Raw genomic sequence first — 72,089 nt, 5'->3', positions numbered from 1 at the left:
GATCCAGGAATGTTGAGTTTTTGTTATAAGTTATCACAAACACACATACAAGTCCATTAAATTTTGATCAGCTTCATTTTAAATGTTCCTCTTAAAAAAGAAGGATTAGACGGGAGGTTTTTTTAAATCAAATTTAGCCAGGTGACAGTGCTATATGAATGCTGCTAGCTTTCCAATGAGAGTAAGACTGAGATAGATGAATGAAAATTCAATGGCTGCTGTTCATTTGAAAGAAGTCATTCATTCATGTGTTTTTCTCATACATATATGAATGACTTCTTTCAAATGAATAATAGTCACTGAACCTTTGTTCATTCATCTCATATATACCATAAATATTCCAATGCAGTGCACAGAGAGTCAAATTCAGCCTTTGCATATAGGACATCACTTCCACTGACTGCCAGGGGAATTGAATCAGTTTATGACAAGGCTAAATTAGATCCAGAAAAGAAGAAAAGGCAAGTACCCATCCATCAAAGGCTGAGTAGTATAATCAGTAATTTGTTCTCTGATTGCTTCTTCCAGGCCAGGACATAAGGAGATCCTGTTTGGCAACTCTACGTATTATAGGCTGTTTTAGTTAGCTTGGGAATAAGAAAGCCAATAAAAAAAAAAATACAGGGTCTGTCTGTCAACAAGGACCATACTAGATAAAGTGTCAATCTCTTCCAAGGCTTTATTGAAGAGGCGTGAACAGTCTTTTTCTCCCCTTGAAGTGGAGTAGAAGATCAGAGACAATTCACCATTTTTCTATCAAATAAAGAATGTGCGTCTGAGTTGTAAGGATACAAAAAACCCTTATAGCAAACTTTGCTTGCTCTCCACATATGAAAAGCTTCCCTAGGCTTGGTTTCATCACACCTATGGACCAGTTTTCTGTTTGTAATACAACTCCAGCTAATTTTCAGAAACGATATTGCAGATCTGCACCAGCACTTACAGTTTGCGCTCTTTCACCACACACATTCCAGCCTTCACTCACCTCCTCCTAGCTTTCATAACGTTCTTTACTATACTTTCCTTTTAAGCATCAGGCTTCCTTTCATTAAGCCACTCATCACCATCTCTGGCATATGCCTTGACCATCTCTCTGCTGTGCTTTGATATCTGACTTACCCCAAATAAATCCTTTAATTTATATGCAACAAAGGCATCAGGATCACAGAGTCCTGTTCTTGTGAAGTTAAAAGGAAACTAACTTACCCTGAAAAAGATGTGATTGCTAAGTGTTGTAAACTACAAAAGGCATGAGGTACTCTGGGCTTCGGACAAGTGTTTGTTAGCAGAACAAATAGTCTCTCTTAGCAAGTTCTGGAACAATGGTATATTTCTGGAATGTTGTTCTTAGTACGGTTATGGCTTAATGGGCTTGCTCAGTTAAGAAGTTAGCCAACCCAAACTTAATAAAATAATAATGGGCCAGATCATGGCATCAATTTTGGAGCCAACATCCCCATTCCTCTATTCCTCTAACAATTAATGCACTTTGACATTGCATTGTGATGTATGCAAACATTCATTTGTTCTCACATTGTATCCAGCAAAGTCCATGGTCCAAGTGCATTGCCAACATGCATTAGCTTGCAGATATCATTTTTGTTTGTGTACTCTGCTAGCACAGTTAGTGTTAGGTGCTGTTCACACCCATTGCAGTAAGATGCAGTCCCTGTCCCAAAGAGTTGACAGTATAAGAAGTACAATAAGAGCATTTTCTCCTTATATTGTGCCTCCCATGCGAGGATCCCAGCACACTTTACCAGCGTTAATACATTCAGCATACTGAGCCCTTGGGCAGTGGACAGCTTTCTACCCTGATTTTACAGATGGGGAAATTGAGACAAAGAGGTTAAGGCCTTAGTTGTGAGACTGTGAAGGGAAGCCTAGCGGCACAAGGACACCCCCCCCTTACACAGGCTCTCTGCAATGCCAGGCCCTGCATGGGGGCAGCAGCCACTGCAGGACTGCCATTCTTCCTCCTGTGTTGAGGAGCTTTGGGTTTGCTCCCACAATACACTGGCCAGCAAAATGGAGCAGGCACAAAGGGGGAACTAGTCTGCACCAGGAAAAGGGCTGGAGCAGTTTACTTCCCCCGGGGAAGCGAGTACGTACCTGTGCTGCCACAGAAAAGTGCTCCGAGAATCATAGTTTTGTCCCAGCCCTGCTCCTGGGACCATGCAGCTATGCACTGTTTACCTGGGCTAGATTGCAAGGTTTCAATCCAACGCTAAATGACTTGCCCAAAGACACCTTAGGATCAACTCGTAAAGGTAGGATTAGGATTTAGAAATCCCTTTTTCTCAGACCTGCCATTAACTCATTAGACTGCATCGCCTGTCAAGCCTTCTCTGAAGTCTAGAAGCAAATCTCAACTGAATATTTGTGATGTTTGGAAATGTTTCCATTATTCTTTCAGTTTGGATGCCTCTGCAGGCCATAGTCTCAGCAGGGATCAGAAAAATAAGTGCTGATATAGAGAGCAAGAGATTGTACTCATAGGATAGAGCATTTTGTTAGAAGTTCTACCTAGAAAGTTAGTTCTATCTAGACTTCCATCTCAGCTCTGCAGACTCAAGAGAGACAGTGAGTACTTTGGATAAACTTCAGAGTGCTTATATAAGTCAATCCTGTGGAAGGCCCTTCGTCCAAAAAAATAAATACATCAGGGTATTGTCAATAAACAGAACCTAATCTAGTGTTATAATCTTTGAGTCTGATTTTGAGAATATCTCAGCCTAGATTCCCTTTGTGCTCCCACAATTTTAATGGCACAAATATACATGGCCACAAGGGATATTTATGAGACATGTAACAGTCAGAGTTTCAGGTGGAATGAGGTCACTAGACATCTGCATTTATCACTTGTACCCACACAAATAAAGACTACTTCTAAAATTAGACCCTTAAAAATAAAAAAATCTGTCTTCTCTGCACTTCCACACAGCGATGTTGGTATGAGACCACCTTGGGTTGGAGCCTGTTTTCCTGTATAAAATTTCTGAAGGGAATGAATTTACCGATTCACTTGAGGAGCATCAGCCACCCTTCAGTTCACAGGGGCTCTGTTTTATTTATTAGTGACAATGAATTCTTTTCATAACTCTCAGCACTACATTAAATTATTCATGTATCCCCCAAATACAAAAGGCTCCTGCTCTTGAATATTTGATGTGGCTGAGAGTTGTACCTCTAACATGTTTAATGTAAGACTTCTTGTTCCTTGGGAATCCCAGCAGGGACACTGATTCCTCTGTTACTTGCCAGTACCAAAAGGTGTTATCACATGCCTTCCCTGTACCATCAATAGATTAAACAGGGATGCCAGATTCACTCCAGCTCTGTGCTTGCCACATGATGGGGGGCAGGGTGTCACACAGCCCTTCTAAATTAAACACTGAGAGATGGACAAATAACTTTTCGGTTCACTGGCAGTTCAGGGGCAAAGACGTTTGACCTCCTGGTGTGCCTTGCTATACTGCTCATGGTATTTCTCCTTCAGCGTGTGGGATTTTGAGTCAAACTGTTTTCTTCAGGTCTCGTGTGGTTTCTATGGTGTTCCATGTGCTGGGTGTAATTCACTTCTTCCTTCTCTTCTGCCTGTAGCCTAGACAGGCTTCACTGCTCTCTTTATGAATTGCTGTTACTTTGTCCCACTTGTTCTTCTCATCTGCATTCCCCTCCTCTTCATCCAGGTCTGCAGGTGCTTGAAACCTGTTCTTTACCTGCAGAATGAAGGCTTTCTGTATTTCAGGGGACTTTAGCTTGTCAGTATCATAACAGCTCTGTCCCTTGTTTGGTGGACCCACACTTCTCAATTTTAGCTTGATGGAAGCTGTCACAAGGTGGTGGTCGCTGCCAACATCTCCATCCCTTCTCACTTTCACATCTATCAGTGAGCATCGCCATTTGCCATTGATTGTATCCTCAATCTAGTTCTTATCTGCACTATTTGGAGAACACTATGACAGCTAGTGAATTTCACGATGTTCAAATGGGTTCCGCCGATAACTGGGTCATTCATGTAACAGAAATCAACAAGCCTCCCCCTGTTTTCATTCATAGTCCCACACCCATGTCTTCCCATTGTTTTGTCATTGTTTGTATTGTTCTTACTGACCTTGGCATTCAAGTCTCCCATGATGATAGTTAGGTCATGGCATGATACTCTCTCTAACTCTGCCTGTAATGTAAGGTAGAATTTGTCCTTTACTTCTTCATCACTGTCATTTGTCAGAGCATAACACTCAATCAGGGTGATATTAGTATATTTCCCTTTCAGTCTGGCCCCCATAAGTTTGCTGCTTATGGATTTCTGTTCAAACAGGGAATGTTCCACTTCTTTCTTCAAAAGGATGGCAACACCCTCACGGTGGTGTCCATCATCCCATCCAGAAAACAGCAGTTTCTGCTGAGGCTGTTAATCTTCCTGATCCCGTCCCTCTGCTCTTGCTGACACCCAGGATGTGTAAGCTGTAGTGTCTCATTTCTGCTGTGACCTGAGCTAGCTTCCCTGCTTTGTATATTGTCCTACATTCCAAAAACAAGTTTGGTTTTTGTCTTGGTGATGAGCAGGTCAGTCTTCATGCCAGTGGCTTCATTTTAGCTTTCACCTCTGGCAGTCATATGGGTCATTGACTCCTGAAGGCCATCACACACAGGAATGGTCAATTTCTCCATCCCTGTTTGAGTAACATATTTCATTTTTTACAGGACAGGGTTGTTAGCCCTGTGCCTAACCCCAACCTGGAGAACCAGGGTGTCTATTTTGTCTGGCCCTGCCCTAACAGGCCAATCTGGCATGGTTGAACCTACCAGGAACAAAAAGCCTCTGCCAGCACAGACTCTGGGGATCGTTAGAGCATGCAAACTGTCCTGTCACGACAAGGCACGGACGCCAGAGAACAGTGCTCCCCTCATATCTGAAAGCTTGATGGTTAGAGCCCTCACCTGAGATGTGGGAGAGGCAGGTTCAAGCCCCTGCTTTGGGCAAGGATTTGAAGCCAGGTCTCTCCCTTCCCCAGTGAGGGCCCTAACCACCAGGTTTTGGGGTATTCTGGAGCACAACTCTCCCCAGCTCTCCTGTTGAAACTGTTCCACTTTGCATACAATAATTCAACAGTCATGGGAGGAGGTACTCAAACTGGGGTCTTCCACAGCCCAGGAGAGTGACCTAGCCACCAGGCTATAGAGTCAATTTTGCACACAGGTGCATGCACGCACACACAGAGACTATTCAAGCAGCCCAAAACTGCAATTGGAGAGAAAATCAGCTCAGGTCCAGGCTAGAATAGGCCCAATGCTGACAGACTTTTTGGGGAATGTAGCTGCTAAAATCTAAGTCTCTACTGAGCATGTGAGAATTAGTATTTCAGAGTCTTATAATTTGGCCAAAATTTGGATGGATTATCACAAGGATGGCAAAAGGCATATCCCTGACACAAAAGCCACACTCTGTCAAATTTCAAGTCTTTCCTCCAAAACACGGAGGGCACCAAAAAATTAAAAACAAAAAAACAAACAAAAAAAACCCATGGAGCATAATAATAGATTTTACCGTAGCCTTGTTCTCAGAAATGGTTGAACCATCTTAACTGAAATTTTTCAGAACAAATTCAGCCTCAGACACACACATGGCATGGAAAATTTCAGACCAAAAATAGTTACAATTAGGCAAAGTTATAAGCAACTGAAAATAGGGAAATTTCAGGCAGCCTTAATAGTAGGCAGCACTACCAGCCTCACCTATAGTAATGAAAACGTCCTCAGTTTCCTCACTTTAGCTCGAAGAGCTAGTACCCTTTGCTGGGAGGCTGACCACTCCCACTTTTGGCTGCATGGAGTCTTTGGTGGCTTCAAACCCTGTCCATCTCCTGGCTTCTGCTCAGGGAAGGCCTACTAGGCTCAGCTAGCTTTCAGTTCTCATGAGTGCAGCATAATATTAGGGTTTGGTCTCTCCATGGGGGAGTAGGATGACAAGATGTCCAATTTTATAGGGACAATCCTGATATTTGGGGCTTTTTCTTATATAGGGGTCTCTCTCTCTCTCACACACACACTCTTGCTGTCTGGTCAGCCTGTGGTGGTGCTTGGTCATTTTCAGGCCTTCTGACAGGAAAAAGACAAATTTGCTGTGTCTCCTGCTGCTGCAGAGAACAACCTTGCAGGTTGCTTTTCCTCTGGCTTCTCTAACCTGACTGCCTGCAGCCAGCTTTCTCTGTGTCCCCACAAAGTCCCTGCCAGGCTCAGCACATGTGGCCCAGCCACGTACCAGCTCTTGAGGGTGGGGCGTGTGTCACCCAGGTACACCAGTCAAGTTTCTCATCCAGACCCCACAGGCTGTCTCTCTTGTTCAAGCACAGATTTGCAGGCAGTCTCAGTTGCAGTTCTAGTTTGTGTTGCTCTCCATGGGAGTGGCTTCTTTGAAGTCCACAAACTGGCAAGAGAGCTACACTACTATCATTTTTCAGCAAGATGGCCACTTCTGGCACTAGGCTCAGAAATGCCAATGACCATTAAACACTAGTTGCACAAGGCCTTTATAGTATCTTACCTTTATATAGCACCTTTCTTTCCAAAGTACTTTATGAAAAGTATATATAGTAGGGCTGTCAGTTAATTGCAGTTAACTCATTAACTGATTACCTCACTTTCAGGAGACATTGTAAACAAGGACGGGGCAGCATTATCTCTTGCAAATGTAAAAAAAACTTGTTTGTCTGAGCAAGAAGTAGGACTGCGTGGAGCTGTAAGCTCTAAAAAAAATTAGATTGTTTTATTTTTGAATGCAGTATTTTTGTACACAATTCCATATTTGTAAGTTCAACTTTCATGATAAAGAGATTATATTATGGTACTTGTATTAGGTGAATTTAAAAATACTATTTATTTTGTCTTTTTACAGTGCAAACACTTGTAATCAAAAATAAATATAAACTGTACACTCTGTATTTGTGTTGTAATTGAAATCAATACATTTGAAAATGTAGAAAACACCCCAAAAATATTTAAATAAATGGTATTCTATTATTGTTTAACAGTGCAATTATTTTAATCGCTTGACAGCCCCAATAAATAGGAAGCAATTCAACCACCTCTGGAGTAGAACATAGCAGCTGTTTAACAACGCATACCAAACACAATCACTGTAGATAGGAGGTGAAGGAGAATACCATATCCAATTGAAACAGCAAAAGGAATTTTAAGAAGGCAGAATGCAATCAATCTGTATCTGTGTGCTGTATGCCTAGAGTTCTGCTGAAAATGTTCAGTAGCCTTGAAGTGGCATATGAGTGACTAAGAGGAAAACGCTTACAAATATTCACTTCTCAATTTGATGAGGTTCCAGAGGTCCCTTAACCTGATTTTCCCATACTAGACCTTTTCAGTGCTACATTGCAGTAATGATTCCTGGATTTCCTTGTGATTTTCATCTTAGTAACATTAAGACAAAGGCGGGAAGAAAAGGAAGCTGATATTTTGTTCCAGTGATTTATGTAATTGAGGATCTGGTAGATATGGTAGCCATAGCCAGCCCTGTGAAAAGGCATTCAGCTCAGGATGGGGTACTTCTGTATGTTTGCATTTATGTATATTTAACATAAATCTTTTTATGTTAAACAAAGTGGCTCTTTTCAAATGGGAGTGGTGGTAAGCCAGGAAGGGAAGGAACCCCAGCTAGGGCAAAGGACTGATAAATTGGGCCCAGAGCACACAAAACTGCTGGGGCTGGGTGAGGGTGCACAGCTGTTTAGCCATGCTGTGGCTTTTGCTGTCTGACCCTTCTGTATTTGAGGTGAACAGGAGATGTGTACATAATATGAAGAAAATAGATAAGGAAAAAATATTCCAAGTCCTCAAGAAGAATTAACTCATTCCAGGCCAGTCAATGGATGTTATTTGTATCCAAACTCTTATTTAGCTATTCAGAAGCCAGAATAGTGCTATCATTTATCTATTCCTTTTCCTTCCAGAGTTATCCTTATATTTGATTAGCTATCCTATTTCAACTAGCTCAGAATATACAGTAATGTTATATATCAGCTGGGAATTGATAATAGCACTATATGGACTTAGGCACATCATTTGGGCTCTGTGCCTCAGTTTCCCCATCTTTACTAAAGGGCTAATATTTCCTACTTTTTTTTTTTAATTCTTCAAGACCTTTGTGCAAAAAGCCCTAACCACTAAAGGATTCTTAAAACATTAGGTAATGTTTTCAAAAAGGGCCTGACTTAGACAATGAAGTCCTATTGATTAAGGTTAGGTGATATGACGCAATGCTCAGCATCACAAGGCCCAACTTTTAGATGCCTAGAAAAAAAAAATCACTGATTCACAAAGCCCAAGTTAGGAGACCGAGCCCTTATACAATGAATGGGGAGAAGAGCTTTAGCGTGATTCACAAAAACCAGCACGCTAAAGGAGAAAGCTGCCTAGGCTAGCCAATGGGAGTTACTGACCAGAGGTTGTGCATGGTGAACCTTGCTCCTGTCTCAGACACAGGAGACTAAGTCTGGGATTCACAGAAAGGCTTGGGGATTCTCAGCTGCAAAACCTTCTTTTGGCATTAGGCACCTGCACCGTTCTAACAAAAGCTCAGGAGGAGGGCTGCCACTAGTGGCAGCAGACTTCTCTCATTAACTTTTCTCCCTGCAATTAAGACACTCTCCTAGGATGCGGGAGACCCCCAATTTGAGTTCCCCATCTTCCTGAGGGGTAGAAGGGATTTGAACAGGTATCTACCATCTCTGAGGTGAGTTCCCTACCCACCCCAGAATAGAGTCATTCCCATTCTTGTGGCATGGGCTTGCCGTCTTTCACCCCGTCCCCCTGCTTCGATGACTAATTGTTTATTCAGCGTACAACAGGAGAGACTATGGGATATTCTCAGGCAGGACTCTCTCACTCTAATGGTTAGAGTGGTCACCTAAAAGGTGGCAGATCCCTGTTCAAATCCCTTCTTCCCCTCAGGTGTGTGTCTGTGTGGGGGGGTTCCTCTTAGGTAAGTATCCTAACCTTGGGGCTAAAAGTTATGTGGGGATCTTGCCCCCGCTGGTTTGTGTGAACTTGCATGGAGGATCCTGAAGTGGTAGGTACCCTCTGAGCATCCCTACCAGATCAGGTCCCACATGTGACTTAGGCAGCCCAACACTTATCTTCCTCTGAATCACACTCCTTAGGCAGGAGACAGGTGTTCAGGGGCCTAGAGTGAGGCTGCAGTGCACATGCTTAGAAGCAGGAACTTGGGCACATAAAGAACTTTTATTGCAAAAGAAAACATTAAGTGCCAAATGAGTTTAGGTACCCACAGTGTTCAGCAGGAGTTTTGTGGATCACAGTGGTCCCCAAACAGGAACGTAGGCATCTCATCCCTTTTGTGCATCCAGGCCTTAGTCTCTGATAAATAGGCCTTAGGTTCCTAAGTCACTGTGGGGGGACGGGTTGAGACTGTCACCTGTTAACTGTACTAATTCCCTTCATAGAAGCTGTTACGTCACAAAAATATTGTACAGCGTTCCCCTTCTTTCCACCCCCTCATCCCAGGGGCACCTCAAGCCAACAAAATAATCATTTCTCAGAATTTGCCCCCTCTAACATTTTGCATAGTTTCACAAAAAAGCACTGAGGGACTCAGTCTAGTTCCTAGTGGACAGGTGTCCACATCGTCACAACCTGACTAGCCAAGGCTGAATGATTAGAAAGTCTGAGGGCTGGTCCACACTACAGGGGGGAAATCGATCTTAGATACGCAACTTCAGCTACGTGAATAACATAGCTGAAGTCGAATATCTAAGGTCGGATTACTCACCCATCCACACAGCGCGGGATCGATGTTCGCGGCTCTCCCTGTCGATTCCGGAACTCCGTTGGGGTTGATGGAGTTCCGGAATCGATATAAGCGTGCTCGGGGATCGATATATTGCATCTAGATTAGACGCGATATATCGATCCACGAGCAATCGATTTTAACCCGCCGATACGGCGGGTAGTCTGGACGTGGCATGAATTACTCACTCACCCCTAGAGGTGAGGCAGTGTGACAGGCAGCTAGCCTTCCCACAGCCACTACTATGCCCGTTCTGTGACACCATGCCAAAGAGCACACACTGCTGTTGCTCGCTGATGCAGTGTAAAAATAACCAGAATTATGCACTCTGCTGCACTGATGTATTTTTTATGAAGGGACACAAACCTCTCTGGGTTCTGTGTTGGCTCAGCCATATAAAGCCAGGTCAATGGAGCGGAAATCCCTTTGGGCCTATGATAGGAGCTTGCCTTTTCCAAATACGTCGAAAACACAACCCCAAGGCTGAATGCAGGATTGCTGAGATCAGGGCTATTCTGGTGCAGACAAGTTATGTACTGCTGATAGGAGAGGATTAATGAGCCAGGCTGCTCGTCCATTGCAATTAGAAACAACAAACTATTTTGGTGCTATTTCTATGCAGAGAACTTGAACTGCTTATCAGACCCTACTCACTTGTAGATCTCTGTGTAATCAAGGCTATGTTAAATATAGGATGACAAACCAGTGGCAACATCATATGTGCTGCGCCTGTTTTAGGGCTAAAGATGAAAAGGAGTACTGGGTAACATTCATACAGCAGTAAAAGAGGGATTAGCAAGAGGTACTAACAGGATTTTGTTGTCGCTTAATTGAAGCTAAAATTGCTCTGGCATTTTAGCTGCATAGAGGGCAGCAGGATGCAATTCAGGCCTTAATTCACCATGGCCATCAAGCTGAAGGGTCTCATTTTATGGGTCTTTATTAGCCCATCAATATATTAGTCCGTAACCAGCTGCAGGAAAAAGCTGGAGGTATAATGTAATGATTAAAGAACTGGGAGTGAGGACTGCTGGGTTCTTTTCCTCATTCTGCCACTGATTTACGGCGTGACATTGACTAAGTCACTCAGTTTACTGCTCTGTAAAATGAGGAGAATACAACCTGCTTACCTCATGTCCTCTTGGTAAGGGTTTATTTATAAAGTGCTTAAAGATACCCAGATGAAAGTTGTCATATACTCTTAAAGAAACCTAGCTCTATCTTCAAGCAAATCTAGTCAGTTTTATAAAAGGTGCCTACGTAAGACAGCGTGGTCTACTAAAGTACTACTTAGTCTGGATTCCTGGGCCTGTAAATTCATAAAATGAAACCTAAGTTAACCCGCAACATGCGACTAAAGCAGAAACAAAACTACAGGGCCCTGCCATTTCAACCTTTCAGGTGATGTGTTTGGTATTCCACTTGAGTCTTTGGCCTTAATCGACTGCTGTAGGATACCTAGCATGTGTCATTTCCCATGTCAAAATGGGAAGTGGTGAGGAAAGAGACTAGATCACAAAAAAAAAAAAATAGTGAAGCCCAAAAGGGGTTTACGGGTCACACTCTCACAGGCTTATGAATTAAACTTGCGTCAGAGCAGCACAATTCCATGGGCTGCTCTGGCCATTGTGACTGGAGCTCCAGGTAGCAAAAGAATTCTACTGCTTAAAAGACAGAAGAGCTGGGATGACTGGGAGCAAAAACTGGGAAATCCAGTCATACTATTCAACCCCACCTCATCATCCATCACCAGAAATTAAAAGGCTAGAAAAAGAAGAGGGTGAACGATTTGATCCCCAAGAGTGGGAGATTTCCCAATTGGGAGAGATGAGTTGGGACAGACAGACACAGGATACAATAACCTATTCCTATTCTTGAACAGAGATATTAGATGACTAAGTGCAACTTCAATCTTTCAGAGCTACATTGGAGAACACCAAACAGCTGTCTGGTTGAGGACTTAGCACAATCTCTTTTCATTCAAGCATTTTTTCCAACCACTGTATACTTACTGTATTTTAGACTTCTCCCCAAATAAATTTGCAACCCAAAAAGATCCCTATTCAGAAGTTCCTGTATTTTAAGGAAACGGCTGCCTATCCTAGAAACAGTTGTTACTGTAAACCCCTACAAAAGGGATGTTTATTTAAATTCACTAATTGTGTTTTGCATTAGTTTAAGTCCACATTGAATTCTTGAGTGGCAGATACTCCTAGCCAAAAAGACTATTTCATCCATTGCAAATAGGACTTAAGAAATTAGTGATCTCTTAATCTCTTTCCCACATCAGAATCTTACATTCTATATATAAACTTTTGTCCCTAAAACATGAAACATATTTAAACAGAATTAATTTCTCTCAGCAATGAAATGCATCCAATGCTGGGGCATAATAAAGCAACTATTTAATCATACATGCATCATACAAACACTAAATAATTTAGGACAACCGAAAATATCACCTAAAGTTAAGTCTGCTGGGGGGAGGAGTTGGCAGAGCAGAATGCAATTAACCAAATTAGAATTTAGCCATAACTTGGAGAGAACACTTCAGCTCTTGCTGAAAAATTCATGGCATCTTTAAAAGACCAAAAGTAGTCAGAAGCCCAGTTTATTACTCATGCAAACTACTGTATCTCAAGCAGCTCAGCGCAATCTCACAGGCAGAGGAATTGGTTCCACAAAGACTGAGAGGACAACGTCCACTGGTGAATCACCAATGTGACTTCTGACAGCACCTTGCATTTTCCTTGGAGGTCTCTCATTCAAGCCCTGACTACTTTTCTGACATCTCATAAGCATCTCCATCCTAGATAGCATGATACTAGAAAGACATTTGAGCTAGCCCATCAATTGCTTTGAATACACTGGGAGGGTAAGAGTAATGTTCCCTGCTTGTTATAACTAAAAGACAGCATCAAGCCTGTCAGTCAGGGAATCTGGCTCTGCCCTCTCTGGACATTCGCCAGTGACTGTGCTTCCAATGCTGAACAACGCTCTCCTACCTGTACTTGAATAATGTGCATGACTTGCTAAGAATTTCCCTGTAGAACACAAAAGGAAAAAACAAACAAACAAACAAACAAACAAAAAAAACCAAACAATTTTTTTTAAAATCAAGTTCAATACATTTGGTTTCTTCCAGTTTAGGGAGGGATGGGACAAAAAAAAAAAAAGTGGCTGATGTAGCTAAACAAAACAAAAACCAAATTGCACCCAGTGGGGACAAACATTATGCGTCAACGTGAGCATCAGACCACCATTAAAGCAGCCCACACAGCTCAGTGAAAAGCCATTTCCCATCAGTGCCAGCACTGTACTGCAAAGCATGTTCAGCAGTAAAGGAAAAGGGCTCTGATTATTACCTGCTGGGATCATGCTGTGCACACATCACTTGAAACTTGTTTATTAGTGACTTCCCCTTGGATGCCTAAAGTAGCAGAAACCACTCCATCAGCAGCAACTCCACCACAGACACATCACAGGAAGGAAGCTACCTGTTAAACAGCTAATGGCTACCTCGTGCTCTTTCCTGGATTCCTGCCTTAGCTCAATAATCAAGAAAAGGGAGGTTTTTACTTCTAATGAGTCTGGAGTCCTTTTCTTGGTTTACCAGGAATATTTCCTTATATTTGTAGCAGATCACACAAAAGGTGACAGGACTTACTCCAAAGCATTTACAAGGTGTTTCTTTGATACCCACCCTCCCTCTCCTCACAAAATGTCTTAGCTTAACCTGATTACCCAAGAGTATTTTAAACAGTCGCCTCCTATGTCTATCTGGTTGTCGGCACAGCCACCTTTGAGTGATGCACTATGGATCTTCTCCATCACACTTCCCGCAGTTGTTCCATGCTAAAATATTTCTAGTCCATATCTGTCACATTAATATAAAGGAAACCTTTAACCATAATTTCTCTTTTTTTATTTTATTTTATTTTTTTTTAAAAAAACACACAAGTCATGTCAGCACTCACCGCCTTGTCAGAGACCAACTGAAAACCATCTACTATATTTACGGAAGATTCGGCTTTATTTCTGGTGTGACCAAAAAAAGTGACGTGTGGGCTAATTAGTGCTATAGGATAACATCTGTCTTTCACCTTGGAAAGTCCAAGTTCAAATATGAGATAGATCACTACTGAAATGAGTTACATCATCTTGACATGAGCAGATATTTATGTCTAGTTCTTTAAATTATTCTACAGTTATTCAGCATATTTGTCATTCACTAATTAAAATTAATAGTCTGCATTTACATAGATCTCATGGGACTTCATTTTTTAAAAGAAAAGTTCGCAATTTGATGTGACATTTAGTGCTAAAAACTTGATATGTCAAAAGAAGAGAAAGTTTGAAGGTCCCATTTCCAATATACAGGTCTTGAGATGAGTGCTCTCGGGAACACGAAACACTAAAGGTCTAACTGACGCCTCAAACGTAAAGAGAAAATAGAAACAAGTTAGACATTTGCTTAGGAGTTCAAGTACCAGAGCGGATGAGTACCATTTTGCCAGCTGCTAATTAGTTTAGCACACCTTGAATACAAATATGAAACTAATAGGACAGGGGAGGGGATTTTTTGGTTCCACTTGAGTCATTCAAAACACACAAAAATGCTAACTGAATGGCTGTTACACAGCTGAAAAGTAAGTTTTCTGGGGATGTGCACCACAGACTATTACATGTGCTGCTTTCTTTTAACTATAGCTAGGGGCAGGACAGAAGGATGGTCAGCCTTATGGTTCAGACATTGGACAAGAACTCAGGAGATCAGCATTTAATTCCCAGCTCTGCCGTGATCTTCCTGTATGACCTGAAACAAGCCAGATTTTCAGATATTTAGACACTTAAATTCAGATAGGAGCCCAGTGGGATTTTCAGAAGCATGCTGAAGTAGCTTTGAAAATCTGGGCCCTAATCTCCCATGATCTCACTTCCTTCTTCCCAATTAAGATTGCAAACTCATCAGGTCAGGAACTCTTACTAGCTGTAGGTACAGCATGTAGTATGTGTGTTGTGGGGAGGGAAGGTTAGCTGGGGACCCCAGACACTACAGCAATACAAAGATAAAGAATCCAAGACCGACTTTCTTGTTCTCCCATCCAGACAGTTGCACGGTGGATGCTCTCTAGTGTCAAAAGATTCCAGCCAAGTGAACTAGTGTTGGTCCTTTAAGATTCCACCCACTGCAGGGCTCGAGTTGTCATTTCCCCACTGTATTTACTCCTAATACTTTCCTCTCCCAATCCCGCCCCCCCAAGCCTCATCTTGGCATGTAGTAACAAACGCTTATCACTGTAGACAAGCTGCTACACAAAGAACATACTGGGAAAGAGAATAGTTTAACTTGGATGACATCACCTACCCAGGTCCAAGCTGAGACCACCAAACTCAATTCACTTGTGACCAAGTGCAGTTCCTATCTTATGTCTCCAAGTGGAGATGTTAGTGAAAGCCAGGCAAGTTTTAAACTTCTAGTCATTACTGGGCTTTCTACCACCATAAACTGCAATGCTGAAAGCATTTAAAAGTTCCTTTCTTCAATAGTCACTATGAGCATACAGAGAAACACAGGCCAGTCCCGAACTAAACGTATCTGGGTGCAACAATGGCAGGGGAAATCAATCAGCTATCCCCAGAAAAATCTGAAATACACATTGTAAAATGATGCATTTACTCTATCAACAATATTCTGGACTGCAGAGAGACTTTTTTTTTTTTAAAAACCAATTGGCTTTTTGAAAAGCACAGACACATGATATAAACTTGAATCTTGTCTAAAACAGCAGAGATTGGTTAGCATTAAACTTGATAGAAGATTGGGGAAGGTTATACCAAACTAGCAGACCCTTGTCTTACCTGTAGAGATTTGAATTAAGTTATTCAGAATTCGGAGCCAGAAATCCACAGTGGAAGTAAATAGCAATTTTGAATCTTACCCATATAAGTAGGGAAGGATGAGTAACTATAATAGCCATAACACATACAGACCACCATGTATGGTATGTTCACATGCTGGATGTGTTAATTTATTTGGGTTTTCACTCACCTGTTATATGGGCTGATTTTGAGCTGGCTTTCAACTCTGCTGTTATCTTGCAAGATGTCTCAAATTTCTGGCTCATGGTGAACTGCAGGCACAAGCAGATTTTTACACCAACTGATTTGTGCCTGCAAATACGTAATATGACAGCAGCTGTTTGCACCTGGGCTCAAAAATGCATCCACCACAAAAAAAAAACAAAAACCACAAAACATCACTGAAAGTCAGGCCCAAGTACAATAAACCTGTGCAAGAGATGTTCCTTATTAAGGAAACTCCTTTCCTCAATAGCACCCAAATGCAAATATATTGTTTCACTTTCAGTAGAGTGCTCTTTGTTAAACAACTACATTTTGTTGGTCCCAAGAATGGTCACTGCTGATGGGTTTCACTGCACATGCAACATTCATTAAGAAGGATGAAGTGGAAGGAGACTAACGATGTTTATCGAAAGGAAAAAAAAATCATTTATAGTAGAAAAATTTAATAAAGGGATAATTTCAAGAAAATGTGTATAGTAACAACATTTTTTAAGCAAAAAGTCCACAAAAAATATACATGTGTAATGTGTTTATACATAAGTTTTGCTGACATTCCCTGTTTTAATTTAGTTCAGTCCGTGTAGATTTTGATTTGCGAGCCACCATCAGTGCTATCAGACTTCCTGGGATATTTCAATTTTCACCAAAAAAAAAAAAAAAAAAAAAGTCAGATAGTTTTTCTAATCATTTCAGGTTAATACAAATACAATTTGGGTTGGCAACACTCCACAAAGAGACCAGGTTACACTGGGGGCGTGGGGAGGGACACAACAAACCATGACTTTTTTAAAAAGGGGTAACCATCTACTGAAAGAAATCAGTGCTAAACACTGAACCAGCAATACACACCACACTTTTACACTGTGACATGGCCAGGAAGTGAGAGAGAGTCAGTGGGGGTGGGGTGGAGTGGGGTAATAAATGCAGCAAAGTGGGAAGTAAACCCAACAGATTTTTAAATTGTGAAATTAGATCCCACTCCCTCTTAACAGAGGACAGTACACTGTTCAGAAGGGCGTAACATAGAAGATAATAAAACTAAGCATGGGGGGAGGAGGGGGAAAGAAATGAGAGGGAAGAGTTGACCCTGCAGTTTCCCAAATGAGTGCTTTGCTCCAAAACTGCAGAGACAACAGCTCCTCCACAAAAAGTCCTCACCGATTGTTCTAGTTCATCTCGGCCACCCAGCAACTGGATGAATTCTAAAAAGGGAGGAGGGGGAGGGGAATAAAAGGGGAAGCCTAGGGATACCTTTTCATCAAATGCAGTTCTATACTGAAAAAACCCAGCCCCTATAAAGCAAATGAAAAACGTAATTACTAAAGAAATAAGACACACTTTCCAAAAGAATTTCTCATTTTTATAAATCAAATTTTTTTTACATAGACAGAAACACACCAATATTTTGTGCGAAAAATATCTTAAATAAACTTTGCTTGTTCTTGATTTTTTACAATTCTGATATACATATGTAACAAGGTTTATGGCACTGTAACCAGAATCAAAGGAAACGAATAAAAAGGAAAAATATAAATTGCTTTTGTTTATTCCTTCTAAACGAAGCCAGCTGCTGTCACACATTAAAAATTATTTTTTTTTATTATTATTGGGCAGTCAGCTGTAATCAGTTTGCACACTCAAAATAAACCCCAAATTATTATTATTGCACAAGAAGCCAGTGAAGGCATATGGCATAGAATGGTCAAAGTCCCTTGCTGTTAAAACCTCTTTACACCTAAAAATAGAAAAATAGAACCAGAACATGAAACACACCAAACAAATGTTTTTTTTTCCTTTAGTTTCTATCAGGAGTGTGAAAAGTGCCTTACAGACGTTCTAAGCTGCTCTGATTTCTTTTGCACCGGTGAGCATTTTGCTTTATCTTTAGCAAAGTCTTTGCAGAATCAAGGCCTATACGCTTCCGAAAGAGTCTTTTCTGCTTTGTTTTGGCTGTTTGCATGTTGTTTTAAACATCGTTTTCTTCGGTCTATGAACCTGCACAGACTACTTAGCCATAAACTCTACAAGTGGCTAAAAAAATAATAAAATAAACAAAGAAGCACAGGGTTTTCTTTCCCTTCTGTTGTGTTGCTTTTAAAAATTACTCATTTTGTTTGGAAGCCTTCCTGCTTTGTCAGTTTCTAGGAAGGGAATCTCAGTGGCATTCCATCAAACGTAGTGAAGTTCTTGGATTTGTTTTAAAAACCATTTCCTTACCAAAAAACAGGGGACGGGGGGGTTGTCACCGAGTTTGCGAGGGGGGGAAAAAAAAAAAAAAAAAAAAAAAAGCACAACCCTTTCCCTCCCCCCCATATCAAGTGAAGAATATGATAAACCCTTCATTATATGTCACCTCTTAGCTTCACTATCACACTACAGTCTCCACCCCTATCAGCTTTGGTGTGAGAATTCGTGGTGTAACGCCATTATTTAAATCTTCTTCAAACTCCAGTAGCTGCCCCATAAAGTTAAGATTAGGCGAAATGATTGGTCGTTTGCCTTTGACAAATTTATAGGCATCCGTCATGGTCATCCGTGTGTGCTTCATTAAGTAAGCGATGACAATGGTGGCAGAGCGTGACACACCGGCCTGGCAGTGAATAAGGAGGCCTTTTCCACACTGGTGAGCTTCCTCTGGAAACAGAAACAAAAGACAGAGGTAATACTTGTTGGTGGAAAGAAGGGTGGGGGTGGATTTTGTTTTTAAAGTAAAATCAGATAATCTCAATGCAATTTACAATTAATTGGAAGGAAAGTGTCAGTGAAAACTCCCTCACTTAGGTTACACACACCGCAAGATAATTTAAAAAAAAATAATGAAAAATTAATTGGGCTGTTAAAAAAAAAAGTTTATATATCCTTTACCTGAGCCAAAATGCAGCAGAAAGAGTTTCAGATTTAGTTAAGTCCATTTCTTAACTCAATTGCTCTTACATGAGCACAATATTGCAATGGATGTGTTGCAGGCACTGAAGGGGAATACTTATTTAGGAAGTAGCATGATCTTTAGCAAAGGCACAGAACTAGCAAGCAGCAGAGTTGAGTTCTACTCCCTTTCAAGCATAAATGTTCTAACACAACTTTGGGCATGTGACTTATCCCCATTTAAATGAGGAGGAAATGCAGCCCAGAGGTTAATACCACCTCCCACAAGGGTGTTACAATGAGTTGTGACTGTGAGCTTTATAAGATATTTGGAAACATTCTATTCTTGGAAAGATTTCTACTGATCCATACTTTGGATGAACTTCAGCCTGACATTCTTTCACAATGTCTTTGCAAAAGCAGCAAGTATAATATCCATATTGCAAGAGAGTAAGCCGGAAAAAAAAGTTAAATAATTTGCCCAGGGCACTCAGCAAGTCTGGCAGAGTTGGGAAAAGAACCCAGAAAGTCTGACTCCCAGTTCTTTCCTGTGTATGAAAAGAGGAAAGTGTGGTATGCTCCAACTTCCCCTCTGCTCCCAGCCCAGTTTTAATCACCTTTAGCAGTGTGAAGAAAGGTGGTTATGACAAATCCTATACCCAATCTGAGCACAATTAATCATTAACTTGTGTCCTTTGATGTAAGCACAGCAACATTGTGGGCAGAGTTGGGGGAAAGGGTATCTCCAGGAATTGTACCTCAGCAGTATTTGTTTTGGGGGGAGGGGAGGGTGGAAATAACACTCCCCCCCCCTCCAAAAAAACCCTGAAAACACCACCACCACCACGTTTTTGGAATGACAAATCCCTAAAGCAAAAGCAAGGGAACCTTAAATGATGCTCCTAACTCTAGGCAAGTTGTATTTTGCACAAACATTCACAAACTACAGTCCATGCTCTTCACATGAGTTAGAGCAAAAGGAAACAGCTAACAAGTGTGGATAAAGGAACACATTACATCAAAAACAGGACGATTCTGACAGTATAAATTAGGCTAAATTCCCCAGGATATTTTTGCCAGTTAGCATTTGGAGAAGTAAAAACTGGAGTTTTATAACTACATGAACTTTTGGTGCCTCTTTCCAGCAAGATTCTGCCTTCAGTCTTCAAAACCCCAGATTGCATTTGAAAAGATCTGGAAACATCTTAAACTGTGTGTTTTAAAATAAATCAATTTAAATTTCCTTCAGGGCTAAGAGGCAGGAAAAATAAAAATTAAAAACAAAACAAAAAACAACAACTTTGTCTGGTTACTTAACAGCAAATGTAGCCAACTGATAAGATATAGTTGTTTATTAAATACACAGGCAGGCCCTCAAGCTGCAGTTATTAAAAAGGAAAGGAAAATGGATTTAGGAAACACATGCTTTCTAGCGTGGTGACAGGTTTCAGAGTGGTAGCTGTGTTAGTCTGTATCAGCAAAAAGAACGAAGAGTCCTTGTGGCACCTTAGAGACCAACAAATTTATTTGGGTACAAGCTTTTTTGGCCTAAAACCCACTTCATCAGATGCATGGAGTGGAAAATACAGTAGGATTTATATATATATATATATATATATATATATATATATATATATACACACACACACACACACACACACACACACACACACACACACCATGAAAAGATGGGGGTTCCCATACTGACTCTAATGAGACTAATTGCCACTTGTAGGTCTGTACTTGAGTGGCCAGGGAGATTGAAGTGTTCTCCGACTGGTTTTTGAATGTTATAATTCTTGATGTCTGATGTGTCCATTTATTCTTTTGTGTACAGACTGTTCGGTTTGGCCAATGTATAAGGCAGAGGAGCACTGCTGGCACATGATGGCATATATCACATTGGTAGATGTGTAGCTGAATGAGCCCGATGGTGTGGCTGATGTGATTAGGTCCTACGATGGTGTCCCTTGAATAGATGTGGACAGAGTTGGCAATGGGGTTTGTTGTAGGGTTTGGTTCCTGGGTTAGTGTTTTTGTTGTGTGGTGTGTAGTTGCTGGTGAGTATTTGCTTCAGGTTGGGGGGCTGTCTGTAAGCAACACTTCAATCTCCCTGGACACTCAACAACAGACCTAAAAGTGGCAATTCTTCAACAAAAAAATCTTCAAAAACAGACTCCAACGAGAAACTGCAGAACTGAAATTAATTTGCAAACTGGACACCATCAAGTTAGGCCTGAGCAAAGACTGGAAGCGGATGGGTTATTACACAAACTAAAAACTATTTCCCCATGCTACTTTTTCCCCTACTGTTACTCACACCCTCTTGTCAACTGTTTAAAATGGGCCATCCTGATTACCACTACAAAAGTTTTTTTTTCCCCTCCTGCTGATAATAGCCCACTTTAATGGATTTGTCTCATTAGAGTTGGTATGGCAACCCCCATCTTTTCATGTTCTCTGTAATATATCTTGCTACTGTATTTTCCACTCCATGCATCTGATAAAGTGAGTTTTAGCCCATGAAAGCTTATGCCCAAATAAATGTGTTAGTCTCCAAGGTGCCACAAGTACTCCTCGTTCTTTTTACACTTTCTAGCTTGGCCTGCGAGAGGACTTCTTGTAGTTTTCTCTGCACTTGGATCAGGTAATAGACCATGCATTGTTTATGAATGGTTTCAATGGGATCTAATCCTGCACTTGTTATGAATGCTGAATATAGAACCTTTTCTTCTCAAGAATGATTGTGAAATTTAGTAATGTCTTAACATAAGCCAGGCTTGACTGCATCTTCCTGTTCTCATGAATTAGAAATTTAGGGTCTGCCTGATTTCATGACCCAGCTTCTTTTTTTTTTTTACACTCAACAATATCAAACAAGACTTCCTCCCTTCCTTGTGTTCACCTCCTCACCTTCTCCAGAGAGGCCATTTTAGCTTTTCCACTCCTGCTGTAATCCAGGTTTAGTTAAGATAATTTAGTACAAACTAGAGCATCTAAGAGCGTAATTGCTTACATATGACCAATTACAGATTACTGCTGTGCAGGCAAGTACACAAGGAGACAGCTACACTTCAATATCCTCAATCTCTACAGTACTGCTACCCCTGGTGGAGCTGAGTGTAAGAGAGCAACTGTAGGAAGCATTTGGCAAATAAACCAGCGAAATGTGGTAGAACAGCATCATGAGCACTTCTAGTGAGAGATCTCATGAAACTTTTAATAAGAGCCAAGATGTTAACCTTAGCGTCTCCCAGCTGAATTCCAGCAGAGTTATAATTACCTTCTGTCTACTTATTTATATTAATAGTCACAATGATGCAACCATTACTTTAACCTCTGAGGATAGGACAAGAAGCAATGGGCTTCAATTGCAGCAAGGGTGGTTTAGATTGGATATTAGGAAAAACTTCCTAGCTGTCAGGGTGGTTAAGCACTGGAATAAGTTGCCTAGAGAGGTTGTGGAATCTCCATCATTGGAAATTTTTAAGAGCAGGTTAGACAACACCTGTCAGGGATGGTCTAGATAATACTTAGTCCGGCCCTGATTGCAGGCGACTGGACTAGATGACCTTACAAGGTCCCTTCCAGTTCTATGAGACTCTGGTGCATTGACACAATCAAATTAAAAAAAAAAATACAGCTGGACTAGGCAGAGTCTAAGACACTCTCCAAGCTGAGACTACCCTTAGCACTGCCACGAAGGAAAGCAACATTAGGTAGTTTCAGTAGAATGAGCTATTCGAAGGGCTTGTCTACATGGCCCTGCAGCAGACACTTCAGAGTATGAGTTGCAGCATGCACTACAGTGTTGCGTTGTAATGGTCCCGTGTAGGCCCTGCTAGTGAGAACTAAAAGGTACCTAGTTTGTGTTAACAGTCTTGTTTCAAACAATACATTGACTCAAACTAGGCACTTTTTAGTTCGCATAAGCAGGGCCTATGCAGGCTGTTAAACGCAACACACATGCCCATAGTCCACACTGCAGGACCGTGTAGACAAACCCTTAGTTTCCTGCATTAGATCCCACTCCTGCAATCGGATCCAATAGTTCCAACCCTGGCACAGTCCTAATGGAGCCAACAGGGACCTGGATGTCAGAGGTGCTGAGCACCCAACTACAATTCAAGTCAATAGAAGCTATGAATATTCAGCCCTTCTGAAACTCTCAAGCACAGGAGGATGGAGCTAGCAGATCCAACTGTGGGACTGGGAACATCAACTAGAACACAATGCTGCTGCATGCTTCTAAAAGATAGGTCTTCATTCACTGCATATTGAGCCCAGGTGACGGAACCATGGATTAGCCTAGCCTGGGTGCAAGCATCCACACTGAAAAGCCCTACCGCAGTCACTGTATGCTCACTGGTGCTACACTCCCTCCCGTGTCACACCTCAGCTTCTGGAGGCATATCCCATGGTTCTTTGTGCTGCAGTGAGCAGAGTCATTCTAGGATTCTTTCTTTACTAGTGAATTGCAGGTGAACATGTCTGTCCTGGGCACATGTGAAGGAATTGTGAGAAGGGACTGGAAGAGTATCAGTCTGGAAGGGACTGAGCCTGTATCCTGACTGCAAAATGGGTGGGCCTTTGGGTACATTCACTTGCCTTAGGGTGCATGCTTCTCAGCTCCATTAGATGGACATGACCTAGCTCTACTTGAGCTAGCACAGTATAAATAGTAGTGTAGCCCGAGGTAACCTGGGCTATCTGCCGGGAGTAAAAACCTGCCCTGACGTACTCAAGCAGATAGCTATACTGTTACTTTTAGCATGCTGACTCAAGCAGAGCAAACAAGTCTCTGCCTACCTGAGCTAAGCAGCACACTCACAGCAGCGTGTGCAGACGTACTGTTTCTGAAAGGGGCACCTGAGCTCTAATCCCTACCCACAGCCTACAAGAATGCTGTGAAGCTGAATGAACATTGGTAAAGCACTCTGAGCAAGTCTACCAAGATATGAAGGTTGAGGACAGTGACTTTAAGGGAAAATGGGAAAGGAAAAAGACATTTTATCCCAGACGCAAGAGACCATGAGCAAGATTTTTAAAGGGACAGACCAGAGAAGTGGTAAATATTTGCCTATAGCACAAAAAATATGGGCTGTTCATCTTAAATGAGTGCACCTAGCAAGCATGCTTTGAATAAGACTGCATAAGAATATTAATTTTTCAAGGTTTAGGCAGCAATAATAGAAGAAGAACCTTAATTACTTTGAACATACGACTTCAAGATTGTACATATGGTTAGGTTAAAGTAATTAACTGCTAAGAAGTATCATTCATTCCTACTGCGTATGGGCCTCACACTAACAAACTTACCATGGTAGGGCTCCAAAACAAAATGTAGTATTTTCAGTAATTAAGTGGAGGGGGCAGGGCACTAAGTAGAGAGAAAATGGAACTGCTCTGTCTACCCTCCAGGTCAGCACTGAGTCAGGTTGGCATGACAGTGTACTTGGAAAGCTTACACCAGCACTGCAATGTTGCCACCTCTTAAGACTGTATCATCACAACTCTTGATATGCTTAATGCCTCTGCTCCTGGAGTTACATGATTTGAAAAGACTCTCAGATTTTTAAAAGGAGGTAAGTTTTTAGCCCTCTTGGTTATTGAGAAAAGCTGGAAAATGCGATCATGCTAAAGACCCAGAAACCAGAAGGCAAATACTTTATTGTTAAAAAGTCTCATGAGTTTTGGAGGCACAGCTCATTAATTTTGAACACTTGGGGTTTGGCAATTTTGCCACTGTGTATGGAGAAATAGGACTTGAAGTCTGACTTTAATAAGGGGTGCCACAATTCTGAAGTCAATGGGTTCTGCATTTCTCACAACAGATCCAGTCTTAAGCTTTCTGAGCTGTCAGCGTAGCACAAAGTTCATTCAAGCTTTTTCAAACAGGTATCAAGGATTATAAACAACAAGAGTAATTGCCAGGCAAAGATAGTTACCAATGAATTCAAAAGCCTCTTCAAAGTACTGCCTGAGATTCTGCTTGTTGCTGTCAGTGGCAGGGAGCCGCTTGTAGTTGAACAAGCCTTTCTCGTAATGGTAGAGGGGGAGGTGGGTGGTCACGTTGATTACATATCCGATGTTCATCCTCTGCATCTTCTCCAAGTCCTGAGCATCATGCTCATTTCCAAGGAAGAGGAATGGCAAGATGGGGGTCAGCTCAGCATTCTCTATGTCTGGAGTGGTGGGAATGGACTGAGGTAGTGTGGCTGGCACTGCAGATGCACCTCCTCCGCCTTCTGGGCACTCCTGAAGTTGGAGGGAGTTATCACAGAGGTTTTCATGGTTCTGTTTAAAACTGCTGAGTCCACCTGAGAGAGAGCAAAAGAGAGAGAGAGAGAGAGAGAGAGAGAGAGAGAGAGAGAGAGTGTGAGGGTAGAGATTTCTGAGGAAAATACAGCTCACGTGAAGAAATGTATATATGTGAGTAGTTCTCTCAACTCTGCATTATGCCTGAGGGTTTGCCTCCTCAGAGCAGATTTTCAGAACACAGTGGTAAAAGTGCCTGATCTCCCCATCAATATTAGCACTTACATTTTTGCTACCACAAGGGTAGCTGTACCTTTGGCAACAGCTGCTGCAATACATCCCAAATATGATTTTTTTTTTTTTTTTTTTAGTATAGGCAAGATATACCAGGGAATAAGTTAATAGTCAAACATGTATCCATGCAACACATCAGTATACAATTGCACCCCATACGGCTGGAACTTCTCATTTTGTGGGGTGAGAAAAAGTAGTTATCTGAACAAAGCTGTACAACTTTTTAATCACTGCTTTAAAATACAGGGTGGGAGGGTTAAACATTTGAACTGTAATATACAAAAACGGTCTTAACTTCATCCGTTCAAAACCTTCACTGATCTGTTCAGCAGAGATAGCCCAGCACCACATTCATTTTCAAAATGCCAACAAATAGAGGGGGACAAAATCCATTAATATTTCATACCAGGTAAGAGAGTAGTGACATTTTGTTTAAGAGTAACAAAGATACCCACTTCGTCAGACGTATTCACCCACAAAATCTTATGCTCCAATACATCTGTTAGTCTTTAAGGTGCCACAGAACTCTGTTGCTTTTTACAGATCAAGACTAACACGGCTACCCCTCTAATTTTTTAAGAGTGTATTCCTTATAAAACTATCGCAGTCGAGGAGCTCACTTAACATGTGGCAAACAGCAGCCCCGCTTTTTCTGCCTAGACTAGCTGCAAATATGCAACATCTATTATTTTTAGGACATTAATAAGGGCGAGGAAGTGGATTGGGGGGAAAACCAGTTTCGATTGCACTTCTGTGTATCCTATTATAATGTGGGATTTTAAAGCACCGTTTTGTTTTCAAGTGGGTGGCACCACAAAACATTAGACGAAAAGCAGAATAGTTTTAAAATTCTTTCTACACCTCATTCCACAATGACATCAGCTCCAGGCTCCCCACCTGCCTGGTTTCCATAGCAATTACACAAAGGCATACAATGACATCAGCTGGCATAACATCAGCTCTTTGAGTGGAAATAATACTAAAAGAACTACTTTGTTTAAGACCTTTGTTACAATGGTGTTCTTGGGAATCAGTGATGTAATGGTAACAGGTGGCTTGGGACCGCCTTTGCCTAACTGGAGGTGGGGGGGTGGGGTGGGGAGAGACAAAGAAAAGATATGTTTACAGAAGGGATATCTTTGTAAGATTATGTATTTAATGGTTTACTGAGGCCATATGGAGTACCATGCAGCCAATATTTTGAAACCATCAAAATGTTTGGATTCAAATGCACTTAATTAAATCTAAGCAAAAAAAGAAAAAAAATTGAGAGAAAGATAAAAAAGGTTACCAGAAAGAGCTGCACTGACCAAAAGAAATGCTTAAGTCATCATATTGCTAATTTTATTATGCTTAAAAACAGAAAGTATTTGTCTGCTTAATACATCTAAAACACTTTGGTAATTCACTGCTAGGGGAAGATTTTTTAAAAAATGGAAACTTAAACATGCTGTCACATTGACAGGCTTTGTTCTTCATTTGCTGATAAGTTACTTATTTCATTTAGGACCCCCAACAGTGTTAGCAAACTGTAAGACACGTCTCCTACCCTTAAACCCCGCCCCAAATCACACATTATCTTCAGTGGTATTAAACACTTCACACAAAGCAAAATAAGATCTCTGCTCAGGAGATTGAGAGGGGAAGTGGATGAAGGAAAGGGTGGGAAGGAGGGGAGAGAGAGATGCAAACCTCATTTAAATTGTGAAAGAAAGAAAGAAAAAAGAAAGCGCTGTAAGGAGCTGTGGCTCAAAAACACATTTTTTGCTGTTCTCATAGAGGAACATGGATTTTTAAAAGTAAAAGGTAAAGATGGACCAGATACCAGAAATATTCTCTAAATGACATTTAATTTCAGAAGAGATTGGGAGTGAGGGTTAAGCAAGAAGGTTAAGTGTTTGAATCCAAATACCTGGATCCGAACTCACTTAAGGTTTTGTTTAAGACCTTTGTTACAACGGATAAAATCCAAAATCCTCAGTCCACACAAGAGACCAGCTTTTTTTGGCTCAAGATGGTAGTGTCTTATGAATAGGACCCTATTAAATTCATTCCATTTTGGTCAATTTCAGCCATAGGATTTTTTTAAGTAGTCAGTTTCATGTTTTCAGATGTTTACCTCTGAAATTTCACAATACTGAAATTGTGGGGCTCCTGACCCAAAGAGAGGGTTGTGGGGGTGTCACAGGATTATCACCCTCACGTCTGTGATGCAGAGCTTCCTGCAGCCAAGGGAGGTTCCCAGAGATGGGTCCGAGCTCCCCGCACAAGAACAGCTGTGCAGGGGAAGAGGAAGTCCCATTCCTCCCCAGCCCAGCTGGAACTAGCAACTTGAGAGAAGTGCATGATAGAAGCCCCCTACTGGTGCACCCTCAGCCTTGCCCCTGTCCCTGCCCCTTCCCTCTCTCACAAATAAGCTAGATTTTACAGAGAAGATCCAATTTCACAGTCCATGATGTGTTTTTCATAGCCATGAATTTGATAGGGCCATACTCCTAGGATAGCTCTCAAGATGTCACCTCCATCAAACTGTAACTCCACCCTGACACAGTCTTTAACGTAGCCTAAAACCAATTGTGAATTCTGTCTCCTCAGGTCCTCTGCATAGTACGGACAAGTGAGTGATTACATTCTAAATATTGTTTTACATTGCAGTAGCAACCAAAATGCACTAGGCACTGTCCAAACACTGCCCCTGCCCCAAAGGACATGCATTCTCAACAATGCTGCCAGACGCTCCACACCTTTGCATGTGACATTCCCTATCCCCAAACACCACTTAATTGCAATGGAAGTGGGGTGGGAATAAGAAGCTGTAGGCTGAGCCTAGCCTCTTCATCTCTTAGAAGCAGGGGTGTTTGTGGGGGTGGAGGAGGTTAGGGTAATGGCAGAGCAGGCAGGTGAGACCTGGGTGAGGTCTGAGAAAAAGAGGACTGGAGAGTCGAGAGCAGCTTCCCCTATTCTGCCTTTTTCCCTCCTGCCACCCCACTCATCCTGTCGCCCAGTCTCTGTTCCCTCCTTCTTGGCTCCTTGCCTCCCTTGGTGGAGGGAGACACCAGACCACCCAACTGCAGCAGCCACCCCCTCCTCCTCAGCACTTCTTGCCAGTTTGAAACTAGCAGGTGGAAGTAGAGAGTGAGAGACAACCTGAGTGAAATTCCTCTGCAACAGCAGCACCTGATGGCTAGGAGCAGAAACTGCAGGGCAACCCCCAAATAAATATTCCAACAAGGCTGCCAGGCAGTGGGGCTGCTGGATAGACCAATAGCATCCAAGAACCGTGAAGATTCCAGGAAAGAGAAACATAAAAACAAAATGATAGTAGCCACCCGCTGATTAGGTGCACATTTCCTTCTTGGCTGGCTTGGTTTTGGTTGCATTTAAAAAAAAAATTATCCAAGCACAATAGCTATCCAAAGCAATTTTCAGAGTGCACGTTCCCCAAGCATACACAGCACGGAATGCAGTGTGCAAAATAACAGAAGTTTTTAAAATATGCACACTTGGAAACAGGAACAAAGAGGCAGTAGACAATAATGCAAATACTTAGGAACCATGCAATGAGGTGAATTGGGGGTGCAAAGAGGAGGAGGAAATATTATGAGATTAGTTAGGCTCTCTTTACTAGAGACATTAGCTTTGCAGTTCTCACATCAGACAAAGTAAAAGCACCCTAACAAGCATTTCAGGGAGAAGCCGTTAAAAGAGAAGGCTCCCCTTCAGAAAAATAAAGGTAACTCCATAGATTTTTCTATAAAATGAACTTACAATCTCTTAGTATGTTTTTTTACAATACTTAACACAATGGGGCCTTTATCCCAGTGGGTTGTTCGGCACTACATGTAATTTAAACATGTACAATTTATTCTACTTGTTTGGTGGAATAATAAAATATATATCAAAAATGAATTTCCTGATGTCCAAAGTCAAGATGAGGTCCCCATCTGTGTGTGTGTGTGTAAGTATAACCACTAGAGCTTTCAGTGGATTAGTATTCTTTCAGAGAATGGCTCTTATCCCAGAATTTAAAGTCTATGCTCTGCGTGAAAAAACATCACAACACCAAGAAAAGAAAAGGTCAATACTGACCTACAGCAGGTCTGTCTAGAGTGGATGTTCCAAACTTTGCGGTGACAAGGACTTCATCATGTCACTCCTATCAGGGAAAGAACCTCAGGAAAACCAGATGGTGGGAGGGAGGGACATTCCAAAGGCTCAGTTTTTTTTAGCTGTAGGAGGATCTATGGGTGACACTAATGTGTTCTGTTACACTGTACTTCCAAAGCCTTCCAGGTCATAACGCAAGAATTAGAAGTGCCCTGAAGAGGGACGTGAAGGTTGACAAGAATCACAAAAAGAAATGCATTGTTATACAAAAAGTAAGCAGGACATTAAAAGAAGTTAAAAACAGCTAATAGCAGCATTATACAACATACACAAGTCCAGATGAGCAATCCTCAAGTCTAAGAAGGAAAAGGGGGGTGGGGGGAGTTTGTTGGCATGGGAGTCCATTTCTGAGGCATCATTGAAGAGGTAACTATGAAACTCTAGAGACGGTAGCCTTACTCGCACTGAGTAGTACCTTGTTCCATGAGACGTCCAATGAAATATTCTGGTAGAAAACACATATACAGCTATAATAGCAACTATGGCCCATTTTGATAAGAATGTAGACCTCCTAGGCTGAGTATTATGGAGCTGCAAACACCATGTTGCAGATTGTATCCACTTACCTGCCTGTGATGAAAAGTATAACCTCACCCTGTTACAATCAGATGCAGCTGCTTCATCACAAGCGTTTATGCAGAGATTGTACAAGCTGTTTTGTACACTTTTCACCCTAAAGTAGTCAATGAGCAGATCTTCAAGGGACTGAGCACATCCAAATCTAACTGAACTCAATAAGTTCTGTGGGTGCACAGGACATCATGAAAGAAATACCTGGGTTTTCCAGAAGACTGGAATCAAGAAAGCAATACTCTTAACGACAGGCAAGCTGGCCTGTCATCTATAAAGCAAGATAATTCAGAAGCCAGAGTATTCTTGTAGTTACTGACGCAAGCAGCCAGAGATTTGTGCCATTATGACTACATCTGAAATACTCCCCTCACTGTATGACAAGTTCCACTGTCCTGCTTTGTCAGACTGTCACTATTTACTAGCCAGAGCTCAGACCATGTCCTGAGAGGTCAAAACTTGTGGTATGACTTGTGCTGTTCAGCTTCATACCCTCCAGCTACCAATGACAATTTGTTCCGTTCTGAATATGGAAGATCTGTTCATAAGTGTCTAGCTTACTTTATTCTAATCATAACAAAGCTCTCGTTGCGACATTGTAATCTCTGGAGAACAGCTGCACACCAGTTTCAACTTATCGAAACCATTGAGGATCACGTGGTTGGCAGAAAAAACAGGTACATATAGATAAATGGAGACTCGAGCCACAGCAGTTTTTAGACAAGAAAAAAATTAGACTAGCTTGAGTTGTAACTATGTTACAGACATTCATTGGGTCTATTCTGTAATCACCTTGGGGTGATGATTATATTGTATGCAGCAGATGCACAAAATGGTCTCATATCAGAGATATGCTAATCAGCTTTTAGCAGGAGCTATGAAACCTTCATTGGCAAAATCATCTGCAAGATCAAGAATTAAGAGTAACTTCATTCTATGAAAAATCACTAAACAGTCTATCTTAAAGCATACGCAGCTACCACCATGCAGCACCTGTACTCTCTACAGAAAAACTAAAGAATATTTGTTGCTGTCCTACTGTTGATGCATATCTTTAAGTTCTAATTTTAACAGGCACTGTATGTTCCTGTTGTGTCAAAAATATGTTCCTGTTTTGCAACGCATCACACAGACCGTAGATGTGATGTCCATATTTAGACAGAACATGTGACCCTCTAGTGACAAACAGACCGTTTACATATCTTTCAAAGCTACCCTAGATTATAACGAGACAACAAAACTTCATTAGATAAAAGCGAAGGCTACAGGAAAATATTGGCTAAAACCATATTCTGTCTATATCTTCTTTTCCCAGATTTGCTCCAGCCTAAGTATTCCATTCTAAATGAAAGATTACAGGAGAGCAGAATAAAGTAATTCACAAAGACTTCTTTTTTAAAATCATTAAAGGCAGCCCACTTAAGCGCACACACCAAATCTGGACTATAACTCCAAATTCTATAATATCTAAAATTAAATAAAAGAGTGTTCAGCAGGTAACATTTTGGGCATGCCAGCAGCAATAATGTGGCTGTATTGCAAAATGCACAAAAAGCGTTAAGAGGGCACTTCGGATTTGTGCAAGTACAGCCTGCTCCTTTAAACCTGTGACCTCATTTATTTGCATTAGTGCAGAAAAGCCAGAAGCAACAGCTGATGACAGTTTCATGTATTTTTCCACTAAGATGACCATTAAAATGCTTCTCTGTTATTATTAATGAACAGATGATTTTATGTCAAGTTGATTCAAAGTGCAGGATGATTCAAGGGAAAGTCAATCTGACACTCCCCCCTTCCCCCACAGAGATATGTATTGCAGTTTATTTTAGTCTGTCCACACTATAACTAAAACTACACAAGCATTAACAACGTCCCAGACCTATTAGAAAAGTCTTTACCTTCTTCCATCCCAAGAACTACACTAGCAAAACCATGCTCCCAGTTATCTCCAACAGTTCTAGGACTGGTTTCAGAGTAGCAGCAGTGTTAGTCTGTATACAAATGTTTTTTCCCCTCCCTCCTGCTGATAACATTGGTCTACAATTTTTGAGAAGTCGTCTGCTTCAGAGATCAAAATACATAGCACATTTTATGTGCTGAATTCAAATATGACAATTAAAACAACTGATTGGCTACTGTTTAAAATATTTAAGTTTTTACATTTTATGTCTATGTATATTGTGTAGATAGTAGAGTTTTAATCATAAATTGTAAACCTAGGTCTTTTCATGTGTTTATGGTTGCTTTACATGATAATATTTCACCTGTCCTGTTTGTGTAACACTTTAAAAATCAGCAAAAGAAAAAAGTTATATAAATAAAATTTATTATGAAACAAAAGGCAAAAAGCTATTATGTACATAGTTTAGTCCTATTCAGTGTTTACTTGGCGCTTCTTGGCTTGTCTCTTGTATTCATTAAATGGAGCATCTCTTGTCACTGTCCAGCAACAGTCTACAAACATTGATGGGCTCCATTTGCCCTGATAGTGTTTCTCCATTGTTGCAATGTCCTGGTGAAATCGCTCGCCGTGCTCGTCGCTCACTGCTCCGCAGTTCGGTGGAAAAAAAAAAATCTAGATGAGGGTGCAAAAAATGTATCTTTAGTGACATGTTGCAACCAAGGCTTTTGTATGCCTTGAGGAGGTTTTCTACCAACAACCTGTAGTTGTCTGCCTTGTTTCCGAGAAAATTTATTGCCACTAACTGGAAGGCTTTCCATGCCGTCTTTTCCTTGCCACGCAGTGCATGGTCAAATGCATCATCTCGAAGAAGTTCAAGAATCTGAGGACCAACAAAGACACCTTCCTTTATCTTAGCTTCACTTAACCTTGGAAATTTTCCACAGAGGTACTTCAAAGCTGCTTGTGTTTTGTCAATGGCCTTGACAAAGTTCTTCATCAGACCCAGCTTGATGTGTAAGGGTGGTAACAAAATCTTCCTTGATTCAACAAGTGGTGGATGCTGAACACTTTTCCTCCCAGGCTCCAATGACTGTCGGAGTGGCCAGTCTTTCTTGATGTAGTGGGAATCTCTTGCACGACTATCCCATTCGCAGAGAAAACAGCAGTACTTTGTGTATCCAGTCTGCTGACCAAGCAAGAGAGCAACAACCTTCAAATCGCCACAAAGCTGCCACTGATGTTGGTCATAGTTTATGCACCTCAAAAGTTGTTTCGTGTTGTCATAGGTTCCTTCATATGGACTGCATGACTAACTGGAATTGATGGCAAAACATTGCCATTATGCAGCAAAACAGCTTTAAGATTCGTCTTCGATGAATCAATGAACAGTCTCCACTCGTCTGGATCATGAACGATGTTGAGGGCTGCCATCACACCATCGATGTTGTTGCAGGCTACAAGATCACCTTCCATGAAGAAGGATGGGACAAGATCCTTTTGACGGTCACGGAACATGGAAACCCTAACATCACCTGCCAGGAGATTCCACTGCTGTAGTCTGGAGCCCAACAGCTCTGCCTTACTCTTGGGTAGTTCCAAATTCCTGACAAGGTCATTCAGTTCACTGTGTTATGAGGTGTGGTTCAGAGGAGGAAGATGGGAGAAAATGTGGATCCTGTGACATTGATGGTTCAGGACCAGAAGTTTCATCCTCATCCTCATCTAACTCAAGTGAGAATGATTCTGGTGCATCAGGAACCAGCAGTCTTTCTCCGTGGGGTACTGGGCGTATAGCTGATGGAATGTTTGGATAATGCACAGTCCACTTTTTCTTCTTTGACACACCTTTCCCAACTGGAGGCACCATGCAGAAGTAACAATTGCTGGTATGATCTGTTGGCTCTCTCCAAATCATTGGCACTGCAAAAGGCATAGATTTCCTTTTCCTATTCAACCACTGGCCAAGATTTGTTGCACAAGTGTTGCAGCATATGTGTGGGGTCCACCTCTTGTCCTGATCTCCAATTTTGCAGCCAAAATAAAGGTGATAGGCTTTCTTAACCATAGTGGTTATACTGTGCTTTTGTGATGCAAAAGTCACTTCGCCACAAACATAGAAGAAGTTATCTGCATGTTCACACAAATATGAGGCATCTCTGCTCACTTTGGCTAACCAGAAATGTGTCCCTTTGCAAAATCAAACACTGACAAATGAGAGCACGACACTGTATGATTTCTAGAGCTGATATAGGGCAATTTGTTCACCAGAGTGATGTAAGCTTCGTTATGATTGCATCATCCATGACTTCTAGGAATAACATGATGCAATTCATATCATGTATGACGCAATACCAGCTTCAGATTGCATCATTCATTGTTTTGCCTCAAAAGCAAGTACTGTCCAAACCCAGTCATAGATTTATTCATAGATTTAGTCAAAGATGTATTTTAGTAATTTCTGGTTTAAATTGAGATCCCTTCCCTTTATAACTCACTTATCCTCCGCCATTCCCAAGTCAAGGGTCGTACATACTGACCCAATAGCATATCTTGAAAACTAGAGCCAATCAACAATTTTAAGCATCATTTTCATTCTCAGTGACCCAGAATTAGTAAAGTTGGACTACATTTATTTCAGAAGCATTTTGGCTGTAGAGCAGTATAATAGCTCATCTTAATTAATTAGCCTCTTGGAGTTCAGATGGCTACTTCCACCTTATCATGTTCGGTATGTATATACATCTCCTTACTATATGTTCCATTCTATGCATCTGAATAAGTAGGCTATAGCCCACGAAAGCTTATGCTCAAAATAAATTTGTTAGTCTCTAAGGTGCCACAAGTACTCCAGTTCTAGGACTGTTTTCATAATTATCTGTATGCCTGAGGAATCAAAGTCATTCTGTGGGGAAGACTGAATTCTGGTTTTAATTATCCTCTGGGACACAAGTTTAGGACTGGATTCACAAAGGATTGGCCCAGTGCCACTGAGATTTGCATATCAAAGATGCAATGTCTCTATGTAATAACAAATAATAAATAGGGAATTAAAAGTTAGACAAGTGCCCTGTTGTGTCACTCAATGAAAAAAAAAAAATGCTCATCTTATGACCACTGCTATCCCTGACCTTTGTTTCTCTTCCTTCCCATCTTGATTTCCTTCTCTTTGGCATAGTCCACATGCACGAAATGCTTTGATTTAACTAAATTGGCTTATCTCCGTTGTGTGGGCATCCTTAACATTGGTTTAAGAACAGCTAAAATTGATTCAGCTTAATTGGGCAAGAAACCAAAATAAGTTCAATTGATTTTAGCCACTTAAACCGATTTAAGGATATCTACTCAAGGGAGTAGAATCAATTTCTTCCTGCATGTAGACCAGTCTTTTTCTCTCTCTCATCCATTCATCTTTCTGCATTTCCCTCCCCTGTAACAATTCTCAGTTCTCTTCCTTGCCTCTCCACCCCCCAAATCTGGACCTTCCCCCCAATCCATTCAGCAATTAAGTAGTTAAATATTGACATTTAAATAACTGACACTTCCAGTAAAATGAATGGAGGCTGGGTGAGTTTAGGCCTCTCCAAGCCTTTTTTCCAGAGTGTTTGCAGACAGACAAAAACACTGCTGCAGATAACCATCCGCACATGAATCAAGTGTATTCTTTACAGGCCCAGGGGCAGAAATTGGAAGGGAATTTTTTTTTTTTTAAATTGAAACCTTGGATTCTACAGAATCTGATGTGTCCATATCTTGCGTGATAGAGTCAGAGTCAGACAGGCCAGATCCATCCCACAAGGCTAGAGTTTGACACCACTGCCAGGGAAGTGGTTACAAACATGCTAGCAACACCTGAGGTGCAATGCAGCCCCTTTCCACTGGCCTGCTGGTACAAAAGTAGATGCAACACCAGCATCAGCAACCATTAGACAATGGCCTCAGCCTAGGGGATTCTACAGTGGCATACAGCTAGAGAGCAGTCCCTATCTCTGTTGCTGGTAAGTGGGATGGAGTGAGGGTTTATTTACACCCTAGTGATCCTTAAGTACTCCTGCTTCTGGCAGTGGCATTATTTACTCGCCCCCCAACTGCACTTGGCAATCCTTGATCTCAGTTGAGGATCTGGCCACCATGTTCAATATTGTTTACCACAGTTTCAGTCATAGTGGGAACATGCTCTACTGTCATGGACACCCACCCTTTTCAGTCAGAGGGTCAAACACTTGACAGTGGGGCCACAATCAATACTTTGGGGCTTATTCTCTGTCCTGTTCCACTCCCTTCACAGACCTCCAGGTGGTGCAAAGAGAGTGGATACTGCCCTCAATTCCTCCATCAGGCACATAGCTAGCAGTCAGCCTCTCCGCCTTGCTCCCCCACCACAGCCCCTTGTGCAAGGAGTATGTTCAGAACAGTGAAGGAAAGCACTGGGCAGAGAATCAGACACATGTAACTGGTTGTTCTCAGGTTCTCCTCCTGGGCTGTCCTAGGGAGTGATGCTGGGAAGGCAACCATCCTTTGTTAGTTGCTCCACTAGGTTCCAGCAAAGCCAAGCAAACACCTATCCTGCTGTGTCTGAGGCTCTCGCAGCCATGCAAGTAAACAGGTGATGGACAAGGTGGAGCTACTCTCTCCACCCTCCCGAGTAATACAGCAGGCAGCCACCCTGGGAGGTGCTGAGCAGCTGTAGCAAGGATGGGATAGCAGCTCCTGAAAGTGATTCTGGCTTACATCAATGCTGCTCCAGATGCTTCAGGGGAAGCAGTAGGTAGCTCTGTCTCCCATAGTTATCCCATACTGACTAGGCTGAGTTAACACACTTCGGATTATGCCATCAATACAAGTTTTTTGTTTTACCACAAACTTCCTTGAGGGTCACAGTTCAGGTCATGGCTTGGACACCACTGCCCCAGGAAGTCAGTCTCCAAAAGCGGTACTGCTATTAATATAACTATCTGGTGCTGTGGGGAGCAAGCGATAAAAGAAAATGGAGCAATTCTCCTCAGCTAAAGAAAGAGGGAGCAGTTCTGGTCTCACTTACACAGGTCACTCCTTTGCTTTCCATGGAGTTAAACCAGGTTTTGTCCAAGAAAGCTAAACTAGGCCCAGACAGTGTGTACAGGTGGGGGGGGAACCCACCACATTGCAAGTTGATAGGAACACAGATACAACAAGACTTCTGCTAATTTTAAGCATTACTGTTTACCCTGTTAAAGAGGGGGGGAAGAAAATCCACTGCGATAGCAAGTGCTCTTAAAGAGTGAAATGGTTTACCTCAGTTTCATAATACATGTAGACTTTGCTGTATCACATTTTCCTCTGAAATCTATTCAGTCTTTGAAGCAGAATTTAAAAAAAAAAAATGCATGAGTGACTTGCACCTTTCTATTTATGTTGGTTACTAACAGATTAGATGAGTCTTACTCTCTAGTGCTGCAAGCACTTCTCACCTGCCAGGGTCTTCCTGTAGCACCTTTCAACAGTTGACAGCAGGTTTTTTGCCCCCTCCACACATGCGGGACTAAGTGTCAGCCTTGCCATAAGAGATTAAGCTTAAAAAATAAATGTAAAACTAAACAGGCTACAAAAACTTCCACTTTGATACACCCAATCTAATAAAGTCTCTCCTTCTCATCAAGCTACCAAGACGAAAGCTTCACAACACTCAAAAAAAAGAAATACCAAATCAAACAAAAAACAAGAAGTCTTACAAAACCAAAAAGCTCTGCACATTCCAGAGAACCTGTAAGGTGAGGTTTTTCCCCATATGTGAACTACCTAGAGAAGATGGATTATAAAACAAACCCTGGCCCTACAGGAGGTTAAATGTTTTTGCAAGCATATCCTTGACAAGGTTGCTTTGAGATCCTTTTTGGTTTCTAAAGCGAGACTGAGGGTAAAATTCTCACACCTGTATTAACATACAAAAGTGTTAGCTTAGATTATTTCTAACTCCTGCCAACTCCTCATGGCCAGACCTCCAGTTCACAGGACATTATCTCCTCTTCAATGCTGTCTATACTTAGGATGACCAGACAGCAAGTGTGAAAAAATCAGGACGGGGGAGGGGGTAAAATAGGAGCCCATATATTTAAAAAAAAACCCAAATATTGGGACTGTCCATATAAAGTCAGGACATCTGGTCACCCTATCTCCACTAGATAGATTTTGTACTCTTTTGCCAGCAATGGCACAGCTAGCAGACAAAGCCCCATAGCCTTCCTTCTTCAACCACCCAACATTCAGCTGCTAAAACAAGTTTCACTTCCCATCTCTTGTCATGACATCACTCACGTCTCGAGTCCTTTTCTCTGGCACCATGCCTTGACACAGAGGTCAGGCTTTTCATTCTTACTTCTAAGGCTCTGCACAGCTCTTCCCCTGCCTGTATTTTATCACCCTCCACTTCAATTCCTTTTCTTCAAGCACTCTGTCTCGTCTCCTCATTCGTGGTTTTCCCTATACTGCTCCCTACACCTGAAACGACATCTCTCTGCCCACCAACCTTCCTTCAGATCCCTCTTCTTCCCACCATTAACTTTCACTCTTGTACCATCTATTTCTTTTGCTCTCCCTGGATACATAGTATCAGATCATGCAAGTCACTCCTTAAGGAATAAGGGTTCATACTACTTTGTTTTAACCTGCAGAGCTGGTGGGTAGATTTACCAGCCAGGAGAGCCCAAATGTTTGAGTCAGTTCTACGTCTTTCCTCAGGACAGGCATACTGATGAAACCAAAGATGCAAAAGAGACTCAAAATACTTTGCAAACTGAGACCTTTCCCACTTTTGACAGCGGTAAAGGGTAAGGACATATCCTCCCCCATATAGTATCTTCCAGGATACCATGCCCCCACACTAGGGCTTCCCTCTTAGGTCTCCTATTTGCTGGTCCTGACTAAGAATCAGGAAGCCTTGTATCTAGTGCCTGTGACTAGGAGCAAACTTGTGTCCTACATGGCCTGCAATATAGCAACTAGTTTTGAAGGCCCCCCCACCCCCGGACCGCAGGGCTGTAATGGGCACAACGGGATGCATGCATGAGCTCCAAAATCCAGTGACATCTTACACTTTCATACCCCACCCCTTATCTAATTTTTACTAGAAAGCCTTCAGGAAATCTGTCTTCTTTATGATGCTCTATAAAATATTCAGTGTCTGATTTATGACTTCATTTTTCCCCAACCCTAAGTTTTGGGCATAGACTACCTGCCAGCATGTGTTTACATTTGTCTTCTTGAGCATCTAACAATCTGAACTTAAAAAGGCTGATTAAGGTGCTCATCCTATTCCAAAACAGCATGGCCAAAGAGAATATTTGGGTATGTTGCAAGAGACATAAAAACCAACAACTTTGTATTGGCACCCTATACCCTCACCCCCTGCCTCCAACAATACTAGCAGAGACTATTACACTTTTGGCGCATCTGCCAATTCCAAGAAGATTACACTGGCTTTAAAACTGGAAAATTCCAACATGTTGCTGGAGAGTGGAGTTTGCTTACATGAGAATGTCCTAAGAAAAAATTATTCCCAAGAACAGATACAACTTTAGATAAATTACATGGCACTTTCTTCTAAATTTGTTCATTTTATGTTGTTCTTAGGGGAAGAGAAGACAGTGTTCTTTATTTGTAAATGCAATAACAAAATAAACTTCCACCCACCCTCCCAAGACACAGTATTGTGATGCTTGTAGAAAGAAATGTAAGTGAAGATTATCTTAGAACACCACCCTTGGATTCTGGGCACTTACAGCAAAAAAAACTTAAAATTAGGCCCATCTGAACTTATTGGAGCAAAAGTACACTTTCCATGGGGATTTAAATTTACATTAAGTCCAATTAAATAGTTATTGGAAATGTCAGAGTAAATCATAAAGGAAATACTCCCACTGGAAATTGCATTAACACAAAGGTAATCTAGAAACATTTTTCCCCCTCTTTAGCACACAGTTTAACACCCAAACATAAATAAAATAGAGACCAAAAACTTTATCTAAGCTAGTGACTCTGTATCAGCCTTAAAAGGAGACTGGATGAAAAAGGACTGAGGGAAAAAAGTTGTACGACAAAAAACTCCCCCCATTTGGAGTTTTATTGCTGATTTTCTCCTATATCTAGCCATCACCATATTTATACCTAAAGCAATAATGCCTATTTGCCCTTCAATGCAGCCTTCACATTGACACAATCAGCAGCTGGTGTGATCACGTGGTGGATTATGTGCACATTAAAACAATGCAAAAGGGTACTGGCTCAGCATATATGAAGAGGGAAGGGGTGAAGTTTAAAAAAAAGTAAGTCACCATTGTTATTCTGGAAGAGTTAGATTAAATATTTCTGCTTAAACAGTGGGTTTAGAGAAAGCCACTGTTTCCACAACTCCTCTATCCACTTATTCACTTTTTGTCCTTAAGAAAACGTTTCCCTTAAAAGTATACTTTGTCATAAGCTCTATAGGAGACACTGCAACTTGTTTCTTCAGAGGACAAGGGTAACCACCTCTCATCCAAAATGCTGTTGCAAAGGGAGCTACAATTCCATCAGCCCCACATACAGCTGGCATGAGATTGAGTCATTACACATTGATAACCCATACCAGCACTTCCCTAGTAACCCATTCATTACTGAAGAACTTAAAAACAAATCAAAACACACACCCTAAGTGAAGTGAAAAAAAAAATCTGGTAGTAAAGAAAATCTTCATAATGTGATTTAGTGCAGCATTCTCTTACAGAGTCAGCAGTCATCCCGGAGCAATGGTTCAGAGGCATGAGCTGTCCCCCTCAAAGTTTTGTTAATGCTGGACCCTGATGATGGCTGTTTACATCTCAACAAAAATTAAGCTATATTAGTTTATAGGGCACAGGTATGCAGAGAACTTAATGAAGGAAAGTGAAGTCAAAGAGAAGAATCTTGTACAGAGTTCTCAGAGCAGGTAGTTCAGCAATTGCTTCTCTCTTGTGGGAGAGACGTCCCTAGCCTAGGTCCAGCTCCAGCAGAGAGTTCTGCCTGCAGCACTCACAGGCTTCCCTGTACTGACCCCCCAGTTTTTGTGCCCGTGGATGTAAATGTTGTGGGAGCTCAGGGAGGCAAGACCCCTCAGGCAGTCCGTGCCAATCCTACCCCAGAGGATACTGAACAATCACACTACAAAACTTGCATTTGATAGAAAGTCACAGCAGAGAGACTGGAGCATCACAGTGACAGGCTTCATGCTGGCCTGTTACTAAGCGGATGGGTTAGTCTTTTGTACCAGTTAGGGAAGGGGGCTCCCTGTTGCTGTTCGGGCAATAACAAGCCATTGTTGTTCAGAGGACAATTGCCATGGTGCAAGACAGTGCATAGGTCAGTCTGCAGCACTCAAGAAGACACCCAATCCCCTGGGGTAGGGCTACAGCTCTGGGTTGCTCATAGGCAACCCAGACAAGACAACACTTAGAGTAGCTCCCTGAACTGCCTAACTTATGCCAATAGCCACACTGGCCTTGACCAGACCAGAACTGAAAGAACATGAAAAAGGTGCTAGCCCACATTTTCACACCTTTCCTCCCCTCACCCCCTGGATGTGAGTTTTCCGACCAGAACTTTTTCAAGGCATGTGGTATGTATCATCCCTATACATCAAAAAATAGCAGTAATCCACCGTGGAGCTCATAAATGCATCAATCACCATGGCCAGGTCTGTGGCTGACAGGATGGGGTGCTCTCTTTTGACCAGTTCCAGATAGAAAGTAGGAGTGTTTTGCTACTAGGCCACCCTAGATCACTGAGCAACTTAAAAGGACGAAGGTTGTGGACCAACTTCATCCGAGTTCTGCATTCAGTCCCACCTTCCCCACTGTGTCTCCTAGAGTAATCAAAAAGGAACAAGGAAAATAATTCTAACAGACCCTAGATCTCCACATGCATTGGGGAACATTGGCTCCACGTATAAAGTTGTAAATGAGTCCCTCTAACAGAATTTGTACACAGAGAGTGTCTCTAAGATAATTCCCTCTAATAGTTAAGGAGTCTAAAAAACCCTTAGCTAAAGAGGGATTGAACACTGGGCAAAGCCTTCTTTTCCCCAAAACTTGACACCCAAGAGCCATCAGGTAGCAATAACAAACGAGTAGCACCATGCTCCTGTATGGAGAGGTTTTCCACACAATTCTGGTGGAAACTTCAAGTGGATTGCAATGATATAGTTCAACTGATTAGTCACGACTGCTGCTGAAGGAAGAGCTTTTCTGCGGAAGAGTGATGCTACTCTTCCTGTGAAGCTGGTTCCCTGGGCCTTAAGCATAAAGGTGATATACACATAGGAAAGAGAGAGAGAGAGAGAGAGAGAGAGAGAGAGATGGGAAAGAGAAATGCAAAGTAACAGCAGAAAGATAACAGTGATTGAAGGCACGATCTCTCAGACTGCTTTAAATACATCCACTGTCATGGACTTGCAGTAGAAGCAGAACCCTGAACACAAGCTCTGGTAAGTAAGTGCGGAAGGAAATGAATCTACATTATCCAGTGATTAGAGCATAAGACTGGGAACAAGGAAACCCAAAATTCTAATGTCTACCACTGACTCACCGAGTGGCCTTGGTCAAGTCACTTAAATTCAGCCTAGCTCTCAATTTCTCTGTTTGTAACTAGGTCATAATGCCTCACAAGTGTATTGTGAGGAATAATGCTTGCAGAGATGCAATACTCTGCATAGCTCATTTTATTTTAAAATTGCCATTTGGAATTTAAATGTGTATGTATATATTCTGCTAGTGATGTGATTATGAAAAACTGAAAATTAAATAAATCAAATATGTTTAGTCTTAAAAGTGCCAGCGAATGCTAACAGCTTTAGAGCACAGGAAACACTTGCAATATCTTTGCAGAAACCGAAACCAAGAGTACCCTATTATTTCAGAGGAGATAGAAGCTGCCGTGGTCTCAGAACAGGTCGATTGCTTTACAATAGCTTTTGTTTTATAACGTTATTGGCCAGTCACTTATATAAGAGCCAGTTTCAGGCTTTAGCACAGTAAACTGACAAAACCATTGCATTCAACTAATGGGACAAACGCTCGCAAGTTACACCCAATCCTCCGGTTTTCTGAATTTCCCAAGGCATTTTTACAAATAATAATTGATATGCATAATTCCTGCAAGGGCAAGGGATGACATGTTTCCTTTTATAACAGGCATCTTTAGAGTCATTTCTTCTCCCTTTCGGGGAATCAGAAGGGGGCTAACTCAAATATTCTAAAGATTTTCAAAAGCTTTACTGTAGTAATACAGATTTGAAACAAATGTGTTGAGATCACTCAAAATTTTATTTCCTTCTTCGATCCCAACCAGTCTACTATTATTAGCACTAACAAAGTGTTTTACATCTTCAAAGTGCTCACTAATAGTAACTGGGACAGAGGTTGCCATTTACCCACAGTTACTGAACAGTGGTAGCTCTGAGGTAGTTTTGCCAACTCGTAATTAAAATCATAAGTTTCACTTGATTTCCTGTTTTTCCTTAAGGCCCCAGTTCCTAAAGACAGACAACTATATGGGAAGCTCAGCTTTTACATTTTTAAAATAAAAAGTTTCTACCCTTTGCTACTGCAGAAAGAAAAAGTGGTGTGGGAAGAAATCACAGTACATAAGAATCCAACATTTATCACTTATTTATAATGTTATGATTGGGGGGGAGGCAGACTCGTGATTTTTCAAAGCTTGGGATTGGCAAGACTGCAGATGACACAGTACGAAAGCATAGGAAAATTATCGTGGATAATTCTGGGTCAATTACATAGAATGGTAACCACGATAGGCAAAGTATTAGCTGTGTTTTATAAAATCAGGAGTTGGAGAGATTAAAAAGAAAACTCAGACAGATTAAAATGACTTGCTCAAGGCCTCCCAGCAAGTCCATTATGTAGGTTTAATCACACAGGGGTAGTGATCATTGCAGTGACTTGACAGTTATCAGGGGCGGCTTTAGCTATTTTGCCACCCCAAGCACGGCAGGCAAGCTGCCTTTGGTGACTTGCTGCGGGAGGTCCCCGGTCCTGCGGATTTGGCGGCACACCTGTGGGAGGTCTGCGGGTCCCGCAGCTTCGGCATACCCGCAGCCGAATTGCTGCAGGACTGGCAGACCTGCCGCAGGCACGGGGCCGAAGGCTGCCTGACTGCCGCCCTCACAGAGACCAGCAGGCCGCTCACCACGGCTTGCCGCCCCAGACACACACTTGGGAGTGCTGGTGCCCCGCACCACCACTGATAATTATAGCCATTGTCCCAGATAGTACACCCATAATCTATGTACACACACACCCTAACATGCAGCTCTCTTGTCTTATCCACAGAAGAGGATGCCACCTCCACTATGCTATCCCTCCCACACCCCAAATCCCACACAGGACATTCTACAGGCCCAGGATCTGCAACAGGGCAGAAAGATTTGTTCTCCCTAGAGCACAATAGAGCTTAGAGGCGGGGTGTTCGAAATCGATGCTGAAACTTTCCCTCCCAGACAGATTTTTCCAGGTTTGGTGTTGCCTGGAAGGTGAATTTTAATTTGAGCAAAAATAATTCCCAGTACAACAATTTAAAAACAAAACAAAACCAAACCAGCTCTAATGATGAAGCATCTTGCGGAGAAAGTTTTAACATGGCAGAGAAGTGCCCCTCACTGACTGTTCTGGAATTTTCTACGGGCAAAAGTGGCCAAGTTGCAAGGCTTTGAAGTTAGCATTGTACACATTCACACTATTTTTAAGTGCCAACAGTGTCATAAGCAGAGGCAGGGTATAACTGCATAATGCATGGCCAGTCTACCTGTTTTTATTTATTTATTTTACAGGGACTAGGGGGGAGGGTAGGAGCAGAGAGCCTGGTAACCTGGCCTGATCTCATGGAAAATTGTGTCCACAATAATATTGGGACTTGTGGGGCTAGCCACATGAGTAAAGCTATTGCATGCACGTTCATAGGATCAGGACTTTAGTGTGCAGCGAGTGAGACACAGGTCTGCAAGAGATATATGAGTTGCATTAAGCCAAACAGAAATTCAGGGATAAGGAAGGAACTATTCTCTCTTCTTCAGTATTCCCTCCAGCAGTGTTGCCAACTCTTACAATTTTAATCCTGAGATTTGCAATATTTGGCATTTTTCTTAGAGTCCAGATGCTGGCACCCTGGGACTAACTGAGAAGCTCAGCTTTCATTTAAAAAAGGGTTTTCTAGCCCTTATGGTTGCAGACAAAAGCTTGAAAACATCACTGAGTGCACCCTAAAGGCTCGGAAACAAGGCAGCAAATAAAAATAACTCCAAGTGTTTTGGTTTTTTTTAATCTTATGGTATATAAGCCGAAAACTCATGACTTTTGGAGCCTGCAAACACATTCTAGAAGATTCTATGTGGGGGATCAGTAACAAAGCTAAGGAATGGTATAGTTGCACAGTTCAAGCCGCATGCTTAATCGTAGCTCTGCCCTCTTGTGCATATATACCTAAAAGACTCTTGTAAAGAGGACAATGATCAATTGTTCTCCATGCCCACAGAGGGTAGGACAAGAAGTAATGGGCTTAAGGTATGGCTACACTTGAAATTTCAAAGCGCTGCCGAAGTGTGAGTGTAGTCGGAGCGCCAGCGCTGGGAGAGAGCTCTCCCAGCGCTGCACGTAAACCACATCCCTTAAGGGTGTAGCTTGCAGCGCTGATTACACTGAGGCTTTACAGCGCTGTATCTTGCAGCGCTCAGGGGGGTGTTTTTTCACACCCCTGAGTGCGAAAGTTGCAGCGCTGTAAAGTGCCAGTGTAGCCATGGCCTTAGTTTGTAGCAAGGAAGATTTAGATATTGCGGAGTGGGGTGTGGGGTGTTGGGAAATCTAATTACAAGAGTAATTAAGCACTGGAACAAGTTACCTATGACGATTGCGGAATCTTGATGGATTTTAAGATCAGGCTACATAGAACACTTGTCAGATAATCTGGGTATACTACTGCTACTGTCTCAGCATGGGAGTGATGAACTAGGTGACCTATTGAGGTCCCTTACAGCGCTATATTTCTAGGATTCTATATGCATTATCACAATTTTAATATTATATGATTGCATATTTCCTTAAATACAAGACCATGCATTTTTTCCCCCTGCACCTGGTAAACTGCAACTGAAGTAAATAACTTTCCTGGGGTTGTCTGCATAAACAGAGTGGCAGTAGGAAGTGCTACATTTCTGTATCTAAAAATTGTGACAAAGTTGAATGCTTCACTATATTACTGAGAAAGAGCGTGTGATCATGAGAATCAAAACCACTTAGGGCGTACATACACCCACACAGTTAAGGTTGCATGTGTGGTCCTACTTTGGGCGTTTCTTGGCTTTTGAGTCCAAAATATGCAACCTTAACATTCTCTTACTTATTCCATCAAACAAACATGTTAAGAAGTCACAGCTTGAAGCCCAGCAGTTGATCTCCCACAGCACATTTCAGATTTATTATAAACCCACAGTAATCTTAAAGAACCTTCGAGTATTAAGCACAGTAACAACATCAGCTGCTGCTTTGAAGGAAAAAACCCACCTGTGTGTGCAAACTTAAAAGGCATTATATGCAGACATATCTGCATTTAGCAGTGTCCAGGTTACCACTCAAGCCTAGAACATAAATGCAGTTTTGGTATTTTGTTTGTACAGTAGGTTCGCTTTGTACATCCACATGACAACTAACAGGAACACTCAGGCTGGAAGTCTCAGTGGTGACCAATGAACCAACAGGCGAAGAGACTGATCTGCCTTACAGCCTTAAGAAAGGTTTCTCGAAGCAAGGGTTGGGGTCCATTTTTGGGTCAGTGTGTCAAAGCTACAAGCAGCAACAGTGCAAGGTGACTCATGTTCACTGCTTAAAAAGACTTGTTTTTTTCCTCTACTTCAGGGTAACTAACACACATGAACTATCCCCAAGGTAAAAAACCATGAGGACAAGGCCCTGGGACAGGGCTGCTTATCTCATGGTAAAACTGAACAGCCTTATACTCCTTCCAGGGGCTGACCGTGACAAATTTACTTGAAGTAAAATTGAAGTGCTTTACTACATTGTGGTTTTACCTCAGAACAGTTCATGCAGGTTAGTTATCCCAAGAAAAATCACACCTTTTTTAGCAGTGAAGACAAGGCCAGTGCTGTACCTGGTTTTGTAGTTAAGCAGGGACTGCTGCCAGGGCTGTCAATCCAGTACCTATCAACAGCATTAAACTTACGCTGAAGGGGGATTTTAAATATACAATATTACCAAGAACAATGGAACTTTAGTAGCAGGTACTGAATTTCCTGTAACAAACAGGGTAAAGAGAATGAAAGGCAGCATTAGTAAATTTAGCCACTCAAAATCTAACTCTGTAATCTTTTGCAGAGCTATGCACTGCTAATCCCCTTCACCCAAATGCCAGCTCTTATCTAGTGCTAAACCTGCCATTCACATTGCAAGTGATGTCACACAGAGCATTACAGAGATAGAGCCAGCCTCCAAAAAGGGATGGTAAATCCAGATTGTTCCTCCCCAATATTGCAGGGGTGGTTCTTTAAAATAGTTTGCTTTTTAATATTCTTATTGTGGATCCCCAGAGTATAAGAATATTGAAAACCTTTGAAAGAGAAAAATGCAACATTGAAAGAAAAACAGGACTTCTTACCCCTACACAGAGGTAGTCTCCTGCTTTCCTCAAGGCTGAGTGTGACATAACCAGCACAGTGCATGCTGGGACACCACACAATAGGTACCATTTATTTTGGAGGCATGGACAGCACTTCATGTAGCTGCAAAGAGAAAGAGTAGTTTTCAGTTTCTTATGCAGCAATGTCCATTTAATGTAGTATAAGGGATTGAGAATGCTAAGTTTTCCAAGAATACTTATGCCTCGGTTTACCTTGTATAAACCCATGTACAAAACTGGAGTGGAGAGAGAATGTAGACAAAGCCTTAGTCTTGTCAAACTCGGGGGGGGGGGGGAAGGAGGAGGAAAGAAAAAAGCAGTAGTTTTAACATGTTAGCTAGAATATATGAAAATCTTAAGGTGAAATCCTGGCCCTAGTGAAGTTGACATTGGGATTTGACATTGATCTCAGTGGAGCCAGAATTTCACAAGGCAAGAGTTATTTTTAATCACACTAGGATTTTCACATATTAGTTAACATTTAAAAATACAACTTTTTCCTAGGGTAGTTATGGTCTTATTCAGTGGAGGCACACAGAAATTTTCCAGGGGGATACCTCAATTATCTAGATATTTGCCTATTTTTACAACAGGCTACCTAAAAAGCACTAGTGTAAAGTCAGTACAAACTAAAATTTCATATAGACTATGACTTATTTTTACTGTTCTATATAGTATACACTGAAATGCAAGTATAATATTTATAAAAAAATCAATTGGAATACAATTACATGGTAAAAATGAGAAAGTTTGCTATTTTTCAGTAATAGTGTGTTTTGCCACTTTTGTATGTTTAGGTCTAAGCAAGTAGTTTTTAAGTGAGGTGAAACTTGGGGGTATGGAAGAAAAAAAATCAGACTCCTGAAAGAGGAACAGTAGTTGGGAAAGGTTGAGAGCCACTGATCTAATTGACTTCAGTGCACTGAGATCCCTGGCAGAAATACATGCTAAGTATTCATTTATTCTATTGGCCAGTAGCTTTGGCCAGTCAGTCACTGAGAGCTGAATTTGATCCACAATTACACATCGGCATATTTAGAGCAACTCTGACAGCAACAAAACATAACCATGTTTATTTCTGAAGAGAAAACTAACATCATCAGGTACAGAGAAGAAAGCAGATAACTATATCACAATGAGCTTAGTGTGTGACATTAGATGGACGTTTATTTAAATCTACAAAGCTCTGTATTCTTTAGGAATTATTTTAACTTTCTTGATACCTGTTTAAATTAGGAGTCTGGAAATTATTCTTAGATCATGACAATAAGCAACAAGTGGCTTGGTGGCAGGTTTTACACTCATCACTATAACAAGACCTAAAACACTTCATTTATTCCCCTGTTAGATGAACAGTCCAAAGGTAGAACAGAAATAAGCTCCTCACACCAAGAGGAAAACAAAAGGCATTACAAGGGGCTCTAACTGAGCTTTAGCCACACTTCTCTGGGTTCATATAACCCAATTGTGCACAGTACTGTGGAAAGCAGCAAGACTTTCTTTAGAAACAAGCCCCCTTCAGCAGGATTGCCAATCCCATGCATTCAAAATCTCAAATCAGCCTGCCTCCTCTTAAAAAAAGAAGGAAAGGAAAGGAAAGGAAAGAAAAAAGTGATTGGCTTGCAAAATCATGTTTTGGGGGGGTTTTGGGTTGTTTTAAATGGTCTCCCTCCACCCCACAACACATCTTCTGGTGGGTTGACAATTCATTTTCCTGTCCCAGATTTTTTCCTGCAATCTCAGAGGGGAAAAAAAACAACATTACTCATAATTAAAGTGTAGATATTTATGTAATCACCTGACTCCAAGAGCTCGGGATTTAAAGGGAAAAACAAAAACAAAAAGGAAACACCAAGTACCACCAGACTTGTGATAAAATTGCAAGGGTTGGTAATATTGCTTCAACTGTAGATTAGTCACTAATAGAAGAATCCGCCCTGTAAGGCACTAAGGTGCCTCCACACCCTTGGTTAAGTTCTGGAAGTGTTGCCGTTAACCTCAGTGGAGCCAGGAATTCACCCCATCTCTCTCCCTCCCACACGGTTCCATGGGCCAATGAGGCGAAGGACCAAGCCATCATGACTCCCACTACTTCCACTGAATGCAGTGACTATTTTTCCATCAGCTTCAAGAAGAGCAGAAGTAGGCCCAAATCACTGACTTTTTCCACCCACTGACTTCGGGGGAGATTGAAAAAAAAAAAAAAAACCCTCCTACCCCGCTCCAGAACAATGAAAGGCAAAGCAAATTGTGTAAGTGTATCTAGTCATTTAGCAGAACTGGTGAAAGACATCACTGTGATCAGTTCTGTATGTGGGACACTAAGAGAAAAAGATATGATGACATGCAAAGAAATCCAGCCACTAAAGGAAGTGCCTAGCATCTATTGTTAAAGGGAGGAAAAAAGAAGAAGTTTGGAGGAGGGGGTAGAGGGAGAAAGCTATTTGACATACTGCATGCAACCAAACCAAACCTTTGGATTTGGTCAGGATACAATAAAAAGCAGTTTAAGTTTATACACAATTTGACAATAATGCTACAAATATAATCTGATATATACTTCTGTAGATATAGAAGTTCTTATATTTGTTATTCAAAAGGCTTAGCAGCATTTCAAACTTGGCTTTTGAAGTGCTTAAATCAAATGCAAATCTTACCTTAATTTTTAAAGAAAAAAAGTGTACCCCATAACTAAAGGAAGTGTAAAAGAAATAATGCAAAGTAGGCAGGTGGGAGTGAGAGGAAGGTGAGTGGGGGAGGAACATTAGAGAGATTAAAATCCCTATATAAAACAAAGGCAAAGACCAATCACATTCAACACTGCCCAGCTGTGTCTTCTTGTTGCAGCCTCAGTACAACATGTGGTCCTGTTAATATTAAAAATAAGTTATTAAGCAACCTGGCTTAACTTTAAATTTCTCCATTGGCATGTATACAATTTCAAAAGTGTATTTTATCAATAGATCAGTCTGGTCTTAGAAAAGCACACAGTATTTCCTTCACTGCTTTAAAAAAAATAAAAAGTCAAATCTAGAACAAAATACATCTTGAACTGAGGTCACCAACCCAAAGAACTGTAAATTAAAGCAGTAATTTAATCCCCAAGGCCAAGTGCCCTGAGGTTCTCTGATCAGTTTCTCCTCAATGTGACACTGCAACACTAAAATGGCAACAAGGCTGCTTGGTTGACAGGCAGCACCATACATGGAGAACATGGCACCAGATCAGGGGGACATAAATTTGGACGGCAAGGTTAGCAACCACTGTTTACAAACATAAAACAGAGGATCAGATGGGCCAGCAATAAATTATGACTGGATTGCGGTGAGCAAGAGAAATCTAAAATAAAAAAGCAGAGGCTTTATATCCTTGCTTCAATTTTAAAAACACCCCCCCCCACACACACACCATGACGGAAAAAATCCTAAGTACTTCTACTGCCACTTTCCAGCCATGGAAGCCTAAGCAGAGCCTTATTAATTACTCCATAATAATCCCATCTTCGAGAGGCCCCTACTCAGACCTCATTTCAAATTAGGTGATGGGGTGGGGAGGGGGGGTTAAAAATGAATAGCACTTGTTTAAAAATGGGAGAGCTCTTGGCCCTCCTCTACTTGATGTGCTTTCCCAAGCTAGTTCCATTCCCTTGTTAACACATAGGTTTTTCTTCCCTTGTCCTCTACCTCAGTTTCACCCCTGTTGGCAGAAATAGTTCAGAGGGAACATCTGATTGCGGGGGAAGGGGGAGGGAGAGAAGAGGAAGAGATCCAAACTCTATTAAGTGACTCTTCTGAGCCAACCACTAAATGCTTCTCACCAATTTTAAAATGGTCTGCTTCAGAGCAGGACCAAAGTAGTGTGTGCCAGGTGATTTTGCAAGCATTCTATGAAATCTCAGCAGAGCACGCAGCAGGTAGCATCGGTAGAGGAGGGTATAAAAACCATGTTTCAAGCATGACACCCGTGTGGACTTGCTCGCTACTGTTGCAATGTCTAACATTTCACAGATACCAAACATCTATGCAGATAAACCATCGCTACCACACTGTATCAGGATCCTGATATACAAAGTCATTTACCCATAGCTTTCTTACCAAGAAATATAAAGATTTTCTTTGCTGAAAAAGGTATCAGTGTCAAGACAAGGAGCGGGGAAGGAAAGCTTTGTTAAGACAGAACTATGGCCAATAGTAGCATTGAATTTAAAAGGAAGCTCCACTGCACAATGTGTTCCTTTTGCATACATAAGGATCATGATGGCCTAATGACTTCAGTGAAAGTCTATTGGGAACCAGTTACAATTGTCAAAATCAAATCAGTGTCACTGAGTTGCAGTTAATGCACAAGAAAGCCAAAACATGATTTTAAGGTTTAAACAAAATCACGAAGGCTGCCACAAAACCTTTAACACAGCTCCATTCTTTAACCCATCTACTTCCACAGAGTCCTTTAGCAACTCTCAGAACAGCAAGTTTAGCTGCCATATTCTTTGGGATAGAATTGCAAGGCTAGAAGAAATGACTTCTGAGGAAGATTAAGGGAGTTCAATATGTACAGTTTGGCTAAACAATGGCTAATGGGAGAGATAAGGACCAGAGAACTGTCAACCAAGTATCTGAAGGGCCTAAATACCAAGGCAGGGGAAAGCAATTGGGCTGACAACAAAAATAACAGAACGAACTGAAGAAAATGGTAAATATCTTTAGACAGTATTAGACTGTGGAAAGCTTTTCAAAGTGGCGGAAGATATCACTTGAAACACTGAAAATTAAACTGGACAACGCATTAAAACAGGAGTTCTTCAAAAAAGATTTTTCCTGCAGACCACTTCAGAGCAAAGCAATTGCTTTATACCTCCCCCCAACATTCCAGCCCTGCATAGAGTGAAATATTTTGAGATCCAAATCATCAGCCACCAGAACAAGTAGTACACAGACTGATCCGAGAACTCACACTAGTTAGGTTAATGTTCTTCCTCTTCTTTTACCCCACCCCCTATTGCCCATCTCCAACTTCTATGAGCTAAGTTTTAGGAAGACTAAAATAATAGACAGCAAGACTACTAGAAATCCAAGGTCCCCAAAAATCAATTTAATCTAAAACAGTTGGGCAGAATATTGCATCTTCTTGAGTCTTTGCCCTTTACTGTATTTCTAGTCCAAACCTTTAGAGTTAGGAAAAATTAAAATTCTGCACAGAAATTAGGAATCTAGGAAGTCTGTTTCCTCCCTCTTCACCCCCAGACAGCAATATTCATTTTTAAAAAAATACCTAAAACACCAAGCTCTATCAGCTCCATGTTGTATATACAAGATACATGCTAAGATCTTCCTCCCCTCTCTTAATCATAGACTCATAAATGGAGAGCTGGAGGGACTTTCGGAGGTCATCTAGTACAGCCTCCTGTGGGACCAAGTATACCTAGACCATCCCTGACAGGTGTTTGTTTAACAACCTGTTTTTAAAAACCTCTAGTTATGGGGATTTCACAACCTTCCTTGGAAGCCTATTCCAGAGCTTAACTACCCTTACAAGTAGAATGTTTTTCCAAATATCTAACCTAGATCTCCCTTGCTGCAGATTGAGCCCATTACTTCTTGCCCTACCTACAGTGGGTATGTAAAACAATTGACTACCATCCTTTCTGTAACAGCTCTTAACAGTATTCAAATGTGTTCAGGTTCCCAGAGTCCTCTTATCTCAAGACTAAACATGCCCAGGTTTGTTTTTTTAAACCTTTCCTCATAGGTCAGGTTTTTTTTAAACCTTTTATCATTTTTGTTGTTTTCCTCTGGACTCTCTCCAGTTTGTCTACATCTTTCTGAAGTGTGGTGCCCAGAACTGGACACAGCACTCCAGCTGAGGCCTCACCAGTGCCCCGTAGAGCAGGACAATTACCTCCCACATCTTACATATGACACTCACGTTAAAAAACCCAGACTGATATTAGCCTTTTTAGGAGCTGTAGCACATTGGTGCCTCATTTGGTTTCTGATCCATTGTATCCTCCAGATACTTTTCAGCAGTACTACTGCCTAGCCACTTACTCCTCACTTTTTGTAGCTGTGCATTTGATTTTTCTTTCCTAAGTGTAGTACTTTGCACTTGTCTTTACTGAATTTCAGAATGTTGATTTCAGACAAGTTCTCCAATTTGTCAAGGTTGACTTGAATTCTAATCCTGTTCTCCAAACTGCTTGAAACCCCTCCCAGTTTTATGTCACCTGTAAATTTTAGAAGAATGTTCTCCAGATCCATTATCCAAGTCACTAATGAAAACGTTGACTAGTACCAGACCCAAGACAAACCCCTGCGGGATCCCACCAGGTACATTCCCCTCTCCCCCACGAAGTTTGATAGTGAACCATTGAGAACTATTCTGAGGATGATCCTTCAACAGTTGTGCACCCACCTCACAGTAATTTTATTGGATATTCCTTCTGCTATTGATGACTCTCTCTATATATCTATATCTATCTAGAGAGGATTCCCAAATAGATTTTAAGTGTACATCTTTCAATCAAACAAACAAACAGGACATTTATGGAAAAAGACAAAAGAAATCAGAAGATTGTTTTGGGAGTAGCGGGTAAAAGTACCTTTCAGAACTAGAGGTTCCTTGCCTTCTCGCTTGAGTGACTCCAACACTACATGGAGTGGCTGGGAAGGCATTACTCGGCTTGGCTCATTGGTATTCTCATCATAAACTATAATTTCTTTGGAAAAGATCCTCTTGAAGGAGTCCTTGCCTTCCCGGCAGGAGATCAAGTCCAAGACAGTGATCTTGCCTTGCTGGAGCCTTCTCCTGCTGATCTTGTCAGAACAGTTAATGTGAACAGCCCCTTGAATGTGACTCTTATTGTACTCCATGAATGGCCTGCAGTCAATGATGACAGGCCCTTGGTTCTGTTGGTGGCTCTTGTTGCATTTGGTCATCTTTTTAGCCAGGTCATTAGGGTAGATTATTTTTATGCTAGCTAGTTGCTTGGTTGTGCCTGAGGCCGGGCTCCCCACTCCACCCGATGGACTCAATGTGCCCGTGTTCTCGTTGTTGTTGACCATTTGGTTAGCAGGGCAGGTGGTAGAGGTTCCTATGTTGGTAGTGCTGCTGGTGCTTGCTTGAGTTTGGGCCTGATTGTCCTTGTCGTAAGTTGCCACAGTGCAGCAACTGGCGCTGCTGCATCCACAACTCAGGGAGCGTGCAGAGCCGTTGGATGAGGGCATATACGTGAGATTAGCAGCTTTTAGGGACACAACAGCTGTGCCAAGGAGACTTGTGTGATTCTCACTGGCAGAAGAAGCAGATTCAAGGTAGCTAGAGTCTAAACAAAGGCTGAGATCCTGAGGTCTTACTGGCCTTGAAAGTGCCACTACTACCCTGTCGTCTAAAGGAGATGGAGGCATGAGGAGGCTGAGAATTGGCAAGTCAAGAAGAACTCAAGATCTGTCTGCAAAGGGAAAAAGAAAAAGGATCACATGAAATATACAGGGCCAGAGATTTCTAAAAGTTGTTTCTGATACTCATCACTGACTAAAAGTGATCAGCTCAGTGCAGTTTATGAAGGAACCTCTCCCAATTCTGCAGCAAAAGCTTCAACTCTTAGCCTGTACGCAGAGAGAATGCAGAATATGCAATTGGCCTACCATGCAACTAGTCGAGAGGAGACATTCATTTACATGCAGATGCTGAGTTACTCTGAAACCTTGAGGCTGCAAAGCATACAACTGATAGAGATAATAAAAAAGCATGTTCTCATTTCCTCTGCTCACAGCAAGGGACAGGACTACTGGCATGGCTCAATAACTCATAGGAATGCACAGCAGCTAAATATGTCAGAGGCAGATGTGCAACTTTTTCTAGCAAGACTGAATAAAACTAGCCTTGGAATAAATGCTTGAGAAAGCCATTTGAAAGCTTGAACCCATGCAGAACAAAGGCATAACAAAAAACAGAAGATATCAGGGATCATTACGTAACTGAAAGGCACAAGCCTGCATTCCATTTCCCCTTTTCAGACCCTAGTACAATTCTAGTAAAAATATATCAGCCTGGAAACTCTAGCACCTCAAGCAATCTTAGAGGGAGAAGCACCCACACGCCACAGAACAGTTTTAGAGACTCCAAGAATAAGGGTCCCTCTCAGCCCCGAGGTCATGATCTTTACAAGCTTTAGTGTCTCGTCTATTGAGGGAGACCACATAAAGTTATTTTCCCCACACATACACGGCAAAAAATATCCACCAACTTTCAGAGCATCTGATACCCCCTCCTCAAAATATATTCCATCAACCAGCTAACAAATTAAATAAAATCTAACAAAATAAAAGCAACTGAGCACTTCTAATATCGGTTTCCTCCCCTTCCAGCATTATACTGTCCATGTCTACAACACCTATAACATCCCTTTTTTATATCAATGAGTTTTATTCTCTGGCCCACCTTGGGATAACAAGTCCCTTCAATTCCTTCTTTTCTCTAAAAATCTCTCTGCAGGATGAATTTGAAAACATCTTTACAATGGGGAAAATATTTAACATCTATAGATGAAAGCACTAATAAGATAGAAAATGAAATCTCAGGGTAGAGACTGATCATCAACCTTTAAAAAAGGACCCTGGTAGATTGTCTAGCCTATCCCTTCTCTCTGTCCTCCCCCCATTTTTTTTTAAAGAGCCTGACAGTCAAACACAATGGAAAACTAAAAAGCGATCTCCTCCAGGTAGTAAAGGGAGTGGGGGAGCAGCACAATTAAAAATAAAAGGAAACTAATTTTATTTCAAAATATACATAAAATCAGTAAGATTACAAAAACAATTCATAGGATTTGATCCTAGGTACAGAGGATTGTTTTCCCAAGGATATATGCAGTTTCGGAAGATCTGCACCTCTGCAGCAGAGGGTCATATATTTCCAGCAAATCCATGAAGTCAGAGAACAGAGCTAAGGCACCCTGTTTAGCACCACTAACCACCACCCTCTCTTCCCCCAGGACCATACAAAAATGAAGTGTGTGTCTGGGGTGGGGAGATAAAGTCAAGGGAGAAGATGCAAGGAGATCCCTCCGAGCACTCTAATCTCCCAGTCACCCCCACCCCCTCCCCAAACATACTGCAGCAATCCCAAACAAGAAAAGCCTCTTCCCCATCCCAACAACACTCACCAGAAAGAGCAGAGGTCAGTAAACAGAAGCAGTACAAGCCCAACACTGTTGGCAGAGCTTTCTACACCACCCCTCCAAAAGTAGCATTTCATACAGATAAAACTATGCCCTTCTCTCATACTATGTATATTATAGGTCCTGCACCTATGTGCAACTACATAAACGCTGCCCGCCCCTGTCAATATCATGAGAGCCTTCCACTTACTTCATAAATAAGTATTCTCCTTCAGCATCCGGGGCCCGCCTGTGCCTACGGAGTTACACACTAAACCCTCATTCACTCGGCTTCATTGATCTCCCGCTGCAACAGAATTACTTTCTCTTTTGCTACACTGTAAATGTAAGGTTCGAAAGGGGCGGAGCCGGAGGGGACGAACGGCGGCCGCGCCCAATGGGGACTCTCTCCTGCGAGTGGGCGGGCTCCCAGCACCAGGGTGCCAATGGCTGGAGGGGGGCGTGGGGGGAGCCGGGGGCTGGGCTCCTAGCCGCTTGGGGATGGTTTATCCGACGTAGCTTTGAGTCCGCTGTGGTATAAGACAGGAGGGGCCAGAGGGTGATGTCATTGGCTGCCAATCAGAAGCTTGGAAGAGCCGGCCCGAGCCGGAGAGGAGCAGCTGCTCTGTATTTACATGTCAACTGACCCAGCGGGCATGTGCTTAACCCGTTCCTAGGCTGGGTTGTCAATGGGGCGCTCGCTCGTGCCTTCCCCTCTCCCCCTTCTGTCTCCTGCCCTCACTCACTCCCCGGCTCTGGAGTCTTTCTCCCTGCCTCCCTCCACACCGACTCGCCTTCTGTGAATGAAACCCTCCCGCAGCAGCTTTCTTCAACCGAACCCCACGCGCCGAGCCGCTCCGGCGTCAGACGAGCAGCCCCGGGCGCCGCGAGATGGATTTGTTCATGTTAATCCCACCACCACCATCACCCCTCCCCGGCAAGGGGTTGACAACGCAGGCGGCACTTGGCAGAAAGACTTGGGGGGAGCCCGATCCAGCAGCAGCTCGAGCGGCTCCCCGGGGCGCAGGCTGGACGCTGCAAAAGGCAGGCGTGGAGCGGAGGCTGATAAGTCCGGGACAGCGGAGAACGAACTCCAAGGTGCGGCAGAGTCACATCCATGTTCGCAGGGGCTGCTCTGCCAGCTACCTTCTGCCCTCCGCCGCTTCCCTGTCTGCAGCCTTGCCCAGGGTCACCCAGCCGCAGAGGGAGCCTCCGGGCCCGGGAAGGGCGAAGGCATCATTTCTCCCAGCACGCGCCTCCTGGGATGCAAGAGGCATTTGCAAAAAAACAAAAAACAAACAAAAAAAATCACACTCGATTTTTTTTTAAATCTCCCTCATTCTAATTGTCACAGCACGAATCAGCCCTGCCCTTTGAGGCTGGAAGCTGCCTTGTAAAGAAAGCTGTTGGCTTCCGCTGCCAAACGGCTGCATGTTGGGGGGAGACAATCCCAGCTCAGTACCAGGCTTCAGCATCTAGTGCTGCCACCGTTCAGCACCCATGCAATTCTGAAGCCCTTCCCAGCGCGGAATCAGCATCTGTCAGTACGCTTAGGATTTGCAGGGTCTCACAGAGTAGTCTACCAGCACACCAAACCCCATCTCTCTTTCCGCCCCCCGCCTCTCTTCCAGAGGCAGTGACCTTGGGTATTAACCAGGATACAGAGTGTCTTGGCTATTATTGTCTTGTTAAAAGGATAATAGGGATTGAAGCGATCACGGAGTGCAGCGCTGCTGCCTGCTACTGTAGCAGCCTTCGCGCAGAGGTTCAGAACAGTAAACTAGCGTGCCTGGGAAGAGTCTGTAACATAAGGAGAGAGGACTTCCCATGTAGTACATCTTTGTAAAATGCTGTGTCAAATAGCATCTTATTTCAAACCTTGTCTTTGTCAATTACTTTAAAAAAGCTAGGATTTCATGTGCCTCGCTTTTGCCAATTTTTCTCTCGGTTATATAAGTCCCATTACTGATATGGAGTTGGATACAGACATGCTGGGACTGTCACAGCTGTTGTGATTTTGAGTCAGTCTGATCCAAAACTATTTTACAAACATTACACATATATAAGGAATCACTTCACCTACCTCTGGAAAGCAGCCACTGCTAGAGCAAAAGCATGATATATGTTTAACAGCGCTCAGCAACACTACACAATAGTTTTAAATGCTGTTTCTAATTGAAGATACAGGAGGGATTCAGGTAACTAGAACGTAATTAGCAGGACTGGAATTTGACTAGGAAACGAGAGAGAATTCTCCATAGCAGAGAATTCTAGCATTGAGAAAATCAGCAATGCTTGCAACACACCCCATTGCCTCACACACAAAATATTTGCCACAGCATACAAACAGAACCAGGTAGCACTAGACACTTTGGTGCCCGAGGCCACTGTCAGCAAGGTATGTGGGAATGCTTAACAGAACACCTGGACAGGAGCTACTCCTAAAAATTAGGTGCCTTAAAGGCTGCCTATGTAGACTAAACAACTAATGTCAGCCCCACCAGCATCTCTTCAATTGCACTTGCTGTGACTGAACTTATTTAGGAAACATTAAACCCCATAATTCAATCACCGTGCAGCTCTACCCATGTAAGTTATAGTTTAGACAAGACTCAGGCCTCTTTTATCATGTGTCATCTTACTCTACACTAAGTAGTTTTAGGCAACAGGGTGGTGAAAATGCCTAAATTATCTTTGAAATGCAGTCACCACTACTGCTACCACCATTGGAGCTAATTGGTGGGGAATAAGTCTGAATTTTCCTGCTTTGGATATAGCCAGCAAATAAAGTACAGGCTTATAAACTGTGCATGTTTCATTTCTGTACCTAGAAACTGCACAACTATTCTATTTACAAGTGTTAGGAGTATATTTTTCCATCTGTGTAAAATGTTCTAGGGATAATGTATATGGTCCAGATTATATTTAGACTCAGACTTAAAAGCCAGAAGAGATGGCCGGGATCATACTCACTCAAGCACTTATGTATAGGGCTGTCAGGAAAACAAGAATTCCACTTCCAAAAATGAAGATTTCATCATTTGTTTCCAGCCCAATGCAGCACAAAACAAGGACCTTTCAGTTTTGGGAACTCCCCACCCCCACAAAGAGAGAGCTCGCACTCCAGAATAGTCAGTACCCTAGTGGTTAGAACAAGGGTCAAGTTCCTGCTTTGAAACAGGAAGAGCAGTGACTTGAAATTGGCTACACTTGCGAGTTACAGTGCAATAAAGGAGCCCCGAGCACACTACCTCACTCCCCATCCACGCTGGCAAGGCACAGAGCACTCTGACTCCAGGCTACAACACTGCTGGTCCTCCACCTCAGCAAGTGGAATAATGTTTGCTGCACCCCCGCTGGACGAGGTGTTGCATTACTGTGCTCTGATTGGCCTCTGGAAATGTCCCATAATCCCCTTAAGACAAGTGGCCACTCTTGTAATTGTTTTGAACTCACCCTAGGAATGCAGATACGCCCTTTCAAAGCTCCGTTTCTGACACCTGGCTGCTTATCTGCTCCGGGACAAAGGAACCATTACTGAGGAATGCTGCTTGCTTTGAGTGAGTGAGAGAGATGTAGGGTGGGGGAGACGGAGGTCTGCTGCTATCTGAGCTTACAAGACAGCATGCTGACACATAGCCCCCCAAAAACCCACTCTCTCTCCCTCCACATACACACAACACACTCCCTGTCACACCCCACCGCACCCCCCACATTTGAAAATCACATTGTAGCCACTTGCACGCTGGGATAGCTATCACAATGTACTGCTCTTTGTGGCATTGCAAGAGCTGCAAATGTGGCTATGCCAGTGTGCTTCCAGCTGAGAGTGTAAACACTCAGCAGCGTTTTCCCTGCTGTGGTCTCCGAAGGCTTGTTCAACTCCCAGCACTCTACACCTGCAAGTGTAGCCATGCCCTGGGTCTCTGACATCCCAGGTGAATGCCCTAATTACTGGACTATTGGCTATTCCAAGCTCTCTGTGTGTGCATCTCTCTCTCTCTCATATACTGGACTTGAGGAAGTTTAGTGAAAAATTATATGGTTCAGGGAAAAGTTTTGATTTCTACCAATCAGCATTTTCCAATGAAAAACTATGTAGTTAAGCTCCCACTCAGCTCTGCTTATAATTTTACACATAGAAAATGAGACAATAAAGTGGGTGAGGTCAATCTTGTTAACTGAGAGAGAGATATCCACACTACTCTGCATTGCAATAGTCAGGGAGTGGGTAAGATACACTGCACATTGGAAAAGGTACTATGGGACCATTTAATGCCCCATAAGTTGTCAGAGAATTGGTTGTGTATCTCATGCAACAAACAGCACATTCATGAACCCAGGACTCCAAAACTTCATCCCAGGGCACTGTGTCAGTACTGACCAAGAGAGGAGGGTCATCTGCTGAGGCTCCAGCACCAAAAAGAATCGATATTCAATTAAAAAATAATTTCTGGGGTACAGTGATGACTAACCTCTGTAATTTCCATTTTTAGATAAGTTTCGTAATAATCCCGTTCCCTCAAAAATGCTCATGTGCTAGTGAGAGCAGCATCAAGTGAAAAACACAATAGCTTCTGTGAATGGAAGCCATAATTCACTCAGAGTGCAGCACAAGGTCCCAATGGAGCACAAAGCCGAACATGGCAAGTCTGTTAAGTCTCTGCATGCTGTACTTCCTATGAACTATGAGGCCAGCTGCAACCTTCTCTGTGTTATGCAAATTAGGATCCACCCCCAGACTCCTGGTAGGTAACCAGTTCAATACTCAGACTGGCAAACTTTGGGTTCTTCTGGTCTAAAATAAAATATCCTAGGAAAAGGAAAGCAAAGTAGAGATGTGGGGTGGGAGGGAAAAGAGAGACACAAAGTTTCAGAGACAAATTACCAGGGGAAAGCAGATGAAAGGGAATCAGACTTTCTGGCAATATATTTAGACACAGAAAATTACATAAAATATTTAGTTCCTTTCCTTTTTCCAAGCGAGACAAAAATGAAAATTGGTTTCTAAGCTGCAAGGGCCCACTAATCAACCTGTGGGCAGGCATTCAGCAGTGATACAAGATTTTAAAATTCTTTTTCCCCATCCTGATCTTTGTGAAATCCTCTTAGTATTTACTGGATCACTGACAGTATCTCATAATGCATCAGTACGTCACGTCAGAAATACCTCAGCTCTCATTGCAATCCAAGCAATCTGGTGAGGTGACAGAATGATGTCACTTAAGGTATCTTCACTGATCAAAGAAGTAACTGTAGAATTTAATCTAGAAATTTGAATATAACTCCCTTTGAGTTTCCTGGGTTTGGGGCAGGACGGAGGTTATGTGAATTTGAAATATTGAATCCAAATTAAAGCACCAGGGCTTTGGTTGAAACCAAACCTGGAAAGGTCCCACTCTCCAGATCCATTTCCAAGATGGTGGAAACTTTACGAGACTGTAAAATCAAATATCTGCATTTTAGAGCCAAAATCTCAATGGACGGGTTGCAAGACTTTGATAGCATTGAACACAGACCCCTTGATTCTGCCAATAAACCCAAACCTGGTCTAAACCTAATCAAGATCCAGATCCAGGCAGCACCTGGTCGGCCCATCTCTGAAGAAAATCTTCTCTCCTGAATGCCTATCAAGTTAGTGGATTCTGTCACAGGTCTGGCCAAGCTTCCCCGCTGGGAAGTCACCAGGCTGCTGAGTTTGGATCCCAACACTGGACTTATGTGCTTTTTGCTTGCAGTGTCTGAGCACAGCCAAGGCATAGTCTATGAGTTTGGGTCTCTAGGTAAACTCTTGGTGTACAATCCTCCATCTATCCCTCCCTTCTCAGAGTAGGACCTTACAGTCCATCTGTGTCATGGTATAAACCCCCACTCTGAACCTTAGCATCCAAAAGATGGGGTACCAGCATGAATTCCTCTAAGCTCAATTACCAGCTTAGTACTTGTAGCGCTGCCACCAACCAGGAATTCCAGTGCCTGGTACACTCTGGTCCCCCCAAAACCTTGCCCAGGGACCCCCAAGACCAAGTCCCTCTGCATCTTAACACAAGGAAAGTAAACCCTTTCCCTCACCGTTGCCTCTCCCAGGCTTCCCCTCCCTGGGTTACCCTGGAAGATCACTGTGATTCAAACTCCTTGAATCTTAAAATAGAAAGGAAAATTCACCTTCCCCCCTCCTTCTCTCTCTCCCTCCCAGACTCTCCCTGAGAGAGAAAGTAATTCTAACACAAAGAGAAATTAACCTTTCTCTCCCCCTTCCCTCCTTTCTCCCCATCAATTCCCTGGTGAATCCAGACCCCGTCCCCTGGGATCTCACACCAGAATAAAAAAAAAATCAGGTTCTTAAACAAGAAAAGCTTTTAATAAAAGAAAGAAAAAACAGTAAAAATTATCTTTGTAAATTTAAAATGGAATAGGTACAGGGTCTTTTAGCTATAGATACACATTTGAACTCCTTCCAACCAAATACACATTTGCAAATAAAGAAAACAACCATAAGCCTAACTCGCCTTATCTACCTAGTACTCACTATTCTGAACTTATAAGAGCCTGTATCGGAGAGACTGGAGAGAAACCTGGTTGCACGTCTGGTCCTTCTGAGCCCCCAGAGTGAACAACAACCAAAAACTAACAGCACACACACAAACTTCCCTCCCTCAAGATTTGAAAGTATCCTGTCCCCTGTTTGGTCCTCTGGTCAGGTGACAGCCAGGCTCACTGAACTTGTTAACCCTTTACAGGCAAAAGAGACATGAAGTACTCCTATTCTATTAACCCTTAACTATCTGTTTATGACAATCTGTCTAGGCCCTGAGATTGTGCTGGCTCCTCCAGACTCCCCAATACCTTAAGCACACCACTCCCAGAGCTCCAACCTTTTGGGAACTCTGGTATAGTTTGTCCCTTCAGATCTGGGGTATCCTCAGAATAGCTCACCTATTGCCCCCTTCTGGGCATACCAAGGGTTCCTTCAAAACAGCCCACTTGTTCTCTTGTTATAATCAAGCTGCTGTCATTGGGTATAGGTCTTCAGAATGGCTAAGGAATATCTTGTGCTTACCAGGGGTTCCCCGTTTTACAAACTCCCTAGAACAGCTTGAATTTGTTACCCCCAGAGGACATGGATACAGTCTTCCAATAAATGATTGTCAAGTATCAGAGGGGTAGCCGTGTTAGTCTGGATCTGTAAAAGTAGCAAAGAGTCCTGTGGCACCTTATAGACTAACAGACGTTTAGGAGCATGAGCTTTCGTGGGTGAATACCCACTTCGTCAGACATGCATCTGACGAAGTGGGTATTCACCCACGAAAGCTCATGCTCCTAAACGTCTGTTAGTCTATCAGGTGCCACAGGACTCTTTGCTGCTTTTTCAATAAATGATTGACACAAGTAGTATTCTTTCCAAAACAAAGCACCCTTTTTTGGTGCAAATAACAATCCCTGATACAATAATGTCATCACAGGTCACTGACAGCTACCAGTAACAATCAGTAAGTGTTACATACATAGATTCCCTGTACAATTAACATAATGCGCAGACACATCTTTATTAATCCACACACAAGCTAACACTAACACTGTACTACAGTCATAACTGACAGGCTTATTCTGTCTCCTGATTTCTGCTGCTGCTGCTGCTTCTTCAGGCTTTCTTCTACCACCTGCTTTGCTCTGCTCTGCTCTGCTCCACAGCTCAACTTCACCACACCTACCCCCTGTCAGTTCACTATCTCCTTGCTCCTCCTTTGCTACCCGTCCATTCCCAATAGTCTCTCTCGTCCTCTAACTCTCTCTCTCTGTTGTCCACAGGTACACTGCCTTTTATACTGTTTTTCAATTCTATTTTTAGATATGACACCATCAGATCTTTACTGCACATGCTCGCATGTGCTCAGTACCAACATTCCAAACTTTACCTCATTCTTGAATGGATGCCAACATTCCACGCATGCTCACTGCCATTGTTTACCTCAGAGTTATGATGACCTCATCTGTACTTTCCCCTACTTCGGTAATGTAGCTGATTTTACCCCTACTTTGAAGTACTATGTGACCTACAGCTTCCTTCTAGTGGTGGAGTGACTCTTCTTAATCAAAATGGAGGCCAGGAATACAAAATGGAGTCTGGGGATTTCTCCGGTATCACAGAAAGATGTGATAGTTGAAGCAAATAGACACCGATTTTGCTTTGGGATTCTAACACCACTCTTCCTTTCACAACACAAAAGAGATACAGATCTAGGCAAAACAATGAGACAACTCTACACCATTGCCTACCTCCATTTCTTCACTACACTTAAGTATTCATTGGGAGCTGGTCAAAGCATTCTAATGAGTGCAGGGTCTTTCCTCTCCAGCTTTCCTCCTGCACATGGCTTTTGCTCCAGAACATGGAGTCTCCCCATCTTACTCCTGCAGTTAATGTGCTTCAGGTTCTGGCTGGTCTAGCAGTCAGAAAGGTTCCCCCTCACTCCAGAAACCTGTTCTTCTGGGAAATTCCATTCCTTCTCCTCTGGAGATCTGGTTTTCCTATCTTTAGCCACCCCATTGTTCTGTTCAGGCATGGCCTTTTCATTTGTTGATAGCCCTTAAAGCCTGTCACAAGGAATATGCAATAAGAATATAGTAAAAATAATCATAAGGGCTTAAACACAGAGAATTCATAACATCAACCAGAATTAATCAATTGCACATAGACAGATTCCCCAAACAGTCACAGAGCCATTCAACACAAACCTGTGCTCAGCTCAACTCAATCTCAGGTTTTTGTTTGCAGCTCTGCATCAGCAACTCCAGACCACTGAGGGTGGGGTAAGGGAAGCCAGTAGATATATCATAGATACAAGAACTTGGCTTCCCAAAGACTTTTCCCCTTGAACTGTCAACTTTCCACTGAGAGCAATTGCTTCTATGTTCTGGCGAACATTTTGATTAAGTGAGCCAGGAAACAGAACAGCTTCATTCTTAAATCAGAAAACACATCAATCCTATTTGGAGGTAGAATACTTACTGATGGCTTATGAGTTATACGTTATTTGCAATACTGAATACAAATAAAAAGATTTTTACAGATGTGAAATTATTGATTATTAATGCCTTTTCCAAACAAGAGGCTAGAATAGAGTGGAGAGGGAGTGGTGGTGTCTCCCAGATTTTGGGCACAAACATGGCTCGATCCCCTTGAAAATGCCAAAGTGGGACTCCTCTCAGATTTTCCTAATATGATCTTCTTTTTTTGTTCTTGCTTGTTCTGGCCAGCAGTGTAGAGTTAATGTTGATGTTTCTGAGGCAAAGATAGTCAGTTTACACTTCCCTGAAAACTTATATTTCAGGTTGTCTGCAGACTCTGGAAAACGGCACTGCATTGCTTTATACCTTCACATTTAAAATGTTGTCCTCTCAACCATAAGGGTTCTAACATACATATAATTGTGGGCATCCTCCTGAAAAATGACTGATTCACTGAACTGCTTTCCTGTGAGGTGGTCAAATCTGACATTTATCCAAAGCAAACACTCATTAAAAAATAAATGTTTTGGATGCTGATTTAATAGGGCATTTGTCTTACACTTTCTTACCAGACTATTCTACATTAACTTAAACTTAGTAAAATGATTCATTCTCAATTAATTTTTGATGAACTTACCTTATAGAAAAGTTCTATAGAATTAAATAGAAAATAAGTTTTCTATAGATTATTTTGAACCATCCAATAATCCATTAATTCAGGAATGTATCTCTGCTGAGTATTCTTGCCAGACAAAGAAGGTATGAATGTACAACACTGTTTTATAACATATATAGCTTTCTGTTGAACTTAGTTTTGTATTTTTTTCTTTTTCCTGTGTAATTGTTATTGCTTTCTGTCCTTGTACAATAGAAAATCAAAAGAATATCTCTTGTATTCAGTCAAATTATGTAGCCTTAAGATGACTTACTACAGAACCTTATTGACTTCATCTTTATTACATTTCATTGGATTCTTCCATAAGGCTAGCCCTTTCTTTCTGCTCACAGACTGTGCATGACACAATTGGGATTTCCTCACACGTATTTAATGAATATCTTTTTTGAATTTTTTATGTCTGGTTTCACTTGTATTCAAAATTCAACCTGTGTTGCTTAACTGTGATATGACAAATAGGTCATAGTATTGTTTCTGTATCATGACTGGATGAGTGTGCTACTGGGATATAAGCATTGCTGGCATAAGTTCCTGCATGTGTTTATTTAAATTTCTGTTTCCAGAGGTAGTTGTGAGCATGATTTTGAAGTCCGTGTTTGGAAAAAAAAATTTACTATTAAAATGTGGTTGTTCAGATGTTTGCCAGAAAGCAAAAACAGAAGGGTGGAGGATTAGGCCCAAATGAATTTTTTTTTTTTAAGTAAAATATTCACAAAATTTTTGCATTTCATACCACATTAACTGAACAAAATAGTTAATCCATTAAAGTTAACATGTAATTAAATAGTTCAACACTGATACATGTTTTTAGTAATACTCAATTTACACAGAAATAACCATGTCAAACTCACCAGTAGATACCATTTTAAAGTGGCCCCTAAGAAAAGTCCCTCGTTGTTGAAGGGTTTGTTCTGTGTGTTTCATTCTAATCTTCTGTTGAACAATAGGTGACTTTGTCCCTTGGTTGGAATGAAACACAGAAATTTTATCTAAAATACTGCCTTGGCTGTTTATATTTTTAGTGCTAGTCTGCCAATGGCTATGTGCAGTACCTGACCTGTGTATAAATAAAGATTAAAGTCTACAGAGCTGGCAGTCCTTAGCTTTCAAAACTACTGCTAAGGAATGTGTAAAGGAAGATTAGCAGCCTGATTGGGCCTGGTCTGGCAAACAGTATGAAAAGTACTTTCCACCATGATAAAAACAGTAGTAAGCGTTCTGCTCAGTAATGTTTGCAAGGTCAGGTCCTATAAGTTTCAGACATTGAAACCTAATGTTTGCCTCAATGATCGTTGTTTATATTACAATAGAACTTGAAGGCCACAGCCAAGATTAGGCCTCCATTGTGCTAGGTGATGTATAGACATAGTAAGACACAGCTCCTGCCTGAGAGAGCTCACAATCTAAACAGACCAGATGGAGAAAAGAAGCATTGTCCCCTTTATACAGATGGTCAACTGAGGCAGGAGAGCTTGGCTTTGACTGAGACCAATACACATGAAGTTGTAGCAGAGCTGAGAATTCAATTCCAATCTCCTGCGCCTTAACCACAAGACCTTTCTTCCTCTTAAGGAGTCTTCTGCCTTTCTGAGACCATTAACATTTATATGGTTTATATGGTACACCTACACCTGGAAATGAAGGGGTTCCAGTGTAGGGATCTGCATGGAGCAGATAATGCCTTTAGGTAGCACCTTTCTTTCAAGGGGATCAAAGCACTTTACAAAGCAAGTAATTATCACAGTTGTATAGACCAGGAAAGCAAGGCACAGAAGTTGATTGACAAGTCCAAGGCAGAGCAAGCAATAGGAGAGTGGGAAGTCAGAAGACAGATTCCAATCATCAGTCCAAAATATGTTTAAATTTTGCAGAGCTTCCTGTACCAGGTCAGGAAGTGGGTGCATTAAATAATAGGCACCTGTGTGTGTGTGTGTGTGTGTGTGTGTGTGTGTGTGTGTGTGTGTGTGTGTGTGTGTGTGTGTGTGTGTGTGTGTGTGTGTGTGTGTGTGTGTGTGAGAGAAAGTCACCCCCTGCAGAAAGCCAAGCACCTTGAGATCTGCTTGAGGCTTCATGCAGGGGAAGCCTAAGCACCAAGGACTGAGATCCCAATCCTGACTGAACCACCCTGAATATAAACATTGGACTATAACCTATGAACTATTTCTGAAAGAACTCTTTGCAACTACAAAGCTCACAATCTCTTCTATGAATCTGAATCTCAAGAATTGTACTCATGTCTGTATGTATACTGATCTTTTAATCAATGCTCTCTATCTTTTCTTTTTTAATAAATTTTAGTTTCATTAATAAGAATCGGCTGTAAGCATGTATTTGGGCAAGATCTGGAATATTCATTAACCTGGGAAGTAATATGTCCGATTCTTTGGGACTGGTAGAACTTTTTTATATGATTAATAAGATTTTCAGTAATCCTCATCATATTTGAGTTGGGTGTCTGGACGGAGACCTGAGTTACTTCAAGAGAATTGATGTTGGCTTTTGGGTAACCAGTGAGGTATTATAGAAGCTGTTTTGTGCTGGCTTAATAAATCTAAGTATTGGAATATCCACCAGCTTTGGGGATTGCCTGCCCCATTCTTTGCAGTTCACCCTAATTGAGTGACCTCAGTTGGCTCCCCTGGGACCCCAGTAACACCATACAATGGAGAGGGTTCTGTCTGCCTTTTAGAAACTTATTTCCAACAAAACAATACTAACAAAAGGATGGTCTTAGCTCTCTGCAGCTGACTCAATTCACCTCCATGTTGTGTTAACATCAAAGCCTGAACTGGGGAACTTTTCAGTGGTATGGAAGATACTTCATACCCATTCTGTCCTATTGTATTATGCTCCCTTTTCATATCAGAATAAACTCTCCAAATACCATGGGGAATGGCACAATTTAAATATCATGGATGCACAGATAAAGGATTTGTCTACATGCCTGCTTGCACCAGTTTATCTATAAGTAACTACAGTTTTAAACCTATTTTGTTAACCTGAGGCAACTGTGTGTTGACACTTCCCACTTTAAATCCCTGTATTGGCTTATAGCAGTGGAGCTTGCCGCAGTATAAGCCAATTAAAAAAAAATAAAGATCCACAAGAATGTCCATGTAGTGGTTTGCACCAGTTTAACTAAGCTCGTTTTTAAAGTTATTTAAGTTAAATTAGAGAAACGTCTGTTTTTAAACAAGGACAAACTTTCTTAACCAATAACCACAGAAGCAAGGAGATAGGTTTTTTTCTTTCAGCCGCTAGAAATTTCTTCTTTTAAGCAACTGTTGTGGAGGATGGGCACATGTCTATTTTTACCCACTTCTGCAAACTTGTATGTAGAGCCTGGAGGGAGAAAAGGGGGTTCAATTAGAAGGCCTTAACATTACCTCCGGAGACTCAGCAGATACTAGCCAGCAATAGCCAGCACAAAGGGGCCACAGAGCAAAAATGTTTCGGACCCAAGGTCCTCACTTCAGAGAGCATTACAATCAAAGTTATAAATGTAACAAGAAACAGCAAAGAGACCATGAGAACCAGGAAAGGAGGGGATACAGTGGAAAGCCAGAAGAAAGAGGAAACTGCTCTTCAAAGAGCTTTATAACTCAAGTTCTAGTCATTTATATTGTCTCCATTCTGTTTTATTAGTGAGGGGGGTGAGTGCTCTCTCTCTCACACTTTTTAGTGTAGCTTGAACAGAAGCAAATTGTGCTGTAATGGAGAATAGAAACAGAACACAAGTAGAAAGGAACAAGTCCAATTAGAGTTATCTTTATGTTGCCACTTAACACTTTGGTTTCATAAAGACTATATTTTCCCAGGCTTTATAGCTGAATCGCTATAGCAACTCTAAGAAAATAAGTGAATGTATAATTACGGCTACCACTAATAAACATGAACTGAAAAAGCAATGCACAGTAACGATAGCTGTATGGACCAAATTACACTCTCAGTTACACCCACGCAACCCTATTGATTTCCATGAGAACAAAATCTGGCCGTGTGTGCTGGTACAAAGTCTCCTTCCCAGAGGCAAATAATCCAATTGTCCTGACCTCATAGTTGGCACTCTGTGAACTACAAATAAATGTGTGTGAGAGGTGAGGGTCCAGAAAATCCCCAGAAACTTCCAGAAAACAACTACCCCACCCAAGCCTTGGTAGGGAAAAAATGAAAAATTTGAGAAAAATTGAAAAGACTAAACAGTAAAATAATGTTTGAGTAATGTTTAAAATGATGTTATTATTGCTGCACTTCAGTCCTACAAAATGCTTACCAAGTATTTCTGATGAAGTTATTTTATTTTAAAACTTATACAATAACTCCTCACTTAAAGTCGTCCCGGTTAATGTTGTTTCGTTATTACATTGCTGATCAATTACAGAACATGCTCGTTTACAGTTGTGCAGTGCTCCCTTCTAACATCATTTGGCAGCCGCCTGCTTTGTCTACTGCTTGCAGGAAGAGCAGCGCACTCCAGCTAGCTGGTGGGGGCTTGGAACCAGAGTGGACTGGCAGCCCCCCTATCAGCTCCCCGTATCAGCTCCCCACTCCCTTAAGTTCCCTGTGCTGCAGGCTAGCAATTGCAGCTGTCCCTCCCACCACTGCCATGAGCTGCTCCTGCCCTCTGCCTTGCAGCTGCTCCCCAAGACTCCTGCTTGCTATGCTGGGGGGAAGGAAGGAAGGAAGAGGGGGGCTGATGTCAGGGTGTCCCCCTCCCCCCTGCTCCTGCACCACACTTACCCCATCTTCTATAGAGCAGGGGGGACACACCAGGGCTCAGGACACAGGGAACTTGCAGCAGCTGGTCTCAGCAAGCTGATCTAATTAACAAGTCAGTGTACTTAAAGGGGGAATGCGCATATCTCTCTCATACACATATATCCCCTCTCTCCATTCTTGCTGCCTTGCAGAGTGAGAGAGTTAACCCTTGAAAGCTCAGCTAATTGCTAGTTCATCATTGAGCAGTAAGGGAAATATCCCACCCTCAGACTCCTCCACCTCAACCAAGCTTCACAATCATCATCACTGTGTACCTGCATTAAATTGTTTGTTTAAAACTTATACTGCATGTGTGCAATTTCCCTGGAACTTAACCCCCTCATTTACATTCATTCTCATGGGGAAATTGGATTCGCTTAACATCGTTTTGCTTAAAGTTGCATTTTTCAGGAACATAACTACAACATTAAGTGAGGAGTTACTGTAGTATGAGGCAATTACAATTTCAATGTACTGTAGGTCTATGTACCATATATCTATCTAATCCCCTGGGACATATTATTTCAGCCCCCACTGTCATCTTTACTAGAGAACAGAAGCAAGTACAGGGGCCCTTCCTTGTGCATTGCTGCCTGCCTGCCTCGGTTACATCTATCCTAGAAGTGGAGTTCGATGTGGAGACAATGTGATCATGAGAAAGAAGTAGCTGCTGCTCTGAAGTTGCTCTCCTCCTGACTGGTCCTGATGAACAGCCCACTCATTCCAAAGACATCTTTCCTTAGTGACATGAGAGACTGACGCCTTCTGTCCTTCAGGGGAACAGCCAGCCTGCTGCTTGCTTGTGTGGAGTCATTGGGGCAGATAGCAAGAGGCC

The 72,089-nt window shown here is 42.0% G+C and overlaps 1 protein-coding gene across 1 annotated transcript; it reads right to left on the bottom strand.

The window, feature by feature from the left end:
• Nucleotides 1–17,251: 17,251 nt before the first annotated feature.
• Nucleotides 17,252–57,168, bottom strand: DUSP10 (dual specificity phosphatase 10). The gene is made up of 4 exons (XM_030557469.1): nucleotides 57,023–57,168; nucleotides 54,256–55,104; nucleotides 24,727–25,098; nucleotides 17,252–18,547 (listed from the first exon to the last, which is right to left on the bottom strand). The coding sequence occupies exons 2-4, from the start codon at nucleotides 55,058–55,060 to the stop codon at nucleotides 18,282–18,284; spliced, it is 1,443 nt and encodes a 480-aa protein (XP_030413329.1). The 5' UTR covers nucleotides 55,061–55,104; nucleotides 57,023–57,168; the 3' UTR covers nucleotides 17,252–18,281.
• Between the last annotated feature and the right edge of the window lie 14,921 nt (nucleotides 57,169–72,089).

Source organism: Gopherus evgoodei, chromosome 3, assembly GCF_007399415.2.
Source record: "Gopherus evgoodei ecotype Sinaloan lineage chromosome 3, rGopEvg1_v1.p, whole genome shotgun sequence".
In the NCBI taxonomy this organism is placed as follows: Eukaryota; Metazoa; Chordata; order Testudines; family Testudinidae; genus Gopherus; species Gopherus evgoodei.
This window is presented reverse-complemented; position numbering and strand designations above follow the sequence as displayed.

Coding starts and splice junctions, on each gene's coding strand:
- DUSP10 (XM_030557469.1), bottom strand. CDS start 55,060: ATGCCTCCATCTCCTTTAGACGACAGGGTAGTAGTGGCACTTTCAAGG. Junction 25,099..54,255: donor GGAACCTCTAGTTCTGAAAG/GTACTTTTACCC, acceptor GCTCTCTCTCAG/GTGGACTCAGCAGTTTTAAA. Junction 18,548..24,726: donor AGAGGCTTTTGAATTCATTG/GTAACTATCTTT, acceptor TTCTGTTTCCAG/AGGAAGCTCACCAGTGTGGA.